This window comes from Anastrepha ludens, chromosome 5 (genome assembly GCF_028408465.1).
Source record: "Anastrepha ludens isolate Willacy chromosome 5, idAnaLude1.1, whole genome shotgun sequence".
Lineage (NCBI taxonomy): Eukaryota > Metazoa > Arthropoda > Insecta > Diptera > Tephritidae > Anastrepha > Anastrepha ludens.
The window spans coordinates 95,528,722-95,591,063 of NC_071501.1; the positions used below are offsets into that span (position 1 = coordinate 95,528,722).

Sequence of the window (62,342 nt, forward strand, 5' to 3'; positions counted from 1 at the left end):
AAATTTTCGATGACGCTGAGGCATAATTGAGGATCTATGCCGTTAATGTGCCGAATTATCTCATTCTTTAGCTCTTGAATTGTTGCTGGCTTATCGACGTACACCTTTTCTTTCAAATAATCCCAAAGAAAGAAGTCCAACGGTGTCGTTCACGTTTAGGTGTAGCTCACATTCAACATCGGCCTTTGAAACTTAACCACCCTTTATTAAAAAAGTAACAAATATTTGTAAAAAAAGTAATATCATAGTTTCACTTAAAATGTTATTTAAAAAAACATACTAACATACATTTCACTGAAACGTGGACGTTTAGATGTGGTTCACTTTCAACATCGGCCCTTGAAATTTACCCACCCTTTATATGATTTTCAAAAATAATGTTTGAGAAAAAATAATAAGAACTAAATTAAATACAAAATTGAAAAAATTTTGAAAAGATTTATTCAATGGAGAATTTGATATATGAATTTTTTAGGGCGAAATATCTTCGGTTTTTCCTTATTTTATAGATTTTTTTAAATTATAGCTTATAATATATTTAAAAATGTTTTCTTTTTTGTAAGCAAATAATTTTTGTGTTTAAAATTATAATAAAAGTTGTTTGTAAAATGTTTTTTTCTTCATTTTTGAATAACACCCCAAAAATTACCAACCACTTTTTTAATTTGAATTGAAGGGTATAAAGATTAATATGAAAAATTGGGAGAATTTCTTCATATCTCATAATTTTTTTTTTAATATTTAGCTTCAAATACATTTAAAAATTAATTTCTTTTGAGAACAAATATGTTTTTTTTTGCCCAAATTTTTATAAAAATTGTTTTTGAACAACTGTAGACTTTTCTTAAAACTTTTTTTAAACATTGTAGATTGTTTTTAAAGAACTTGATTTTGGAAAACACTCCATAAGCTTCCCAAAAAAATATTCCAAATTTTTTTAAATTTAAATTTATTGGAATAGAGATTAATATGCCATTAATTTAAAGAATTTGAAACATGAATTTTTTAAAACGAAATGTCTTCGGTTTTTTTCTTATTTGATAGACTTTTTGTTTAAATTTAAATTGTATAAAATAGCAAATTCAAAAAAAAAATTTTTTTTAACTAATTTTTTTTTTTCAAATTTTTTTTTAAATTTCTTTTAAAAAATATTTTTGTTTTTGTTTTTGTTTTTTTCATTTTTGAAAAGCACTTTCCAAATATTACAAACAAAAATTTTTCTCTATCAAAAAGTTCCCAAAAATCTTTTTTTATTCAAATTTAAAAAATCTTTTCGAAATTTTGTAGTATTTTTTTATCAATTTACTTCTTATTATACTCAAGCCCAATAAATATGTAAACTAATTTTTAGAAGAATTTAAGACAATTTTCCAAATACTTGGATCGCTCGACATGGAAGCGCTACATGGATTCATTAGTTCCTTACCCACATCACTCAACCTTTTAGTGAGTATCCTATTTAATATAATCCATGTTATGTAAGCAATATATGTACAAATTTACCTGACAGCAAAAGTATCAACTGGCATTTTCCTTTGTTGTAATTTTTCTTGTTATTTTTTTATATTTATTCGCCCTTTACCAGTTGCACACCGCTCTCCGGAACATTTCTCTTTATTTTATTGCATGTACTGCCCAGCTGAAGTCCTGATAATCGAACAATATTCATTTGTCATAAAAGCGCTCTTGAGTGTGCTTTGCAGATATAGGGCTATCATTTTAATTCAATTATTAACTGAATTATGGTCTTTTACAATAATTTTCGTTGCATAGCCTGGCTACGGCTACTTATTGTCCGTGGCAGAAAGCCAGTATCAGCTGGAAACCGAGCGATCGTTCTACTATAAGCAGCTGCAAGTCGACATTATTGGTTTATTAAAATGAAATTATTCACCCATTTAACTTGTCGTTTGTCTTGCGTTATTGGCTGTGATAATGGCAAAGGACGCCCTATGGTATTGGCATACAAGCCAAAGGTACATACTTCCGAAAGAGGCTGTCCACTTACGAGTATATAGGGTGCCGATTTTGAAATTTATTTGTTTGTATAGCGCTGATGTTTTGTTTTCGTAATAGACAGTATCGATATGTAGATTAATACGGAAAACAATAACCGATTCATTACCGCCTTTTGACGAAATCTTCAGTAACATTTTGGCGGAATATCGACAGAACTTCAACAATGGCGCGCTAAATGTTAAAGTGTTTCTGTTTAAAAATCGGTTATGCGGTATTCTTATATATACCTTGGTAAGCCTTGACCTTCAAAAAAGTATAAAGAAAAAATGACAGGATGACTGATGCACTGGGAAACCAAATAATTATAATGACTTTTGCTTTGTGAAAATAATAAATTAAATTTTTTCAATACTCGATTACCATTTAGTTAAAAAAATAATAAGTAGATTAATCGCCGCTTTCACATTCCGTAATCGAATATTTTCCGCCTACCACGAGTCTGTGCGCGCACTCTTGGCGACTTGCTTCCGGGCAGATAGATTATAATCAGAGGCTGGCAAACTCTTTTTTCCGAGCGTAGGATAGTAGCTCCCAGACTTTACCACCGAAATCACACAGCTCAAAAGCTCGAGAAATTTACACTGTGCAAGTAGAAAATTTCAACAAAGGTTTTGATAGTTGACAACACTTAATTGCTGCTTTCTGAATTCAATGGCGCACAACGTTTTGATAGATTGGCTACAGCTTTCGAATTAGCGGCATTAAACAATTTTCCTTATGAACGCTAAGAAATTCACATTTCAGCAATTAAGGAGCCCTCGTGCGTTTTTTTAGCTGATTGCGCAGAATCCTTATCGATAATTATAATTTGATAGCTGAGGATGGCAAACTGACAGCTTTGGCAAGTCATCATGAACCGTTTAACGCTGGAAAAACCTACAATAAGTAGGCAGATGAAGAGGTTGAAGTACCACTCTGGCACTCCTCAAGTAGCAGTAAAGCGCCGATTTGGCACCATTGTGACCAGCCAGAGCTGAGGATGTAAAGGATATGACTCATGGGATTTAGGTTGACGCACTGTTCCAGGCTGTCGTTAAAAGGAGTACCCAATGACCTTAATCGTTTGGCTGACAAGCCTGGACATTTACAGAGAAAATGCGCAACAGTTTCTTTCTCTGAAAAGTCCACACAGCTTCTGCAGTGGGGGTCCAATGACCGGTGAGCACAGCTACGAGTTTGAAAGTTGAATGCTGTGAAATCCCCAGGAGGACTCAGACTCCTTTATTGTACTGGGGTAAAAAGATTTTTGAAAAAGCTTATGAAGGAATGGAGCTCCATCTGATCTGTACTTCTTCAGATAAATAAATTAGGCAGCTCTTCTTTAACAGTAGCGTTCGATTGTTTTAACGTTGGTTCCTACCGACGACGGCCCGACACCACGGTGCTCAAAAGCACAACGGCTCAAATGAATGCGTTGATCAGCGCCCCAAAAATGCAAAAAGCACTTAAGGTACCCATTGGCAGTGTGGAATAGACACACTAACCACCTCTACCCACATTTGGGTGTTAAATCACAGCCACCACGATCCTCCCCGAAGGGCCTCCCTTTTAACAACAGTCAGAGGGATGCCAATGACCGGGTAGGAGGCCTCCGAGAACAATTCAGCCCTCTTCCTGGAAATTTATTTTCAATCGAATCGTAGCCGCGGCAAACATATACGGACATGATATTCAAAAAATAAATGCCGTGAAATTATCTACCAGATTACAATAAAAAAAATTTATTCCAAGAATATTTCTGTTTTGCATTATCGGTTTAAGTTTTCAAGCTCCTAAACAACATCCGATATATATTAATCTACTTCGATCGTGTTGCGTTTTAGATTAGGTTAGTTTGACCTGGCTGGCTGAAATCCATCAAATAGACCTATTGGCCCTTAATGTTATCACATGGAGCTAGACCTTTACGTTTCTTTTAGTAGACATCTTGTAAAACGTCTGCATCTTTTGCGAATCTAAATAAACTCTAAAGCTCTATCCCCGAAAGGCATTCTAACTTCTCATATTGTGCTCTTAAGCATTTCAATCTGGTTCTAGCTAAAGCAGAGCAAGAACAGAGAAGATGTTTTAGCGTTTCCCTCTCTTCCAGTTCATTGCAAAATCTGCAGCTATCATTGTTTGTAATTCCCATCTTGTATGCGTACGCCGCTAGCAAATTGTGGCCTGTCAGCATACCTACGATAGTTCTGTTTTCTTTTCTAGACAGAGCTAGCACGAATCTAGCGTATTTATCTGCATTCTGTGTACACATGATTTCCGCGGTATTGCTAGATTAGTGGCTAGATTATTCCACCTCCTGTCTATCCGTGTTTTCATGTCCGCAGCGATGTCATTGTATTCCGTATATAAGGGTTTTAGTATGTCGTTTTCTGGTTCGAATTTTAAGTAAACACCGCTTTTGGCAATCTCATCTACAATTTCGTTGCCTGCAGCACCCTTATGTCCGGGTAGCCAATAGATATGCAACCGTCTGTCTGTGGCTAGTCTCTCTATGGCTTCCCTGCTTTTTAGACCATTTTTAGATGAAATTTCATATGAGTTTATTGCTTTATCACCCCCGGGTTTTAAACGTATTTAATATGGCGTTGCTTGATGTCTTTGCGAATGCTATTTCCGCAGCCTTACGTACAGCAAAGACTTCTGTTTAAAAGATACTGCAGTGGTCAGGGAGCTTAAATGGTTATCTGATGCCTAGCTCTGTGCAATAGATCCCTGCCCCCTACTCCGCCTAACATTTTCGAGCCATCAGTAAATATATTAATAGTATTTGGGTTAGGTTTCATTCCTATTTTCCATCGCTCTTCTTCTATTGTGAATTTCTTCACCCAATTGCATTCCGGAGCCATATAGTCCTGGGGTCCAGACCTGTAACTCATGCCCATTGAGCTATGTGCGAATGTTTTACAGGTAAATTCGCCTGTCGTACTGAATCTTACGGCGGATTTAGCTGCTAGACATTCCGCCGCAATATCAATCGGTGACAAGTTGAGTATTTTTTCAAGCGCTGGCACTCCAACGGCACCTAATGCACCTGTGGTGCAGAGTACAACAAGACATTGAATACTTTCCATAGGTTTTTATATGTCGGCCTTCTTAGTAATGTTGGCTTTACTATAGCTGAGTAGCACCAATACATTATAGCAGGAGATAGACCCCATGTAACTCCCAGCATCTTTTTACATGCGTATGATCCATTACTGGTTTTTTTCTTTCTCTCTAATAAATTGTACTTCCATAATAGTTTACTATCCAAAATTACTCCAAGGCCCTTTGTATAGTTTTTAAAAGTTAATTCCACCTCGTTTAGCTTGGGGGATTGTCAATAGAGGATCTTGTACCTTCTAGTAGAACGTTGCTTTTTAATAAGAATTGAAATTTTAACAAGATCGGTTCATTAGTTTTCGAGAAATCAAGTCAACCGACTAGAAAATTACGCGAAATCACCACCGCCACAAATGAGCGAAACTTTCCAAGGCTCGATCGACTTAACCTCCGTTCTAATTCACTTAAACTTTCCAATAATCTTTAACACAGATATATTGAACTAATAAATAAGAAATTAAGAAAATGTGTTTTCCAAAATTTTCAAGCCTATGTTACAACCCAATAAAACTAAATAAAATTCAAACATATTCATATAAAAAAAAATTAGCAAAACCCATCAGCCACCCTGTATGTATGTAATATATTTACGCGCGCACTGGCATCGCATGTGTCGCACCTTCCCAATAACTGTGCATTTGACTACAAAAACAAAACAAAAACAAACAATCGATTCATTTTTCTTGTGTTTGTGTGGCTGTGTGTTGTGTGTTTGAAGTGCCCACCACAGCGCTTGTGTATGCGTGCATTTGGCGTGATACTGTGCGTTATATCCAGCAGCCATTATCCCAACAAGTATCAGAATCAGCAGGAATTTGTCACTTGTGGCGCATTAAACGATGCGTTATTGAATTACCAACACTTAAACCATAAAGCGTCAATTGGTTAGCCATTACGACAATGACAGCGCTGGGCACAAAAAAATCACCTCAGTTCGTTTAAGGCGATAAAATTACTTTTAATACAAAAATTGCAAACAAGTTTAGGGTGGACGTAAAAGCTTTGTACAATAGCAATCAAGGCTTAAAAAAGTGGCTATACATATAGTTTTTAACGTACACTTGTGATCACTTAATTAAGGGGTTACATGGGTTTCGTTGGTTCAAAAAATCGATTTATTTTTTTTTTTTGGCTTATTAATTTCTACAACATCTCAGGAATATTATCCTAAATTTTCAAGTTGATCCGGATAATAAATTCGGAGATACAGCCTTTGGAATTTATGCGCTTCAAGCCACTTTTATTGTTACTCAAACTTTAAACGCGTTTTTCTCGGAACTGTGTTTTCAAAGTCGGTTGTCAAATGTTCTCGAAAACTACTCAACCGGTCTTGATGAAATTTTACACAGGTGTTCGAAATAAAATTTACTCGTGCTTGAACGAAGGATTTTTTTTTTTCAATTACAACTATTTAAAAAAAAACAAAATGTCAAGCAAATTTTACCGAAATTTTCATTTTTTTGGAAAAATGTCTGCCAAAATTCCAATTGTTACTTTTTTTCTTTCCTTCGTTCAAGCACGAGTTTATGGTCTTAACTAAAACTCTTAATTTTGTTTTTTCATTTTTGATGAGCCTGTCAGGAGTTATGCTGACTATGCGGACGCACCTTTTTTTCGAGGGTCCCCGGAAATGACGTCACAATGGAGGAGTTTTAATTTTTTTTTTTTTTTGAAAATTTCAGAAATTATTCTTTAAATATGTATCTATAAGACAGATAAAAGTTTGAATTAAATAAATAATTTTTTACATCGAAAAAAAAATATTAAAAATAGGCCTTTTTTACCCGACGAAACCCATGTAAGCCTTAAGTCAATTTATCTCTTTAACTCGAGCTCTTATAATATTCGCAATATTTTTCAAGCTACATTTTTTCCAATAATTTTTATAAAAATGGAGTGCGTGGAACAATTTTTGTTTTTTGCGAACGATGTTGACTATTTTCCTCCATATCAAAGACTTCCGAAAATTATATATTATATATAATTTATACCGAAAAACTTCAGTTTTCCTTCTCAAGCAAACCACCTCTCAGGTATAATTGCATAAGAACTAAATTCTCATGACTCAAAGCCCTCCTTCGTTACAGAAACCCAACCCGCGCCCAAGGCCAAGGTACTTAGGTTAGTAACGACCAACTCAAAATGGTTGAAAGGATGTTGAACATCACTGCAACCTCTTCTACAGCACGTCGTCAATCTTTACTGAGTCCCGAGACATACATCAGAAGTTGCGCTGATAGAGGAACAGTCGAGCTCTTACAAGTTGTTCAGAAAACTAGAGCAGTTATTAACAACAGTTGGACTAATCTAAATTCGAACGAAATACAGCGTTCACTTTAGTCATCGTTCGATGAGCGAAGAATACTCGACTTGCTGATACTCCGGAAAGTAAATTTATGGGCTCGCTGGAGAAAAGTAGGAGAATACTGAGCTTGCAGAGACTCCCGTAAGTGAATTATGGCTAAAGAAAAGTAAGATACCTTGAACTATCAGCCAATTGGTTGGCTGATGATTCATAGTACCGCCTAATATTTTCATAGCTCATGAAAGTAGTGATGATTTCATTCTTATTTATTTATTTATTTAAGTTAATCGATCACGCTTGAACCTCACAGATTCAAATAAAAACTACTAAAGTTGAAAGCTGGTTATTGACTTAATATTAAGTCTTACCTAAAAATATTAGAACTTAATTCTTGAAATATTCACACCATTTTTTTTTTTTGTTTGTTTTAAGTATTCTCTGGTTGATTCAACATTTATTTGTGACAAAATTAATTAAACAGCAACGTATATTTATGAATCGATTCACACAAGCCATCAGTTGTTGTGTGACATTTAAAGTAAGAGATATACTAATCTCTTAGAGGTCTGATGGGACTGTTTCAAGACTAATGAGAAAACAGTCAGGTGAATCCACTTTTTGATTAACGAGATTACCAAAGATCAATTTTTCAAAATGGATACATGCCTGTGAAATAATGACCAAATCGAAGCGACTGTATATTTTCCTTGTCCGACACATTTCAAGCTTAATGTTTCTAAACTTGCTCAGCGTTGATTTTATGTGCGAACATATCTCACGAATTTTCAACTCTTTCTTCAGATCCGATGGGTGTACGTAATCAATCACCGATGTGATATACGAGGTGAATGCAAGCAAAGTGCGATGATCGCCAGCAATCAACCTGGAATCATCTAAAATATTTGCAGAATATTGGAGCTGCATGCCGCGCATGCAATCGGAGCTCGAAATCAAATATCATCCAAATCCCATTTTATATTCGATGTGGGACTTGTGGTGCTATTGCGATTTTTGTTGTCATAAGTAAAGCACCAATTTCCTTTTTGCCATTTTACAACTTTTGTGCTGCCGATACAATAATTTTTAAGTGTTGCTGTACTTGCACTCTCCATACGATCGGCAGTTCCACTTTTGAGCGGGTGGCGTCGTTCAAATATCATCGGTCTATCATCTCCGCAGGTGCAACATCCAAACAAGAAATTAGTACGAGGCTCCAGGTGATGAACGTGACCTTCATTACGCTATACAAAGCTCTGGATTCCCGTTTCTTTCTAAGTGAACGAAGCTGAAACTCTATAAAGCAATAATTAGGTCTTGCCTTACTTATGCTTCCGAAACCTCCGAGATGCGTTAGCGGATGATGAAAGTCAAATAACGCTCACGTTACAACGATGAATCCCTAGCTGAGCTAAACGACTTCCAAATCGCCGACTACATCAAGCTTCAGCGCCTTAAGTACGCTGGATATGTTCGGAGGATGAACCTCAGCGAAATCGCAAAACAGATCTACAGTGATCTACATACTATAGGTATGTGCCTTTTAAAGGGATAAAGGGGCCCAGATTGACACAGTTCGGGTCGAAGCCAAGACCTTTTTTTTTATGGCGGTTGAAACATCTCAACGGTACCGTTAACCCAATGGTATGTGGGGCACGCTCCCACTAATACTATAACAATCCTCCACCTCGGCTAGTTCTACCCTGGGACCACAAAAGTATAACTTCTGGGTAGAGCCGCGTTAATGTCCGAAGACACAATAGGTACCCGCGTCCAGGTTCCTCTACTGTAGGCGTATGAAGGCTATACACCGTCGATAGTCTCAATTACTCCCACTATGTTTATAGGTGGTCCACAGTAAAGGAGGCATCGGAAAGCTTGCAGTAGTGTTATCTTAATTCACTACCGTCTTGTCTTCTGTATGATACTGTATTGAGTGTTTCACTCAAACGTCTGTGCTTGTTGTCGGTTCGTCAGAGACTGTCCGCCTTCTCTGTTGCTGAAACGCTTTGCGTTCCCAATCAATATGGCGAAGTCGCGTCATAATCTTACCGGCAAACGTTTGCGTTGCCTCCCACTTACCGCTGGTTGCGCACATATCTCGTATGAGGGTATTGGAGGACGGTTGATGACCCAGGGGTTGCTCCAGTATAGCTCGTTCCTCTCTAAAGCGGTCGCAATAAAACATGACGTGTTCTGCGTTTTCGTCTGTATTCGGGCAGTTTGGACAGAAAGGACTGTCTGCCAGCTTAAAACGGTGCAGACAATCCTGAAAAAAGCCATGTCCGCTGAGCAACTGTAAAAGGTGATAGTCGGTGTCTCCATGTTTTCTCATTAACCACTCATCAACACGTGGTATGAGTTTTTAGGTCCAACGACCAAGACCTTTGAACTGAAAAACTGGAGGATGCTTGCAAAGGATCGAGATCTTGGTCGAAGCTATTGAGGGAGGCTAAGATTTAGCTCTGACCTTCACGCCAACACTGATAATTATAACGAATCAACTCTATTATCCATAACGTCCGTTTCAAAAGTAGTACTATGAATTTTTTTTTTCTGCTAGAATGGTTCAAAATTCAACATCAGAGGTTATGGGTTGGCGTGGAATCATGAGAAAGCATTCAGTGAAAAGTCAATTTAGGGATTTTTTTTTTTAATATCCTCTAATATGCGCTGAATGTATACATTTAATTTCCTTTAACTCCGCCTGGAGCGTAGAACCTCGAGGGTTGTCATCTTGTCATGATGAGTAGCTAAGTAAGTCCAATAATCTCTAGAGTGATGCTGATGGTAGCACAGCTATCTACAGAGCTACCTACAGAGAATTTACCAAGTTGGTAGATTTTATATTTTATAAGAGATTTTCACTTCAACCTCATGGCCTTTTTTGCTCACTCACAAGTCGGTAATGTCGAGGGTGACCACCTAGTTTCACAAAGCACAATTCTGTCGCAAGGCTGAATGAAGCACCCGACCACAGGCTAGTGAAGGATACAGCGAGCGCCTGTTCTATATCAAACGGTCCGCCGTATAAATGTGCATCAATGGCATGTCCATGGCACAAGTAGTAGATATCTATCAAAGGTGGAGAAACCTTACCATAGGACTAGAACAAATAAACTAATTACTGAAGCCAGGTAAACCCCGAAGCCCAAATAAAGCTCGCACACTCAAAAAGAGATCTTACCAGACATGAAGAGATACTTTTTAGTGCCAGCAGATCAATAAATTCTTGATAGTTTCATTTGACAAATCCGAGCTAAGAGTTGACAGACGGAAAGTACCTTTTTCCTATGATAATCAGAACTGCATAGGTTAAGCTCCTATATCTCCAGTATAGCCAACGAAATATTAATGGCCAATATTTGAAAAAGCACGTCACTAAAAACCATTTCGTATGCGACCTACACATTTTGTGGCATCAGAGAGCTCGGAAGATCCTTCCCAATTATGAAATGGTAGAAATTCTGAGCGATATTCAAACATAGTAGGAAGTTAATAACTCATATGTGGCTTAGATATAGGCACTCATATCATAACTGTCGCATTTTTTTTTCTTAAAAACGTTATTTTATATTAAATAAATTGGTTTTTCTCATCATTTCTAAACACAATTAGTGAAACCCAATTTTTCAATGCACATTTAATTTTGCAAACTGCGCCAGATGTTCATCTTAATATCCTGACGCTGGCTCAAACGGAAATATCGTGGGTTTTTTTCTTTATTTCTTTTCTGATAACTTGTTTCATTTTCCATCGCCATCATTTTTAAACCGTATTTTTCTAAATCAATTTGTACGAGGGTCAATCACTAGGTTTTCGTGCTTAAAGAGTGAATAAATACGTTTAAGGATACATTTTCAAAGGACATGTTTGCAATATATTTGATCTCGCAAAAAGGAAGCAATCATTCTTTAATATACAGTGAGCATAAATATTTAAAACTAATTTTTGAAAATTTTGTCATTTGAACTTCTTAGTTTTTAAAAAATTAAATTGATATTTTATGAATTTATTAGGTTAGGTTAGGTTAAATGGCGGCCCTAGTTTAGGACACACTTGGACAAATATTAAAAATCCGTCCGTTGTGATGCCATACAGGGGAGAGGAGAAAGGAGAAGGGAAGGAAGAAGGAGCCTTGGGATTGGAGACTATGATGACCATGCATTTTACGACGACGCCGACGGTGGCTAATTTGCGTTCGTAATTAGCCGCAACAAGCTATGCGTCTTAATGTTGTTCCACAAATGGAGGGACCTACAGTTTCGAGCCGACTCCGAACGGCAGATATTTTTTATGAGCTGCTTTTTTCATGGCAGAAATACATTCAGAGGTTTGCGATCGCCTGCCGAGGGGCGACCGCTATTAGGAAAAAACTTTTTCTTCATTTTGATGTTTCACCGAGGTTCGAACCTCTCTGAATTCCGAATGGTAGTCACGCACCAACCCACTCGGCTACGGCGGCTGCCATATTACCATACTACGATTATAAAAGGGAAAAGTGCGAAAATAATGGAAAAACAGGCCGGAAAATGAACAGTTTCATCCCAACTACAATTTTGTTACCAGAAGGATTCGAAAAGACGACACAGGTTTTTTCATAAAACAAAATTTATCATAATACTTTTTTATTTTAATTCAGTATAATTTTTAACCTATGACAATAATTTATGAAATAAATATCCGTCAAATGCTACCACGATTCCTCTCTTAACACCCTGAAACGCATAAATCCAAATTTTTCATGACTTTTTGTCTCAACTAATTTATAAAGTGAATGATTTCGTTCATCCATTTGTAAAACAAAATCAAGACGCACGCCACAAATAGGAGAGGGATCTCGGCCAAATACCCAAAAAGTGCAGAAGAACAACTAACAATCAAATAAAAAAACTGTCTTCAAAGAAAGGATAAATATTATTCCCAATGCGGTCCACTATACAGCGCATCAGCGTATCAGTGCATTCTGAACGATTATTTTTTACCAATAATGAGAGAACACAGTTCCTTCAGTGCACACATACGCGGTGTCAACAAGATGGCGCCACACCGCACACGGTCAGAGAGGCGGTACTGAGTGATTCAATCCTTAACACTGATAAGCATATCCTGGCCATCAAGGTCGCCCGATCTTACCCCTATGCAATTTTGTATGGGAATGCTTCAAAAGCAAAGACTGCGAAACAAATTCAGGGACCATCGGCATAAAAAGAAAATATCGTTCGCGAGGTTCATGGCAGCCCTACACCACTTCTTGAGCAAGTGCGGAACCCAGATTCTAAGAGGAAATCCTACGTTACGGTTGGCGTTCAGAGGAAATAATTAAAAAAAATAAAATCCGGGCTTAGCTTATTTGTACGAGGGGTGCCTTTTATTTGGCAGGATTTGGCAACCCTGGTGTTGCAATCTGGCAATTAACAGCCGTATCGCAAAGTTTGACATTTTTTGGCTTTTACGTACTCAGAACGTTTTGAAATACCAGCGCTATTTGTATTGTTTACAGTAACTTAAAAGATTCATCTCGGTCCAAAAATGGAATTAAATCGTGAACATTTTCGTGCGATTATTTTTTACAACTTTCGACGTGGATTAACTCAGCACCATTGCACGGATGAACTTAATTCATTTTTTGGCGATGAAGCTCCATCAAGGACCAGTGTTTATCGATGGTATGGTGAATTCAATCGTGGTCGTAGTTCACTCCAAGACGAATTTCGTGAAGGTCGTCCAAAATCAGATGTTGTTCCGAAAACCATTGATGCTGTGCGCGAACTGATATTGCAAGATCGTCATGTGACCTATCGTGAGATTGAGACAATCTTCGGCATTAGTGGGACCAACATACATTCAATATTGCATAAACGTTTGACTGTCAGAAAAATTTGTCCGCGTTGGATTCCACACAATTTGTCAATCGCTCAGAAAAAGGCTCGTGTCGATTGGTCGAAGGAAATGCTCAAACAAAAATACGATCGCGGGGCTTCGAAACACGTCTAAGACAACGTGACAGGTGATGAATCATGGATTTATGCGTATGAGCCCGAAAGTAAACAGCAGTCGACTGTATGGGTGTTTCAAGATGAGCCAAATCCAACAAAAGTTGTTCGCGCACGAAGCACTTCCAAGCAAATGGTCGGCTGTTTTTTCGGAAAAACTGGACATGTCGCAACCGTACCACTAGAACAACGTAGAACAGTAAATTCTAAGTGGTACACAACCATTTGTTTGCCAGTTGTCTTCCAAGAAATTAGGAAAACCAATCGCCAAAGACGGATCACTCTTCACCAGGACAATGCGAGCTCTCACACATCGGCTCAAACAACTACACTTTTGAGCACCCAAAACATCGAATTAATGGGTCATCCGCCGTATAGTCCTGACTTGGCACCGAATGACTTCTTTTCATTCCCGTACGTAAAAAACAAACTGAGAGGCCAACGTTTTTCGACACCTGAAAAAGCGGTTGCGGCATTCAGAATGCATGTTTTGGAAGTACCTCATTCAGAGTAGCAAAAGTGCTTCGACAATTGGTTCAAACGCATGCAAAAGTGTATAGATCTTCATGGAGAATATTTTGAAAAACAATAAAGTGATTTTCAATGATTAAAATTTGTTTTTGTTCTCTAATCCCGACATATAAAAGGCACCCCTCGTACTGCAGCTGTCTCGTTCACAAGCGTGAAATATGATGGGTAATGTCGTTGGCGTTGTGGTAGCTCGCTACCCTTAGGTGGCCTTCTGAAACCAAGCTAAGACGGTTTATTTCCATCACCTCTCGCCGCGGGACTACCGTCAAGTATTACATCACGGAAAAGGAAGATGATTAGTTGCCGCTGCTCTGTCTCTGTCTTTATAGGGGCCTCATATCTTTCACAGTCTTCCCGGCCATTATGTCGCATACTACATTCTACTTTTCCTTCGTACGCGACATATGTTGAACTAATGTTTTGCGGTTCTCCAAATACCCTAGCGGTTTTTCGAGTGCAGAATGGCAGCGCAAACATGTGAATAATGCGTGGTGAAGATCTACTATTGGGTTGTTCGCAAAGTAATTTTGTTTTTTCCAGACAGAGGATTTTCGCATTATCATTATATGTTAAGACAGCTGATATAGCAAGGCTTGTGTGTGAATAAGTTCAATTGATTTTAGGCAGTAGTTTTTGATTGAGTTTACGCAGTAGTTTTAACCGATGTGTATGGAGAAGATTTGTTGACAATACGCCAGTGTCAGAACTGGTTTGAAAAATTTCTCTCCGGCAATTTTGATGTCGAAGATGCCCCACCTTCCGAAGGCCGGTTGAAGCTGATAAAGACGCAATAAAGGAATTAGTTGATGCAAACCGGCGAATAACAACACGTGAGATGGGTGAGAGGTTAAATTTATGATCACTTGAAAGGCCTGGTTTTAACCTCAAAGCTCGATATATGGGTTTCCCATGTTCTCACGGAGAAAAGTTTGTGTCGTCGCGTTGACGTCTGTGCTTCATTCCTCAAACGTCACGAAAATAATACATTTTTGAAGCGCATCATTACTTGGGATGAAAAATAGGTTGTATATAACAATGTCAAACGCAAGAGATCATGGAGCAGAAAAGATGAACCTGCTCAAAGCGTTTCAAAAGCCGATATCCATCAAAAAAAGGTGATGCTGCCTGTTTGGTGGGATTTTATAGGAGTCACTTTTTTCGAGCTTTTACCGGGTAACACAATATTTGATTCGGAAGTCTACTGTCATCAGCTGGACAAACGGAATGATGCACTTCAACAGATAATGCGAACAACCAAATATAACGTTTTCGTTGCAGTAATCGCAGTAGGGATTGCCGTCGTGATTGAAGCTGTATGAGTAAGCGTTGAAGCAGTCACGAACCACTTAAGAACTGGGTCAGATAAAAGTCCACTTTTCCATGTGATATCGTTAGCCAAACCTTAAGGTTAGGAATGTCACTCCACGATGCAGTTTTCTCGTAACACCGCACGAGAAGACGAGCTCAAACATAATGAAACGAGCACAATCGTGATGGGTGCGTCATTTGCAAAAGTTATAAACCTTCCGATAGGATGATTAATTTTGCGCCCTCTTGTATAAAGTACATTAATACCAATTTTGATAATTAATAATTGATAATTTTGAGTCTATTCGGTCGAAGACCTGTAGCTCTTAGGGAACTTTTCATCTCGTTTTAACACTTTTGCAAGGTATGGTTGAATGTACTAAAACTAATAACTGTGCGCTTAGTTGTAAAGGTCTTTCTCCCCCAGAAACTATTTGAATTAATTTTAACCTTCGTTTTATTGTAATTAAAAAGCAAAAGTCACCGGAGCAACTCAGCGCTGTAATTTTTCAAAGGTCACGTAATAGGAAAATCATTTAAATTTTCCCTTCCATTTCTCTATTGCCTTTTCTATACATTTTGTTGTTGCTCAAACGTCTGATAGGTGCTTAGTTACTTGGGTATTTTATCACTAAGCATTTCTCGTACTGTAAGTAACTCTGCATTTGGTATTTATGCTACTCTTACCACTCTTGCCACATGACTACTTAGTAGGAATATTCATGACCATCCATATGTTCTCAAGCATTTCAGCTATGCGAGCTGTTGAGTGCTTTTGGACGCAGTCTTTATTTCCGGCCCATGAATGCCAAAGTTACAACTTGATTCAAACGATCAGTTAGTGAATAGAAGCGATTGGGGCAGGGCATTTGCAAAAAATATGAATATGCATAGATGTACGTACATTTGTATATGCCAGCTAACGGTCTAACAGCCTATCTGTCTGTGCGCCAACGATAGTCCCGCTTTGCCAACGATTATAGCTCTCAGTTAGGCGGCAAAAAGTGTTTACTGCGAGTGTCATTGTGTGGCATGTCGGCAATAAAGAAACTTGTGACAGTTGTGTAGATGCAACAAACCAAAAAGACAAAGCAAAAACAAAAAAAAAAGAACGAGAAAGAAAAATGGCGAAGCAACAATAAAGACAACAATTTCAAGTAACACTAGGTGGTCGCAACAACAGCAATATGTCAACGCACAAAGACCGCAAACGATGCTGATGGTCGGTTAAATACGCCACACGATTGCCACAAAGCACCCACACATACACGCACTTATACAAGAAAACACAAACGTACAATCATTACGTGTGATGGTGGCTAGTTGAAAGTGTTGCATGCAACTTGCAGGCCAACAGACAGATGTTTAGAGCCGCGGACAGACGAGATGACAAAGTTGCACTGTGCGGACATTAACGCAGGCAAACGCAATTTACATGCACGCTTGCATGTAACAGCAACAACAATTTTTGTACATACATACCCACATACATACATATGCACAGAATAGTTGCAGTTGCAAACAGCAACAACAAGCAAAAGTACTATGAAAACAAAATGACAGGCGAATGAAAACAACACCATGACAAAATGGTAGAAAAGAAGTACAAAGCGCAAAAGAGCAGTAAATGAGAATTTATCCACTCGGTCAACAAGCAGCGCAAAGCGCACACACATCTGCATATACTCGTATATATATATGTGTATATATCCACATACATTTTCACATGCGATTGCATACAAAGAATTGCATTTACACTCTGTCACATAAACGAAGCGATTCGTGCGGAAGCGGATGTCGTTGTCTAAGGCCGTTAGATGGCATCCCTGCCTAGTCTGTTTGGCTTAGTGCGCAATATCCTGTGGCTGGTGATAACATCGCAAAGCGCAGCAAACACCCACAGCCATTGCCATACGGCCGTACACATGAAATGTTTTTGTTTTTCCTTTTTTTTTCTTGTTGCAAAACAGTACGACGAACTGACCACTACATAAACAAAAACACACAAGAAAACAAACAATGAGGCTGTGAATTTCATTGGAAGGATAGTGAATTCAAAAAAGAAATATGCACACCTACTTCTTTAGCATTTGCAAGTACGAGGGTCCAACGAAATGTATTCGAAATGACGAGGCTAATTTTTAATTTTCAATACACTCTTCTTCAACACTCCTACATTTTTTTCTAGTTATTCTGGTTAATAAATAAATAACTGGCGCGTAAACTTCTGTTAGATGTTTGGCCGAGCTCCTCCTCCTATTTGTGGTGTGAGCCTTGCTGTTGTTCCACAAATGGAGGGATCTACACTTTTAAGCCGACTACGAATGGGAAATTGTTTTTATGACGAGCTTTTTCGGGGCAGAAATACACTCGGAGGTGTGCCGTTGTCTGCCGACTTAATACGACAACTTAAAATGAACTTCATAAATGTTGTGGGGTATATTGCTGAAGTTTTAGTTCTAGTCTGTGTGGTTTCATTAATGTAGTTATCAGTGGAAGCATCTCTATAGATATTCTAGCACAAGAGCGCAAACGGAGACGGACAGCGAGACTAATACCCGATCCAAAAAAGTGGATAGAAAGAAAGCATGGTGAGGCTAACTATTACCTCACATAGTTTTTGTGCGGACATGGGTCTTTCGCAAGTATTTGTGGCAAATGGGAAAAGTGAGCCTACCAAACTGCATATATGGAGATATTGACTATAATGATGCGGAGCACACCTTCTTTAAATGCGAGAGGTGAAACATAGGGAGAACAGGTCTGCAACGAGTTATTGGTGTACTTAACCTGAAGAAATAATCGAGAAAATGATGATAGATGAAGAAAAACGGAATTCCGTCGCAAATTTCGTGGAGGATATTATCCGAAAGAAGAAGCGTGAAATGGAAACTTAAGTTGAATAGCATTGAGCATAGGTTTCTCAAAACAGGCGACCCTGGATGCAGGGTGAGTAAGTAAGTGTCCTTCTTAGGACGCCATCTTGACCCTCTACCTCGAAGCAATCCGGAAGCAGTCCCGCGGTGGGGGGAAGAATCCAAGAGAAGAGGAGGGAGTGTGTGGAATCACCACACACGTAGTAGCGACAGTTACTATATGATGCGAAGGCATTTTTAACCCAACCTCACCGCCAAAAAAAAATGCACAAGGTGCCCGGCGATAGAATTAAGAATAAGGAAAGTATGTTAAGTAAACAAATTATGATTAATGTCGAAAAACGTTGACCTCTCAGTTTGTTTTTTACGTACGGGAATAAAAAGAAGTCATTCGGTGCCAAGTCAGGACTATACGGCGGATGACGCGTTAATTCGATGTTTTGGGTGCTCAAAAGTGTAGTTGTTTGAGCCGATGTGTGAGAGCTCGCATTGTCCTGGTGAAGAGTGATCCGTCTTTGGCGATTGGTTTTCCTAATTTCTTGGAAGACAACTGGCAAACAAATGGTTGTGTACCACTTAGAATTTACTGTTCTACGTTGTTCTAGTGGTACGGTTCCACATGTCCAGTTTTTCCGAAAAAACAGGCGACCATTTGCTTGGAAGTGCTTCGTGCGCGAACAACTTTTGTTGGATTTGGCTCATCTTGAAACACTCATACAGTCGACTGCTGTTTACTTTCGGGCTCATACGCGTAAATCCATGATTCATCACCTGTCACGATGTCATAGACGTCTTTCGAAGCCCCGTATTCGTATTTTTTGAGCATTTCCTTCGACCAATCGACACGAGCCTTTTTTGAGCGATTGACAAATTGTGTGGGATCCAACTCGAAAAAATTTTTTTGACAGTCAAATGTTTATGCAATATTGAATGTATGTTGCTCCCACTAATGCCTAAGATTGTCTCAATCTCACGATAGGTCACATGACGATCTTGCAATATCAGTTCGCGCACAGCATCAATGGTTTTCGGAACAACAACTGATTTTGGACGACCTTCACGAAATTCGTCTTGGAGTGAACCACGACCACGATTGAATTCACCATATCATCGATAAACACTGGTCCTTGATGGAGCTTCATCGCCAAAAAATGAATTAAGTTCATCCGTGCAATGTTGCTGAGTTAATCCACGTCGAAAGTTGTAAAAAATAATCGCACGAAAATGTTCACGATTTAATTCCATTTTTGGACCGAGATGAATCTTTTAAGTTACTGTAAACAATACAAATAGCGCTGGTATTTCAAAACGTTCTGAGTACGTAAAAGCCAAAAAATGTCAAACTTTGCGATACGGCTGTCAGTTGCCAGATTGCAACACCAGGGTTGCCAAATCCCGACATATAAAAGGCACCCCTCGTATACACACAGACAAGCAATGGAGCACGTAAAGTTCAAACTAAAGATTTCCATCACTCCAAATATTGTTTTTTTTTCTTTTATTTAGTATAAAACTGATTCAGAAACCAAATTGGGTGTTTAATTTTGTGCCACCTTTTAGTATTGCTTTTTTGAATTTCAAAGCTCTCTGTTTAACCCTTTCCGACCCTGGTGCATTAATTGTACAAGTTTGTTGAATTTTTGTACAGTCCGTTGCAAAACTATAAAAGCGCGACATACTTGGTTTTACAAGTTTTGGCTAATTATTTTTATTTCTCAATTTCAATTATTTCTTTATAAAAATATAGTTAATATATATTAGTTAATTCTATAACGAAACCAATATTCAACCAGATTTCCAAATTTGTTTAGGGTTTAAAAAATTTGGCAAATTTTTATGAACATTTTTAATTTTTTTTCATATTTTTTTATTTGGGTTCGCCGATTTATAGTTCATTTAATTTTAGTACAAAAAAGTGCAAGTTTAAAGTGGCCTAAAATTCTCTTTGATTTTTGACAATTTTTCTCCCGTTTTCTTGCTGCCGGTCTTGTGTATTTCCCCATATTTATATGCTGGCAATTGACGACTATCGACCATCATGGCGCATATTTGACCTAATTCAAAAAATCTTAACTAAATTCATTTGATAATCAAAAAAATTTAGAGAACTTGTTTACTTGACCTAAGAGCTTTTTATCAATAATAAAAGTCTTGCCACTAATCCGTTAAGCCATTTTCTACAAGGCATATTTAAGTTTATTTGAATGTTTAAGTACTTAAAAATATGCATCACAAAATTGTTGTCTGTCATATTTCTTTTGAAAGTTATAAAAGTTTAAGATCACAGTTGTCAGGTGCAAGTTGAGCCTGACAAATTTTAATGAAATGAAGCAAAGTTTCGTCTAATCAACTTTTTCTGCAAGTCACTTAGAAAAGGTCACTTGACGTAGAAAGAGAAGTAATAAATGGAGAGTTTCGATATGGTCATTGAGGAAAAGGAAATTTAAAGCTACTGGATCTTGTTATGTGTCGCTATAACACAATATAAGTAGATGACATAAGACGACAAGAATGGGTAAGATGATACCTTCAAATATTTCTCCCATTTTTGTCACAAGCTCAGTGCCGTACACAACTTTAAGCATTGAATATGCATGCCTGGTTTCACCAATTAATTTAGAAATTTATCCGTTTTAAAAATTTAAAGTTATAAAATTTCAAGAGAAAACTTTACCATTTTAAAATTTCACTGGCTGATAAATTTACATTAGTGAAAATATAAAAAAAAACCAGCTATTGCGAATTGCATTAAAAATGTCAACATAGACACAAGCAATGACGTATATATATTAACATAAATATTTTCCCGTAGTTTCTAAGTAGAACATAGGTTTCAGTAATCCATAAGTAGAGGCTGCCGGCTTTGTCACCAGGCGGACAAAGTGTAGGAATTTCTTCTTCTCTGAAAAGGTTTTAGCGAGGGGCAAAAGATGTAAGACGGATAGAAATATCCGGCGTCATAAGTCTCGCCGGCAGTTCTCGATGTCAGCTGAAGCCACAGCAATTTTTCAATGAATACCAAACTTCATCTAAAGCAAAACATTTGCCTTAGTTTTTTCCAAGTGGTTTTAAAAATTCCTGAATTTTTTTCTATTGAGGAAAAAGGTTTTAAATTCCATGACAAGTGATCCAAGTATTTTCGGCATTGTTCCCAATTTTTTGGAGGTTGAATTAGTTTTAAAGGTTTTTTTCGAAGATTTGGGGCTTTATTGTGAAAAAAAAATATTTTATTCGAAGTATTGGCCATCGCTAGCTACAACTTTCGCCCATCTTTCGGGCAATTTCCGGATGCCGTTTCTCCAAAATTCTGGCCGCTGCTTGGCTATCCATGACTCAACCCATATTTTGGTAGCCTCGTACGAGGAGAACCGCTGGTCCGCCAAATCGAGACTCATATGCCGGAACAAATGATAATCGGAGGGAGCTATGTCTGGACTATACGGCGGGTGGGGTAACACTTCCCAACCAAGCGTTCCAAGGTATTTTTTGACAGGTTGAGCAACATGCGGCCGAGCGTTGTCATGTTGCAAAATAACCTTGTCGTGCCTTTTTACCGTTTCCGGCCGTTTTTCTTTCAATGCCCGGCTTAAACGCATCAATTGCAGTCGGTAACGATCCCCCGTGATTGTTTCGCCCGGTTGGAGCAGCTCAAAATATACGACGCCGACCTGATCCCACCAAATGCAGAGCATGATTTTCTTGCCGTGAATATTCTGCTTGGCCGTCGACGTTGATGCGTGGCCGGGCAAACCCCATGATTTTTTGCGCTTTGGGTTATCGTAGTGGATCCATTTTTCGTCGCCAGTCACCACCCGATGCAAAAAACCCTTCCGATTTTGTCGCTCGATCAGCAATTCGCACGTAAAAAGTCGCCGTTCGACGTCGCGCAGCTTCAACACGTACGGGACCCAATGTCCTTGCTTTTGGATCATTCCCATCGCTTTTAGACGCTTGCAAACGGTTGATTTATCAACGCCCAATGATTCAGCAAGCTCTTCTTGGGTTTGGCACGAGTCCTCGTTTACCAATTCCCCCAATTCCGCGTCCTCGAACTTTTTGGGCTGGTCAAGACGCTCCTTGTCTTCGGTGTGAAAATCACCACTTTTGAATCGTCGAAACCAGTACTCACATGTTGAAATCGACGGAGTATGGTCTGGGTAGGCCTCCTGCAGCAATTCACGGGCTTGGGCTGTATTTTTTTTCAAATTGAAGCAGAAAAGCAAAGCTTCCCGCAAATTGCGTTTCGACGGCACGAAAGTTGACATACTCGGAGCACGAAAACACTGCGTTGTTTATACTTCAGCGAAATGACAGATACTGATAAACAAAGCCTAGGGATGAGGCTTTGTCATGAATATATATTCAGTATTGCCAACGCGATAAAGTGATAAATAGCGCCATCTGTGTGCCACCTTTAAAACTAATTCAACCTCCAATAAAAATTGATTTTCAAGCCTACAAGTATATAATAAGAAGCTGAGTGAAAAAATTTTGAAGGAAATTAGAGTACTTTAAAGTGAAATATCTTCGGTTATATACCATTTTTCTAAACTCTTTTATTTTAGGATAAAATACTCGTATACTTAAAAACATCTTCTGTGAGGAGACTTATATAATTTTTTTAAATTTTTTTATTTAAAAGTGTCTTCCAAAAATTACAAAAAAGTTAAAAAGTACATAATTTTTCCCCAAAAAATTTGTATTTTCAAAGCATATTATATTGTAAAAAAGGTAAACAAATTTTGTTAAAATGTTAAGAAAAACCGAAGATATTTGAATTGAAAAAACTCTACGAAAATTTTCAATAATTAATAGGACTATGAATAAGTTCGTGCGGTTTTTTTTCGAAATTTGAAACTTTATTGACGTAAAATGGTTACAAATTTAATATTCAAAATATTGTCCATCGCTTACTACTACTTTTTCCCATCTTTCTGGCAATTCACGGATTCCCTTTGTGAAAAATTCTGTCGGTTTTGCCGCAATCCACGAATCGATCCATTTTTTGACTTCATCGTAATTACGGAAGTGCTGGTCAGCCAGGCCATGTTGCATCGATCGGAAGAGATAGTAATCGGATGGCGCAAGGTCTGGACTATACGGCGGGAGGGGTAGGACATCCCATTTGAGCGTTTCTAAGTATGTTTTGACCACTTGTGCAACATGTGGCCGAGCATTGTCATGTTGCAAAATAACTTTGTCGTGTCTATCGGCGTATTGCGGCCGTTTTTCTCGCAGTGCTCGGCTCAAACGCATCAATTGTCGTCGGTAGACATCCCCCGTAATCGTTTCATTCGGTTTCAGTAGCTCATAATACACAACACCCAGCTGGTCCCACCAGATACACAGCATAACCTTCAGGCCATGAATATTCTGCGCCGACGTCGATGTTGAAGCATGGCCAGGGTATCCATACGTTGCCCGACGTTTTGGATTGTCGTAATGGACCCACTTTTCATCGCCAGTCACAATTCGATGCAAAAAACCCTTTCTTTTGTGCCGTTGAAGCAGTTGTTCGCATGCCATAAAACGGCGTTCAACGTCTCTTGGCTTCAATTCATACGGCACCCAATGGCCTACCTTTCGGATCATTCCCATGGCTTTTAAACGTTTGGAAATGGTTGATTGATCAACTCCCAAAGTTTTTGCAACCTCTTCTTGCGTTTGAGCCGGATCTTGATCGAGCAATTCCTCCAATTCGGTATCCATGAACTTTGGCGGCGCACCCTCGCGTTCTTCGTCTTCCAAGCCAAAATCACCACTTTTAAAGCGTGCAAACCACTTCTGGCACGTTCGCTCAGATAGAGCATGCTCACCATAAACTTCCACCAAGATACGATGACTTTCGGCTGCTTTTTTCTTCATATTAAAATAATGAAGAAGAATTCCCCGCAAAAACACATTATTTGGCACGAAATTCGACATTTTCAAGTGTGGTAAAAATATTGTTGTTTACGCTTCAAATAAAAAACTTATACTGACGTTTGTGCCTTACGACAGTAGCTCTCCAATGAATGTTTGGAAATGTGGATCGATGGAATAATAATCAAGTTACGCCATCTGTTGTAAAACCGCACGAACTTATAAATAGACCTATTAATATAATTTCTTTTTCCATTTTTCCAGTTTACATATTTCTTTCAAAATATTACTTTAAGGAATAATTTCGTAGCGTTTTACCGAAGACTTTTAAGTTCATCAATTACATATTCGCCGTTGCTGTTCACAACCTCTCGAACAATTTGTTAATGCCGTTCCACCAAAAATCGCCTGGTCTGGTGTCAAAGAAGTTTAAAGACCTCTTTCTCATCGTGGGTAACGCTCTTCATATAGTTTGTCAGCGAGCGGAAAAGATGGTAGTCGATTGTTGCAAGGTCCGAAGAATACGGCGGATGCCGAAGGACCTCCCATTCGAGCTCTTCGAATATAGATTTGACAACTGGTACAACATGGGGCCTGACGTTGCCGTGAAGGAGTATGGTTTGACCATGTCGATCAGGTATTTTCAGTCGAATAGCCTCTTTCGCCCGATGTAGCTGGGCTATATAGAGCTCCTTGTTGACCGTGGCATACTTTTCACGAACTTCCCAGTACACCATGCCCACCCAGCCCCACCAAACACATATCACGATCTTCCTTTGATAAAGATCCGCCTCGACTCTCGGCTTCGGCGTACATCCTAGAGCCAACTACTCCTTTCTTTGCTCCGTATTGATGTATAGGCACCATTTTTCATCTCCCGTGACGATTTGGTACAAAAAGCACTGTTTATGACCACGTATTGCTCGATGGCGGGCGAAATGCTGAGAAACAATTTGAAGGCGACCTTCTTTGTTTTTTTTTTTTTTTCGTTGAGCTCATGAGACACCCAGGCTCCCAACGGTGACTGAGAATCGTTTTATAATCTCTTTTTATTTTTTTCGCCTATTCACGACTGGTTTGGCTACCGTTCTCCTTCAAAACTGATTTAAGATGTTCTTCATCGATTTCAAAAGGCCTTCCGCGGCGGGAATCGATGTCAAAGTTGCTATTTTTGAACTTTGCAAACCATTTCCGTTCTGTAGACTCGCCTATGACACCTTCTCCAAACACGTCGCAAATGTCCCGGGCTGCTTCCATAGCTTTTTGACCTCGCTGAAAAGCAGCGAAGAGCTGGTGTCGAAAATGTTAATTTTTGCCTCCTGGGTATTCCATTTCTAAAGCTCAAAACTAACAAAAACTTAAATAACTCAAAAATACAATCAACATACAATAGCTATGTAGAGCAGAAAGAGTTTTATCGAATGAGTACTTACCCTTTGCCAAACAGCAAACGAAACGTTGTACGTTGAACTTATTCCCCAACCAAATACTTATAAAACTTGACATGGAAGCGCTCATAACATATGTATATGTATATATATGAGTTATGAGAAGAGCGGAGGCTGAGGTATGTACTCAACATTATTTATGTTTCAAAACTCTCTATGAAGGCAAACTTAGCTATGAAAGCTTACTAAAGTGGTGGCTCAACAGAATTTGGTATCGAGGAGGATAATGATGAGCGTCCAACTTTGGTGTTTATTATAGTTTTCATTTTATGAGTCAAATGACTACTTTTTTAGTGCAACTCTGGTAAAATACAAGCTTAGCTTAAGGCCACTCCAGCTTTATATTTAAATTAATGTATTTAATAGTTAACTTTAAAAGCAATTGACAATAAAGAAACGAAAAATTAATCCATTTAAGACCAAAAAAGTTAATCCCTTCACGACATATTTCAAAATGCCATAAATCTTGTTCGCCCTCTCAGGCAAATTTCCAATGAGCCACCTTTATTGTACCACGACTACCATGAAAAAAGCGCTCTTAATTATTCAAACAACAAATTCCTCCAGATCCCAATTGAATAATTGGAATAAGGGCATTGAAGTTGAGAGAGGTTATTGTGCAGAACAAACTAATTTAATTTAAAAATTATTATTAAATTATTTTGGCTTTGAGTACTTTTCAATCAAGCAAAATGCTTGAACGCGAGGACAGCTGAAACGCGGTAAAGAAATACATCGAGAACGTACTACGGAAAAAGAAGATTGACTTCGACACAGTGCAACAAAGCGAAGCCGCACAGATAGAGACACAAGAAGACGCACCTATAGCATGAAAGCTGGCTGCAAATATGTTGGACCCAGACGTGGGGGAATAGAATTGGTCCTTTATGGATGTAATATAGAAAGTAGTTCCGAGAAGGGTGTCTCCCCAGAAGGAGAGGAGGGATAGTTTTAGTGGCCACACCACACGACGCAGTAGACGACGGCCGCTGTAAGTGCGAAGGCATTTTATATCCTACCTCACACACCAAACAAAAAAAAAAAACCAGCTACATGACTGGTTGGGATTCCAAATGCCAACAGCTAAAGCAATTGAAGTTAGCAATTCTATTGGAACGACCTGAATTGCACATTTTAGATGTATTTACCATTTAATTTGGGCCTCAGGACCTAAGAAAAATATTTTATGCGGCCTTTGATTAACTCTTTTGGTGGAGTATATTTTAATCCTATAACTAAAGTACATTTCAACTAATTTTTACTTCAAACAAATGTAGAAGCTCATACCGATGGCATATTTAGTCTGTTCAGAAAATAGCAAAAATCACAGATTTAATTAATAAAATTCATTAAAATAAACTTGAAACAAAAAATTCTTTTCTTTCTCTTTCTTTCTTCCTGCTTTTTTAACTAATTTTTTGGACTACCCAACATTTTCCTCGCCTACTGCTTGCAAATCATGAAGTATCGATTACAAACTTTAAGTTTTATCAAAAAAATGGAAAAAAAATGTATTTTAGTTCACAACAATGCAGCTTCATGTACTCCAAGTACGCTTCTGAGTAAACGAATTTCATTGAATTAATTTAATGCTTAATTCTTATTCAAATTCTCCCCCTATTTAAGCGCAGGCTACGATACGACCGGCATAATTTTAATCAATAAGCACAAAAGTACTCATTGATATAAAGAGAAAAACTTTTATAGTATATTTTCAATAAACTACCCGCAAAAACGTAAATGAGCAAAACTTTTGTCATTCAACCGCATTGGCTACGAACGACAAGGCAGCAAACGCTGAGGCAGCAGATGAGAGTGGAGTAATAAATATGTATGTACGAGTATGCATGTGCGGGTACGTGTGACTAAAGTGAATTGTGGGAATTGCAGCAGCTTTTATGTCATTAGATGGTGTTGGTCATTAGTGGTCCATTTTCACATTCACACCCATGTGGCAAGAAAACTTATACGCATAAACATGTGCATGCATGCATACTCGTACAGCTTGACCGCTGTGCACTCGACGCTGGCATTCGCTTATGTGACAGTCACCGACAGAGACCGAAGCACATTTTATGGTCGGTTAAAAATTAATTACTAAGTTTGAGAATTTGGGAAGTGCGAAAATGTAAGCTACTGTCCTCGAGTGCTGCAGATTAGAAAATATATGCCTCCATAAAACTCCTCGCAATAATTTAGGTAGATCTTCCTAATGAAAAAGTGCAATAAGTGTAGAATTTGTGTCGTTAAATATGAATGTTCAAAATCTCTTTATTCATTATTTAACATAAGTCCTTCGCATATTGTTGGAAATGGATTTTTTATGAAGAAATACGAGACTGCAAGGGTGAGCGCAAACAATCTTGCTAAAAGCTAGGCTGTTTATCCTACTCATTATATAATATTTTTGGTTTTTTTGTACAACGTACATTTAGGGTTTATGAGAAGACTTTTTGTGGCAAATTTACGAACGATGATATCTATTGCCAGCTTTGATAAATATTATTAAAATAAAAAACGATTAGATGTGCAACTAAGTTTTCGCTGCTGAAAATACAAACTGTACTGCAAATACAGCTTTAGTCTGAAAAAATGGTTACAAGTGAATCATTGAAAGTATTACCCATGGCTGGCTACAACTTTTTCCCATCTTTCTGGTAGATCTCGTATACCGTCGCGGTAAAACTGCTCATCTTTTGAGGCTATCCACGGATCAAGTCATTTTTTGATATCTTCATACGAATAGAACTGTTGGTCAGCTAGGCCATGTGCCATCGATCGGAACAGGGGATAATCGGATGGCGCAATATCTGAAGAATATCGCGGGTGGGGTAGGATTTCCCATTTCAGTGCTTCCAGGTAGGTTTTAACGGGCTTGGCAACGTGAGGCCGAGCGTTGTCATAAATCACTTCCTTTTTTGCCGCTGGAGCAGTTGTTCACAGGCGAAAATACGACGTTCAACATCCCTTGATTTTAACTCATAAGGAACCCAAGTCCCCTGTTTCTGAATCATTCCCAAAGCACGTAATCGCTTGGAAATGCATTTGCGGGTAACTCCTAATACCGAAGCAAGCTCTTCTTGCGTTTGACACGGATCCCCATTCAGCACTGCCTCCAATTCTGCGTCTTCGGTCGTCAACATTAAAATCACCGTCTTTGAAGCAACGGAACCAATCGCGGCTCGTTGTTTTACTTAAAGCAGCATCTCCATAAACTTTATGTAGCTCTCGATGCGTTTCAGCCGCCGTTTTTTTCGAATGAAAGAGGAAAATCAACACTTCCCGCGAATGACGACTATTCGGCACAAAATCAGACATTTTCACAAAACCAAAAGTATATGATACCAAAACAAAATCACTAATGTGTCGAAGCAGTTTGTTTACCATATGTCTAAGCTTGGTTTATGACGTTTAGGTTAAGTTAGAATCGACTAGCTCACACTACTGGCGGGAACTTAGTTGCGCAGCTAATTTTTTTTTTATGTATTTACTGTGAAGTAAAATAATTTTGAAGTAATTGCACATTATTTATGTAATACAAATTTATTCAGCTGGAAGCTTTACTTTCCAAAGCCTTTCAGTTTCGAACAGTTGCTGATGGTCTCAGACGCTAGATAATGCAAGTCTCAAATGATATTCTCTGTAAGGAGTAATACCTACCTAGAGTTTTGGAAAAAAAATTGATTTGCTTGGTTTAAACAATAGTAAATAGAAATAATATTCAATACTGACTTAGTGCAATTCCCGACTTTTACACTGCATCTCGAAGCTGCTCGTAAAACATTAAAGGCCCATACTGGCCCATTGCAGATGTACTTTGTTTGTCTTCCTTGATTTACTTTACTTTGAAAACTTCTATGACCAAATCGCAGTTCTAAACAGTGTCAGAATAATAAGAGAAATCAAAAGAACGAGTGAAATTGAAATGTCAGAGGTGGAAAAAGCACTGTGAAATGGAGCTTTGAGCTATTAGAAACTTTAAATTGCTTCAACCGAGAGAAACAAAGCCTTCATTTGGCCAACTTTCTAAAAAAAAAAAAAATTTTTTTATTCTTTTTTCATAACTTTAGAAGCAAAGAAAGCGTGCATTATGCCAGCAACTTAACCCTTTCACTACCATGGGGATCATGCATAGCATGAGAAATTTAAAAAAAAAAACATCAAAACGTCAAAATCATATTTCAATATTTAGGTAGCTTTTAGTAAAGAATGATAAATAACCAAGTCTGCTATTTAGCTCTGATGGAAGAGAAATTTGTGAGAGGAACTTTGGCTGTCACGTCACTTGGGTACTCGGCAGCCGAATTCTGCTTCGAGTTCTCAATGCATTCCACATGCATTCACACACTCGTTCAATCAATCGTTGCTCAGACGGCAACGAAGTGTCATTGGTTGATTTTTTTCGTATATTACCAACACAATCTTATAGGCAGCCGAATTCTGCACGATCGTTTCACAAATATTCATACACTTGTCCAAACAGTCGTTGCTCAGGCGGCAACGAAGTGTCATTGGTTGATTTTTTCTTCGTATATCACCAACACAATCTCAGTTTTTTTGTAAACCCACCATCAGCTGATTCTGTCAAATTCGCTCAGAGCTGAATAACTGTCTGTTAAAAATCTCACCTCTCAAATATTTTCGGCAGGGATTTAAAATATTTCTGCTGATTTAAGAGAATTCAGTGAGTTTATTATTTCCCATTGCAATCAGTTGTCAAAATTTTGTGCGCCTACAAGTGTTCTCTGGTTTATCAGTGTATACAAGTGTTTCCTTTTCTTAAAGTTAGTTTGTGTAAAAATACAAATATTTTATATTACAACTTGCAACAAAACTCAACTTTTTTTTTGTTATCCCGAAAAGTGTTCCTATGCATGTTAAACTATAGATTTTAGTTAGCAATGCTGCCTGCTACGTGCGACAAAAATCGGGAACAATTTTATATGCACACGAAGTCATAGACAAGCTGGTACAAAGTGACGCAAAATTAATTATCTAATAACATTTTTACTATTACTATTATCCTCGTTTGTTTGTCATCAGCTGCTTAGTTCCTAAGTCTCAAATATAATTGACGAACGACTCCATTTGCAAAAGTTATAATTCTTTTGATAGGGTGATTAATTTTGTGCCACCCAGTAGTAGTGCTGCAAACCCAGTTTTTCATTTTCTCATCAATTTAATTTGTAAAATTCAGCTTAGTTCTCGCCTCGCCAAATATAATTTGTTTTATAATATCTATTGTCTATACTATAATTCATATCAAGAAATTTCAAAACATTTTTTTACGATTTTATAAATCATTTCGTTCATTCCATATTTCACACCTGCACACAGTGGGCATATTTTGACAATTTTTTTTTCAAAAATAGCCAGGATCCCATTGTTGACCAATTTTAATAATTTTCATATGAAAATGCTCGTGAATGATTTTAAAAAAGATTTTCCAAGCCCGAATTTCAATTTTTTTTTTCATCATGTCAAACATACCCTTGAATGGGGGTATATTTGTGAAAAATTCGTAAAAACTTTAAAAATAAAAAAATGCGTGTATTCAAATTCAGTTTGGCATCTTTTTATTGCAGTTATAATCAATGGTAATAATATACATATCGGCATTTGGTCGAAAATCTGGTTGGGAATATTTTTTTGGTTTTTTTCAGTGGCAACACTGGGTCATGAGGAAGTAGTTATCAGCATTATTTAACCTTAATTCCGACTCTCGCCTCTTCGTGGTCTACCCTGATAACCTGAGCAACCAAAACTAAAGATGAGATAGCCAATACGCATGGAAGGCATGATTAGGACTAACGGGAGGGAGAGCTTCCACATACACAATGTAAAGACCTCACGAAGTTTGCAGCGTCTGTCTCCAAGACAGCGACTGCAAAAGGTGTCTACTCTGCAGGTTAGAAGTAGCCCCATGTTATAGATTATCTAGTTATCTTACCAGTGGACCTCACCAGATCTTCTTTAGGTTTGCAACTTATGGTCGTACTCCGCGTTTTTCGAGCTACAGATATAAAAAACGTGAGTTTGAGCCCGCGAGGAATACAGTCTCAAAATGATGCCCACAGAAATGTAGGAAATCCACCTACTACGGATTTGAATACTCGTCGGATTTGGCGGTGCAGCATTTGTGTTTATATAAAAATAGTTCAACACCTGAAACCTTGTGGCGCTATGCTGCATTCGGGGCAAAGGATATTGAGCCGCTTATAAGATTAACAACAATCTGGCAAATGGTCTTTATTTAAGCAACGCATTGAAATCATTAAAATTCACTATAAAAATGGTGAAAATTTGGCAGAGACGGTTCGTAAAACTCGAACATTTTTGGGTCATCGTGAAGCAATACAGAAATTGGTGAAAAAATTCGAGCTCTTGGGACAGGTTAGTGATGTGAATAATAAAACCCGTGCACGTCGCTCAAGAATAGCCGAAAATATTGCTACTGTAGCCGAAAGTGTTGGAGAAACCCACAGGGTTGTCCATTCCTCGTCGTTTTTTGGAATTAGGCACAAACGTCATTATTCCATATTTTGCATAAAGATTTGGGTCTTAAGGCTTATAATGTCCAGCTAACTCAAGAATTCAAGCCGGCTGAACATCAAAAACGTCGTGTCTTTGCTGATTGGGTAGCTGAAATGCATGAAAATGATCCGGAATTCCATCGAAAAATCATCTTAAGTGATGAGGCCCATTTCAAACTTGTCGGATCTGGATCTGGATCTATCCTCAACGAGTGACGGTTTGGTGCGGTTTATGGTCCGGAGGAGTTATTGGACTTTACTTTTTCGAAAATGAAGCTGGAGCAATAGTTACGGTGAACGGATTGCGCTATCGAGAGATGATTAACGATTTTGTATGGCCGAAGTTGGACTGTATTGATCTGGACAACGTTTATTTTCACCAAGACGGCGCTACGTGCCACACAAGCAACGAAACCTCTTTTACCAAAATAACACCTCTTATTGGAAAACCCTTTATTTGCAGTATCTCATTAGAAAAAAATGTTTATCAATTTTCACTCGGGCAGGCATATTTAGGTAAATAGAAAACTTTTTAGCAATTTTCCTCGATCAACTGATTTTGATTTTTTGAGGTAAGACGTCTTGCCAGCAAAAGAGTGATATTATTTTCTGTAAATTCATTTTGAATGGATTGTAATTGATTGCAATTAAGTACTTTACAATTTCAAAAGCGATAAATTTGCATTTCCCCTACTTTCGGCCTGAACAACAGAGATTGTGGTTCTCGCTCTTAATCTTAAACTTAAGTTAATCAGAAAAGTTAAATTGTTAATTTGCTTCTCCATACAGTAGCATGGACGTAATCTTAAAGTTTGGCACAGCGGTTTACATTGTTTTTGTTTTGTTGTTGCTAAAAAGTTCCTACAAATGCATCTCATTTGCAACTTAATGAAACTTCAAACGAAATATCTTAATTCAAAATAAAACACATAAAATCAACTCAATTAAAGAGCTTTGAAAGGCACTTAATTTATTAGAACACATAGTACGAAGCTGCAATTGAACATCGATGAACAAATTTAGACCAATACGCCTTACATACATACTCCTCCTGCATACATTCAGGCGGCTGACTACATTTTATTGCCCAGATTAATGTTCAGAGTTCACGCTACGTAACTGCCACGGCGGTAGTGGTGACTGTATTTTCTTTCCAAGCAATTGCCAACGGAAGCCAAAGCACTCGAGGTCTGGCTCATGATGATATACTTCATGGCCAAAAAACAAACGACGACTGAACTACTCTCAAAAGTGGCAAGAGCATGGGTGTCCTTTACAACCACCCGGCCCTTCGCTTCTTTAGCAAACAAACGAAAAAAACTCGCACTAAACGGAAATGAAACACTTCCTTCCGCAGCCAGTTGTGGCTGTGGCATAGAGTATGCTGCAATTGCGACCGCTTTTGCCACAGCGGTTACTGCAAGTGCACTCTCAATTCCTGTCACATGCTTTCCCACCCTCCCCGCTCCAGCCCACGCTCTTAACACTATTCGCAGAGTGTCAGCTTAGCACAGCGGGCGGCAAATAGTTAGTTGCTTGCAACTTCACCTCCCGCTATGCAAGTAAGCATTTAGTGTCAAACTGCACTTGACCAGCCAACCAACTAGCCAGTGAACAAACCAACTAAAGTGACCCACCCAACCCGTGTGCTGCATCTTTTATATGGTATTCACTACTTGGTATAATTTGTTTTCTATCTTTTACAACTCACAGTCTGACACTCGCAGCTGGCGCTTCCGTTCTCGCTTGAGCATGCTGCCACTGCTAGCACTGATGTTTGCTCTACCACAATTTTACAACACTTCCGCTTTAGCCACACTTAATTTATGGCTTAGTGGAAAATACCGACAGATCCGCCATTTCCAGAAGCTGGGCAAAGTAGCAAGAAAAGCATTGTGACAATGGAACGCCAATGAATGTCCAAGCCAGCAGGGAGACGAGTCTGTAAAGAAGCTGTTGAAATGTTCTTAAAATATATGTAAAGCTACGCGGCTATATTGACAAATTGTTCGTGGAGACTAGTAATCAACTTACATAAATAGGTACATATGTAGATGAGGCAAGTACAGGGCATTTCAAGTTTCTGTTTCTTTTGTGGCATTACTTTGTATTTTCTGCTGCCGATGGCGTCTCTTCTGACAAATGGTACGGAAAACGGCGATCTTGCACCCTGGCATTAAAAACCAAACTTAAAATCTTCAACACCAGCGTTAAATCGGTCCCCCTATATGGCTCTGAGACCTGGCTTGTATCTGACCACATAAACTGACGTCTTCAATCGTTTGTCAACAATTGCCGCAGAATTATATGCCGTATCTTTTGGTCGAGAACAATCTCCAATATGGAACTTCTTCTGCTTATTAAAAACTGCCCAATTAATTCCGAAATAAAAAGGTGAAAATGGAATTGGATTGGACATACCCTCCGCAGCGAAGACGATAATGCTGCCAAAATGGATTTTCAATGGAGTTCGCAAGGAATTCGACGTAGAGGTCGTTCTCGTCAAACTTGGTTGCGCACAATCTTCCACGAGAGTCCTTCAATCACCACCTGGAACCAAATCCGACACATAGCGGCTGAAAGAAATCGTTGGAAAACTTTTGTTCTGCCCCCTATGTTCCGACTAGAAACGATATATGTAATATGCATTATGATGATATATGATTTTCTTATATAGTTTGTTTATTTTCAATTGAGAATGCCATTTAAATGTATGTATAATTTATTCCTTGATATCACTTACCTAGACTCAAGTTTTCTCTTTAACTTCCGATGTAGTGAAATTACTTTGCATCTCTGATAAAAAACTGTGGATGGTTGCAGATTTCAAGTCTACCAGACAAGCAAAAAAGTAAGAGTTTAGACAACGATGTCGCATTCTGGCAAGAGCGGGGCAGTGACAGAAGTAGTGTTCAACGCTCAACAACCCTTCTTCATTTCGGAGACACCCCCTCATAGGCTGTTTTGTTATCAGCTTTCTACTTTCAGTGAATTCTTCAACCACGGAGTAGCTTTTGATTCGGACTTTACTTTCGTGATTCAGATTTTACTTTCGTGATTCAAATTTTAGCTTTTCTGGGACGTCATTTTAAGGATTTCAAACTAAACTAGAAAAACGCTTAACAACTCTCTAGTTAAGTCAATATCTACGAATAGTTTATGTGTATATATATATATATATATGTTTTCCTTTAACTCCTCATGGAGCATAGGACTTCAACAATCCCAAATCGCTAGCGAGTACGGTTTTGCGCTATAACCCTCAGTTCGCTCCACGAAAAGCTAAGAGTTGCCATTTCGGATTCGGTTGATTATCGTCGGGTTGTACGAAGTCTTCCAACTGAATGTCCTGCTTGTTGGAACAGGCTCGACCTTAACGCTTGTTTAGTCACGTTGAACGTCTTCTTTTCGCAGTGCGTGACCAATCCATTGCCGTTTCCTTCTCTGCACTTCATAGGCAATCTCGAGCATCTCGAGAGCGATCTCCATTGCGGGCATTAAATATTAAAAAGTCTTCTTTAACAGCGTTCGCCTCTGGACAGTTGGTGGCAAACGTCCGATTGCGTTTATGCTATTATGTACAATATTTTTAACAAAAAGCTATGTGACGGTCAGAGGTGGAACAAAATTGTAGGTTCCTCCTTTAATAAAAGAAGATCTTGACCTAGAAACCATTCAAGAATGCAGCACCTTGATCAAAAAGGTTCAGTAACAATCACCAGTTGACGCCCTTGTGGACTATTAGTTGGACATTATGAGACGTTTACGTAGAGCAATTCGCTAAAAAAGAATAGGCTTGTGGGAAAACAACTTGTGGATTTTACACTACGTCGCACAGTGCTATCACTAACAGTGAAGTTTTGACCAAGAATGAAACGAATGCCATCCACAGTCACCTGATATGGCTCCCTGTAAGTTTTCTATTTAATCGAGTCAAAAACCCACTACGGGGAAACACTTCGGCGTTGCAACAGCCGAAATGAAGTAATGGAAAAATCCAAGATGGCTCTGATGGCTATAACGAAAATAGAGTTCCAGAAATGTTTCGAGAACTGCATTAAATGATGGCACGCACGCTGGCGTTGCAGTTGATGGGGATTACAGTGAAGGCGATAATATCATTTTTGAGGGATAAACTTGTATTTTGAAATTTCTGAATATATTCCAGGAACTTTTTGAGCTTTTGAGGTGAGGCATCTAAAATGTTGTAAGAAATTCCTTCTTGGCGTACATTTGAAATCTCCGGCTTCAAGTCTCCAGTTTGTAAGCGTTACGCTCTTGTTATTGTTGTTATTACTATATTGTATTTGACTTATATATTATTAACAATTATTACAATTCTGGCAACACTAGTACCAATCAATAATTCTAAATATATTGTCCAAGTTCAAATTTGATTTAGAGGAGCGTAATGAGAAAACATCTACAAAATTTTAACAAAAAACTAAATGCAATTTTTATGTGCAGCGCTAAAACTCATGAAATTTAGTTTTGATATATTGTAATTGAGTTGTATATTTTAGACGGAAAAATAAGTATTTAAATTTTTGCTACTAAATATTGAGATTGTTAAAATTTGAAAGCTGTAAAAGGTATACTTTGAATTATTTTGCAACCATATAAATTAGTTTACGCGTTCGCGTTTTCTATGCTCCACTGTGCTTTTACTGTATTTTTTGTACTTGCACACGATTTGCTTATCCTCGACATCACCTTCTTCAGCATTTTCGGTGAGTTCCTCCATATCAGGCTGAACCTATGACATACCAGAACCCAATAACTACTAAGATATGATGGCGTTGTTGATACTTACTTTCTCTTTATACGCCGATCCTAATAATTGTACCGATTTCATATCGACACCCTTCTTACCCTTACCATCTTTGGTTCGTCGCTTCTTCAAGAAACGGCGTACACAAAAGAAGAGTATACCAAAGACGACGAGGAATACCAATATGATGATGGCCACTACACCCCATGTGGGCAGGCTGGTCTTCTCGGCAATCACCTCAGTGAGCATTTCGTCAATTTTCTGGTTGGTGGAGATAGCTGTTGTGGTGAGCTCCTCTGCAAAGTGTTAATATTAATTAATTGTACCAGATTGTAGATATGTATGTATGTATGCTTGCAAGTGTAATTGTCTGTCTTACCCTCGGCTTCTGTTGTAGTTTTAGGTGTCCAAGTGGTTGCCTGTGTGAACATTTTTTGACTTTCCGCTTGCTGGTCTTTTAGTTTTTGCGCTAATTCACGGAATACCTCACGCTGCGTGGTTTCCTCTACTTTTTGATTGGCCGCTTCCAGACTGGGCGTCAACTCCTCCGGCAGCTGTTCTTCAGTGTTCGCATTCGCGTTTGGCGGCATTTTCTGTTGCTGAAAGTAGAAAAGATGGAAGAAAGATTTTATTAAATTAAGTGAGCAAGCCCAAGAATATGATGTAGGGTTTTCCCAACTGAGGTGTTATTTTGAGATTCACACATTATTTATTGTTATTATTATTTTTTTTTTTTTTTGTAATACGAGGCATTTCTGTGAAAGCTCCGCAAATAACACAAATATCAGGTCAGTCCATAAGTTCGGGCATATTTTACCCATAATTTCCATTTTCTACGTTTTTTGCATACAAAAAATTTTTCGCGGAATATAACGGAACTATTTATATTTTCTTTGATATATTGTGCATTCAACAAGTGATTTTAATCGCGGATAGAAGCACGTGTTGTTAAAAAATAAAGTGGAATCTTCGAACGTCCGTAAGAGCATGTGGGCAAAAAGAAAGCTGAATTTATTTGTCAAACTTCGCGGGATTAAAATTTCGCTGTAGTTATTTTTTTCATGAGTTGGCAGCACTGTTAATAACATCTGGGCCAACTTTCATGTGAATGTCATTATCAGTAATATATTTACGCTTGTGTTTACCAAACGACCAAGAGTGCATTTTCGATTTTTACAATGTCTGATTTGATTGAGTAGAGAAGTGCCATCAAATTTTGTTTGCGGAATGAAATTTCGGCTGCGGAAACGTTTAGCATGTTGCAGAAGGCATTTGGTGATTCGACCATGTCGCAGAAAAATGTTTATAAGTGGTACAAAGACTTCAAAAAGGGTCGAGAACGTGTTGATGACTTGGAGCGCTCCGGACGACCATCGACGTCAAACAGATGACCAACACGTCAATAAAGTGAAGGAGTTAGTGCTCAAAAATCGCCGGTTGACTGTAAAAGACCTTACTGATATGATCGGAATATCAGAAGGATCTGTGAAAACCATTTTGAAACACCATTTGGGCCTACGAAAAGTCAAATCTCGTTTGGTACCGAAAACTCTCAATTTCTTGGAAAAAGTCGTCGCGTTGATGAGTGTGAAACAATGCTTTCAGACTATCAAGACAAGCTTAAATGCATCATTACGGGAGATGAGACTTCGATTTATGCTTACGACCCTGAAACAACCGACCAATCAAGCGAATATCGTGGTAAAGGCGAGGCCAGACGGAAAAGAGCACGTCAAAGTCGTTCAAAAATAAAGGTCATGATGACATTTTTTTTCGATTTTCGTGGTGTGGTGCACTATGAATTCCTTCCACCTGGCCAAATTGTTAATAAGGAATATTATTTGAGCGTTATGCTTCGTTTACGTGAAGCAATTCATCTAAAAAGACCAGAATTATGGGCCAAAAACTCTTGGTTTTTGAATCACGATAATGCACCGTCTCACACTGCACTCGTTCTTCGTGACCATTTCGCCAAAAATTCCACGCATATCGTTCCGCAACCACCGTATTCGCCTGATTTGGCCCCATGTGACTTCTGGCTATTCCCAAAACTCAAGAGACCACTCCGCGAAACGCGTTTCGAGTCGATTGAGGAGATAAAAGCTGCATCGAAGAAGGTGCTGATGGCTATACCGGAAATGGACCATTTGGCATGTTTCGGGGATTGGAAAAATCGTTAGCATAAGGGTATTTCATCGAGAGGGGATTATTTTGAAGGGGATGCAATTTATTTACAAGAATAAATAAAGATTTTTCATTTTACAACCAAATTCACCTTACTTTTTGCCCACAGTATTTTGTATTTTTTTTTATAAAAGTGGTCGAATTGCAACCAGTACTGCTGCAGAAAAAAACACTATTCACGGAGAGCATATCGTGAGCGTAAGGACTGCGCAAAAGTAGTTTTCAAAATTCTGAAGTGGTAACTGCGATGTGGGGGATGCCCTGCGCGCTGATCGTCCTGAAGTCCTGAGCTCCGACGCCTTGCTCGAACTCATGGAAGCTGAGCCTAATTTGACAGACGATATGATAGCTTAGAGGTTAAATTCATCGCATGGAACAGTTCACAAGCACCTGGTTCAGTCGGGAAAGGTTTCAGAGCTGGGAAAATGGGTTCCGCATAGATTTTCCGTCGCCAACCTTCAGCAGAGAGTGAATGAGTATTCTCAACTGCTGCAACGGCTTGAAAATGAAAGTTTTTTTAGCCGTTTCGTTACTGGTGATGAAAAATGGGTCCTTTGCAATAATCCTGTTCGCAAACGCCAATAGTTAGATAAAGATGAAACACCAGAACCGACCCCTAGAGATGGCCTTCTCCCCAAGAAGATTCACCTGTCTATTTGGTGGGATATGGCCGGTATTGTTTATTATTAACTTCTGGAGCCAAACCAAACGATAACTGCTGATTATTATCCCTATCAGCTATCAAACCTGAATGAGGCACTTAACAAAAATCGACCGTCCTTAGTGAATAGACGCAAAGTTTTGTTTCACCACGACAACGCAAGTCCTCATACGGCAAGGCAAACATTAGGCAAGCTGAACGAGCTCGAATGGGAGCTAATGCCGCATCCACCATACTCTCCGGATATTGCACCTTGTGATTATCATCTTTTCCGTGGACCTCAATCCCATATGAGCAACAATAACTACTCCTCAAGAGGTACGCCTCAAAAGAAGCTATAGAAGCTGTTCCAAGGACAAACAAATTTTTTGAGCAGGGAATTAAAAATTTGCCTAAACGTTGGGAAGACATTGTAAATAATGAAAGAAAGCATATTATTGATTAATAAATACTTTGAACATATTTTTTATTAATTTTAAAACCAGCTTTAAAAAACGCACGAACTTATGGACTGACCTGATATTTTCTGCCCTCACGCTATTTGAGTTATGAATAATCTTACGCCTTCGCAGTTACTAAAATATAGGTAGTTCAATGCAATGCAAGTTGCTGAATTTTCGAAAATAAACATTGAATGTTTCGAACTTTCACAAAAGCAAGATAACGAATTATCTTATCTGGGCAAACTAAAATCTTCTGATAAGCGAAAGTGCGCTAGGTAAGGCATAGTATGCGCTGTATAATGCGCGAAACCTATTGCAGTAATATGTAGATAATTTATTTTTAGTAGTTTTAAACTAAATTGTCTCATGCGGGTCGCGTAGGCTACTTCAATGATTCACACAGCTCAACTGCAACGCAGAATGACTCTTAGTGCGATTCGAACAACGAAGCTGAATGGAGCTAAAAAGTAGATAATTAACTAAGACTACCCAAATACTTTCGAAAAATGGCGAAGTTTTATTAAGAAATTGTATTTTGTTTATAATCTTAATAATACTTATAGTTGATTAGTTCCCATCTAATGAAGTTAGCGATAAATCTTCGAAAAAATGCGATATTCTCAAGTTGAAGAAACTTTCCGTTTTTGGTTCACACTTTTCGCAGTTACGATATTTCTTCAACTGGCAAAGTGCGGGCCACCTAAAGTGTGTCCAATTTATTGTATTTGTTTTTTAAAGAATAACTTCAATCACGCAGACTGCAGGTAAGCAAATATTTTTAAATTTGTCTTTACTTGCTTTGTGAAAAGTGACTCACACTTTGTTTTAGTGAAAAAAAGAAAGCAAATATAACTATTTACATATATATGTACGTATGTATGTTTGTCTATTTGACTCATAATTTTGTGGAGTCAGTTCAATAATTTTGTTTGTTGTTCATTTGGTAATCATATTTGCATGCGTGTGTTAGTGCATGTTTGCCCCCATTGAACAACTTAGTTACACATATCCATTTGGTGTTGATATATTTTAGCCGAATTCAATGATAAACTAAATGCATACGACTACTGAAAACAAAAATACTATAAATGAAATTTACTTAAATCAATTCATATACCTAAGGAAATCGATTGCAAGTGAGCGTGAGTCATGGAGCCAGCAATGCCTTTAGAAAAGAAAGCCTCAGAGTCGTTCATGTGCTGAGCTTTTCAGTGAGAAAAAAACGAAGACACAGAAAGGAACTGCCTCCCTCATTTTAAAGATAACCAAGAGCAAGAAGGATAACTTAAACAGTGGCCAATAATGAAGAAGCCGCTGTCTGATGAAACAAGGAGCGGTGGCCACTTACATTTGAAGTAATGCGAAATATTACACTGAACATCAAAAATGCATTCATTCAACTGCATGCATTCAAAAGCGCTAACATTAATGGGGCGCTAACACTAACGCTGCGAAATATTGGCGGACTATAAGGCAGTAGGAGACGGCTTTCATCGACTGAGTAGCCCTTTCAGACTCAGTAGCCCTTTATGCTACCCCTCTATAAGCCGGAGCCGAAACGTCCAGCATACAATACGCAGCACAGGTACTTCGCCAAAGTGCAATATGGATGGCGTATGGATACAGAACGGTGTCAGAACGCAATAAGCGTTATCGCGGGCAAATTACTAGCTGACATTCAGGCCAAGGAATTGAGCCGTCTCTATAGCAGCCGTGTAACTAAGCTGTCATTAGAAGAAAAAACTGCAGAGTGACTGCATTCAATGGATTAATGGCGAAGCAGATGGGGTTCGTCAACTAATGGTCGCTGGACTCATAGGCTTACCTCAAATATTAGCCAACAAGTAAACAGAAAACGCGAATACATACTACCATCTTGATGGATTTGGAAGAGAAACGTTATAGAGTTAGTGAAAGCATGCCACATATATCACTGGCGCGACGGCTCCATTGATGATGTTTCTAACATTTTGATTTTAACCTCCTTAAAACAAAAAACAAAACTTTAGTATTTCGCAACTGCTTGTCATTGAAACTTCGACTACTGTTCTTAAATTGGATTGACTAATTTTGTATAGAGATGGCGCCGAAAAACGTATTTCAGCTAAAGATGGCTTATAGTACATAATACTCGAGAAACCAACAATTCTCGAATGTGATACTATAGCGCGAAAAGGATGAGATATATCGGCTAGATGTGGCCGGAAGAAATGCGCATCGGCTCAGCCCAACCTAGCTTTTCCAACCAGACTTTCTCTGCCTACGTCTGCTAATGGCATAGCCTGGGTCATAAGAAGTTCCGCTACGCTACTATACCCACTGATCCGTTCATTTTGGGCAGCATGCGTTAAAAGGGCTTATCAAAATAAAATCTTTCACTTGATATGCCTTTTCTATTTCCAAAAGTTAAATTATCACTCCGAGGCCCCCGCCTGCAACTGATCGGAGGCATAAAATATTAGGTTGGGAAATAATGGTAGCGTTTTTACCGAAGACTTATATTTAAATAAAATACAATAATTATGTCAATAAGTTAATCAATTATATACGAGTATTCGCCGTTGCTGTTTACAACCTCTTCCCACCTCTCCGCCAATTTGTTATTGCCGTTCCGCCAAAAATGGGCTGGTCTGGTGTCAAAGATGTTTTTGGGCCAGTTTTAAGGCGAACGAAAAAGGTCGGTCGGTGCAAGGTCCGCAGAATACGGCGGATGCCGAAGGACCTCTCATTCGAGCTCTTGGAGTGCGGCTTTGACGATTTCTGCAACATGGGGCGTTGCGTTGTCGTGAAGAAGTATGAATTTACCATGTTGATTAGGTTTTTTCAGCGGAATGGCCTTACTCACGTGTTGTAGCTGGGCAATATAGAGCTCCTTGTTGACCGTGGCATACTTTTTGACAACTTCCCAGTAAACCCCAATACAATCACTAAAAAGTTTAGCTATTGGCATAGATACAAAAGTTAAATGCAGTTAAAAAAAAAATGGGTGCAAACCCCTCGGGATCCAAACTATTATAATATTATTTTTCAGATTAGCGATTGCGAGCGCGGCATCATCACGGTTAAATGCCTAATGACAACGGGTCAGTTGAATGGTTATTATTTTTCATCATTAAAAGCTTTTTTCTCTTCAAATATTCTCAGCAGCATTCATTTATTGCGCTACATTTTTTCTTTCCACTTACCAGTTGTTTTTTTTTTATAGATATTTTCAAAGTGATTATTACCGTAATTAATACTTTTTCATTAAAATTAAATTATCACTAACACAGCATTACATTTTTTCTGTTTTTCAGCGGAAGTCGTTTAATAAATCCAAATTCTGCTGTACCCTACGAAGTTCAATCTCTGGATTTGAGCTACAATGACATTACTGAACTGGACAATAATTGCTTTCAAGTAAACTACCAAGAAATCACTTTCATATTATATAACCCTTTAACTTAAACATTTATTTTTCAGGGCTATAACCACCTCATCAATATGACCATCGCGCACAATGCCCTACACACCGTCTTCCTAGATGCCTTTGTGCCATTGAAGCGCATTCGCGCTATTGATCTCTCCTACAATCGTCTCGAATTCATCGATCCGCGCATTTTCGAATCGAATCGTAAATTGCACACTCTCAACTTGGAAGGTAATAAGTTCATGACCCTGGCCAATGCGCCGCTCGTACACAGCAAATCACTACGCACACTCAATTTGGCGAATGCACAGATTAATGTACTCCTACCGGAGCACTACAGCAGACTGCCGCAATTACAAGAGCTCGATTTGGCGCGCAATCTCATAATTACGATTGACAAATTTGCTAAGCAGCCGCCGAACCAGCTGCTGAAGCTAAACTTGGAAGAAAATAATTTAAACTGTGATCAAACACTGCAGACAGCCCTTAAGCAGCTGAAGGCGAGAAATGTTCAGATTATTTACAGCAACTGCCCCCTGGCGGACCCAGCAATGAAAAGTGCAATGGCTGTTGAGAAAAAATTGGAACGCATGGAATTAGTAGATGAAACAAGGGCAGGCATGGAAGATGAAGGCGATGTTGGTGATTCACCAGAGAACTTTGACGATGCCATTCGAGGTGGTGATCTCTCTGGCTGGCATTTCCCACTCTCCTCCGATGAAGATGAAGACTACTACACAGACTTCGATGTGGATCAGAACGAGGAAGGTGATGAGTCCTTAATAGCCCACAACTCATCATCAGAACTTATGAACAAAACATGTCGCCTTTGGTGCTATAAGAATGGCTGGAGTAAACCATTTTCGAAAAATGATTTCAACGATGCAATCGATTTCAGCGTGAAACAGTATTCGAACTTCGATTTATTATTCGCTTTAATTTGTGGCATTGCCATTGGCATAGCACTCACTATATTTATTGGTAGCTGTATAATTTGTATTTGGCGTTGTGCTTCTTTAAAAGCAAAACGCGTACAAGTGGAAGATCCCTACAACAACCACTATGCTGCAGTGCGCCAAGCAGCAGCACCATTACCACCACCACGTGCTTCGCGTTCAACAGTAGACGCCATTCGAAGGCCTTCAACGCGAGATCCAGAACCTGAGCCAGAATCAGGGCCCACATCTACCCATGAGCGCTATCCAGTTGTTTTGCCACAACCGCCGCGTCGACGTCAGCGACAGCGCCAGTGCCGTCATTCATCAGTGCAACACGCTGTGGTACGTCATGATCAGTTGGCTGATCCAGGTGGCAATAATTTCATATCACGTCTCTTCGGTAGACCTGCACGTCATCAGTATTATCGCACTATCAATGAGAATACGGCGACTTTGATACGGCGCCTGAGCCGCAGCAATCTTTTCAATAACAGGCTGAGCCAACACTTTGGTGATCGTGATCGTGATCGCAATACAACAAACTCATCGCCGAATGCACCTGATAGTCCAGACGGTGTTAGTGACCTCAACCTGGACGGTGAATTGGGAGGGTTAAGTAGTGCAACAAGAACGCCTCATCGTCGTAGACCAGAGACTCCACCACCATTATATAGTGAAATTGTGTTGAAACAGACTGACTGACAGAAGAACTGACTACTAATAGCTGATATATGTAATGTAAAAAAATATTCCTCATCTTCATCAATATATTATTTGCATAAGGAAGCATGTTTGCCGCTGAAAAGCATGTTTGCCGTAGTTATTGTTGATAAATATGTTGTGGGACTCTCTTCTTTCGAATATCTGCTTCTACAAAGGCGATTTGAGTACTGACGGTGGTGTCTTTCCAAAACAGTTACTTTTTTTTCGCAATTTTCACAAGCCTGACGTCAGATCCCTTACCAATACAAAAAAAACGAACAAAAGAAGCAAAAGGAGGAGAAATTACATGTTTGTGAAAATTCAGTGAGTGGCTGGTAATATTGTGAGTGTGAGATTTAAACCAAGCCAACTAATGAAAACATAGTGCCGCCTTTTAAATTGTTAAAGCACAGATGAATATAAAGCTTACAAATGCAGTTTTTTGCGTTTTTATGCGGAAGATGCCGTGGCTTGAAAGTATGTATTTGTGCGTATTATTTCTTGTGTTTTACTCTTCTTCTTCACTAGCAAGTTATACCTCTTCCTTTTGTATCCTTATTGATGGGCTCCTACGAACGCGGCGAATTCGGTAGGCGCAATCTCTTTCTCTATCATTCTTGATACGCCTTCATTTTATCTACATTACCCGATCGGTTTATGTTGTTGGACTCTCGTCTTTCGTAATATATCATCTTCTACGTCTTGTAACCATCGTCTCTTTCTTGCTTCTTCTGATGTCATTTCAAAAACTTTCTTTGTCGTGCTTTCGTTATCCATACCAACTTTTCAAAAACGCATCAGTAACTTCCCGTCATTAGCTTTAGGGATACATGTTTCCCAACCGTAGGTTAGAACCCGTCTAATGATAGTTTTGTACATTCGCAATTTTTGGTCCATTGATATCGATGAAGATTTCATAAGTTTGATATGCAAAAAATATGTTCTGTTAGCTGTCTGAATGCGATCTTGTATTGATAAGGACGGATCTTTATTTAAGCTAAATACTACGAAGAAGGCGAAAGCGAAGAAGATTGTTAGACCGACTGGAACTAGTGGCAACAATGAATAAAGCTCCAGACTTGTCAAACCACTGCAATTCGGACAGCGAGGGGCTGCCTCCTGATGTCCCCTCCTCAACACTTTCACCACGAGGTAGAGATGCTACCAGTAAAGGAGCACAGCACACTGCTCAACAAACAGTTTCTGATTGGGTGCAACCGCAGGTTTCACACATGTAGACACCATCTTGAGCCAGAGCCACCTCCCAGGCATGTCCGGAGGCACCTCCTCAATTACGCCGACGAGATCCAGGACAAAACGAACAGCCAACTACTGGACCATACAGAGTGTGTTGACAGATAATAAACGACATCCATCGGGAGACACTTGCCACCTTCTTGAGCTCTCGGCCACCGAGTGTCGTAATCGGAGTCCTACCACCACCTACAGCAGATGAAGAGCTCCAGCTTCGCCGTGAGACCCGCGTAACCTTAACACAATTAAGTTCTGGATATTGTAGCAGGTTAAACTCCTACTTACGGGATACTGGTGGTCTACAGATCAAAAATTTATGGTATTTTAAGGAATTTTTCTTACAATAAAAACAATTTAAGATTTCGAGCTTTCTGTTAAGTTGAGTTGTGCCCCTTTTGTATTTAGGGTGTGATATGTCTTGCATTCGAAGGCACCCCGCACGACACTAACCAGCTTTTCACATACCCCACCAAACCCACTCATCTAACACCCCTCTCCCGCTGGACCCAACCTGTCGAAACAGCAAGTTTCCTGGGCCTACTTTTAGATGAGTTAGACGAAGACGATTTACAACACACTGACAGGATTTAGTATTGCTGCTACAATAACAACGAAGATGGTTAGATGATATTGAGGACGATCTAAGAAGCATAGGAGCGATCAACTACCGTAGTATGGCATGGAGCGAAATGGATGGAGAAAAATTGCGGAGGAAGCTAAGGCTCACACCGAGCTGTAGTGCTACGCTTGATGATGATGATTAAGCCCTGATATTATATTTAAATTCATGTATGAGCTCAAATTTTTTTTTTTTTTTTTTTTTTTTAACCTTTATTTTGTATTCTGTCTATACTAACAATTCTTAGAAGGCATTTTACAAATATTTGGTTACATTTAAGAGTGGCTTTGATTTTAGTATTAAAGGAATATTTCCAGTGAAATATCCTTACTAATAAATAAATTCAATATTTTATAGATGGCTCTTGGACGAGTTTGGTGTTGGTGTTTTTCTTTTCAACCTTAAATGGACACATGATGGTGACATGAGGGTAGAGGCCAGTTCATTTGGGTGCGATTGAAGTCGATTTCGGTATTTACTGGTTACATTTTGTATTTCCTCTAAGTCCCGATGAATTTGGGCATTTGTCACGTACCACGGAGCGTTGACTAGGGTGCGTAGAGTCTTGGACTGGAAACGTTGCAGGATTTCCAAGATTGAATTTGACGCAGTACCCCATAGTTGGATTCCGTAAGTCCAGACTGGTTTTATCACAGATTTGTAGAGGATAAGTTTGTTGTCCATTGAGAGGGTGGATTTGCGGTTTAGCAGCCAGTACATATTACGAAATATTAAATCTAGAGAGAACACACTCGAGCTTGACTTGTTTACAGTAGCACAGAAAACAAACTATGTGACATATCACGCTGAAATTTGCCATGTAAGCTTATAACAGTCCTACCAAAAAACAAAAAAATTATTTTTGCCATACGTCATCCGCGGACCGTTTTATTGATACCGTCTCGTTCATATTTGAGCAGAAGGTACATCCCAAAAATGGCACTGCTTAGAGGAACTTGCATGCCTGAAAGATTTTGGATCCATGGGTTGGAAATCAAAATTAGCGCTATGTGAACTTTTACAAAATATTCCCACTGCCGCTGGCAATATTTGAGAAAGAAAAAGTATTCTTTAAAACCAATAAAGGTTAAGATACCAATCAACATTGCAAAATGTTTTTATTTTTTCCGAATATAAAAATTTTAGCAGCAATGTAGAAAAACTTCAACTCATAAGCATAAGCACCTTAAGCAAATAAATAAATAAGTAAGAAGGCAAAAGAAAGATCTGCTTGCACAGTTATCGCATCTTAATGTTGCGCTTACGCATTGAAACTTTTCTTTCAACTCGCATTTATCTCATTTCGCCGCAGGTTGAGATTATACAAAAAGTTTTTTTTCCATTAATTTTCGGTGTGTTTTCTCGTCGGCGTTACAACTACAATTGCGTGCATACTTGTACATAAGTACGTATATGCCTTATATATACATATACATACATATGTATGTATACATTTGCCTTCCTACTCTCTATTTGTACAGCAAATCCGTAAGAACCGTCACACAGCAATTGCAATGCAAGCAGAAGTAAGAAGATGAAGAAGCTGCTGCTTACTGTAATGCGACAAGTTGGTGATGATTTTTTTCACATTTTTTTTTATGTAAAAAGTATGCGACTCCGTAGTCCAACTATGATTGCGGTCGCCAAAATGCAACACTTCCCCTGACTTGACGCTTCCATTAGGAATTGAAATCTTCCAATGTTTTGCTGCATTTTGCGCTGCAGCGATTTCTTTTCCATCGGGTGGTAATTTGAAGTTTCTTTGGAGCATGTAAACTTTACTTTCTGAATTTCGTATATTCGTAGATTTGGGCATTTGTACACTCGCTGCCAGATTTTTTCTGCTTCCTATTGCACCTCTACAATGAGCTTACTTCTGTTTTGCGATCTAGCAACTCAGTATTCTTTCTCGTTTTCCACGCTATTCTGCTCTACATTTTTTTTTTATTTCTTCACAAATTTCTTGTTACTTGAAAAGTGTAAAAAAGTTTGATAGTTTGTACAAGTTTTTATTGCACATCGATGGCGAAGTCAAAATCTCCTCTTTTCACTTCAGTTAAATGATATGTGTATGTATGTATGTATGTGTGTGTGTGTGTGCTTAGAAGTTGCTGCTGTTTCAGCTTTGCTCCAAGCAAGTCGAATGCACTTCCGCGTGAAACTTTATTGATATTTCGTTTGTTTTTACAGAAATCTTTAGCATGAAAAAAAAACAAAAAAAAAAATTACTCAAGCGTTTTTCTCTTTTTCTGAATTATTTTCGTGAAAGTAATAAAAATTTGTTTTTATATGCACATTTTAATTGATCCGCCAAGCAGTGCTGTTTTCTTGTGCGCTACTGAGGCTACATTATTGGGTATTCACTGTAGACCAAATAGCGGAAGAGGACATATAGAAGAGCAAAGGAAAAAAAGATTTAAAAGCATGCCGCAAAAAGTTAAAGCTAGCAAAATGCAACAAGGGATTGAGTACTTTTTGTACTCTATTTTTTATTTATTTTATTTTTCAAGTTATACGACGATCGGCTCATCTATTTTTTTATGCAACGCTCGAAGTAGCTGAGGTAGGTAGGTGAAATGGTTGATGTGCCACTCTGGTGGCACAAAGTACCATTAAAGCGCCATTTTGATACTATTATAAGACCTCCAACAGGCAGATATCTACAGCCAGCCAGAGCTGTTGATATAAAAGAGAAGATTGATGGCATTTAGGTTGGCGCACTGCCCCAGGCTGTCGAAGAAAGGAGCACCCAGTAACCTTAATCGTCTAACTATCAAACCCGGACATTTACAGAGAAAGTGCTCAACATTCTCCTTCTCTGACAGGTCCCCACAGCGTCTGCAATGGTGGTTAAATGGTAACCTTAGCTTTTCCGCGTGTGTGCCGATCGTTCAGTGACCGGTAAACACAGCTATGAGTTAGGAAATTGAAAGGCGAGGAGTCCAAAAGGCTTTTTGAGCCCTCCGTATATTGTACTTGGGCCAAATGGTTTTCGAAATAGCACATGAAGAAATGGAGCTCCATCTTTTCTGCGCTTTTCTGAGAAATAATTTGTGCGGTTCCTCTTTAACAACTGTCAGGGGGATTCCGATGACCGGGTAGGAGGTCTCTGAGGCCAATTCAGTCCCCTTCCTGGCAAGCTCATCAGCAATTTCACTTCCCTCTATGTTCCTATGTCTTGGAACCCAGATTAGAGAAATGTTAACTGCACACCCAAGAGATTTCATCTCCTCCTTACAGGAGTTTACTAATTTCGTTCTGCCCTATGGCCTTGAACGCGGCTTGACTATCGCGTTCCCGAAGCATTTTGCATGCCTGCAGGATCGCAAAGTCTTCCTCTTGAAAAACACTGGCAGTATTCGACTCCCGATTCCTTCTTGGAACCATCAGTGAAGACAAAGGTGCAAGCTTCGGTACAGATTTTCCCTTCGATCCAATCCTGCCTATTTGGAAAGATTGTCCTAGCACGACCCTCAAACTCTAATTTGCGCATAGAGAGATATGTTCGAAGTTCGGAGAAATACGGTGTTAACTGCCCGAGAGATTGGCTCCAGAACCCAACCTCTTTTAGCCTGATTGCACTTTGAGCTACTATGGAAATAGCGTAAAAGTCGATAGGAAGTAAGTGCAAAAGAGCATTCAGGGCAGCACTAGGGCAAGTTTTACATGCTCCGGCGATGACAATGCATACAGTCCTTTGAACCCTCCCCAGTTTAGTGATATTATAGCCCTTCCGATTAGCTTCCCAACAAACCAGGCATCCATACGTTAAAATTGGCAAAACCACTGCTTTGTACATCCACAGCACGACCTGTGGCTAGAGTCCCCAATTTTTACCGAACACAGATTTGCAGGAGTAGAAGGCTATACTGGCCTTCTTAACCCGATTTTCAACGTGTAGCTTCCAATGGAGTTTTGAGTCAAGTATCCCTCCAAGATATCTAGCTTCCGATGAGAGCGGGAGAACGTGGTTGTTTGATTTAGGAAGTCGAAAGAGTGGTGGTTTATATTTTCTGGTAAATAGCAACAGCTCCGTTTAGTCATAGTTGACTCGGAGGCCGCAAGTGGCAGCCCAGCGACTGAGTACAGCCAGTGACCTTTCCAAAATCTCAGCCATGACAGAGGAAAACGGTCCTGACACCATCAGGACCAAGTCATCAGCGTATGATACTACCTTAACCCCACCCTGCGGCAGAAATTAGTCACAGAATTCTTATGACGAACTGCTGCTATTTCGCTTTGTGCAATCACCTCAACTATTTTTCTCACCCTGATCACTCAGAAATGTAGATAAACAGAAGCTACTGAACTTTGAGAGGAAGGTTCTGTGTCGACGGACCCATGTGTTTTTTTTTTTAAATCAAAGAAAACACAATTTTTTTGATGTTGACGATAATAATCATTTTATTTGGTTCAAGTAGATTTGTTGACATTACTTTTTGAATATGATATCTCTCAAATGGCCGCCTTGCGCCTGTACGGCGTATTGTGCCCATTTCGCAGCATTTTCCATAGTTTTAGCTAACATTTCGGCTGGAATAGTGGCTATTTTCTCACGGATGTTCTTTTTGAGCTCTTCTATGGTCTTTGGCTTATTAATATAAACCTTTGATTTTAAATATCCCCACAAGAAGAAGTCAGGTGGCGGTAAATCGTGCGAACGCGGTGGCCAGTCAAAATCGCCATTTTTCGACATCAAACGACGAGGAAACAATTTCCTCAAAAAATCGTTTGTGGTGCGAGCTGTGAATGGTGGAGCGCCGTCTTGTTGAAACCAGAGCTGCCTCATACGCTTTCGACGAATAATTGGCATCACAAAAGTGGTTATCATATCGCGATAACGCTCCTGATTGCCGGTAACAGCTTGACCATCTTCATTTTCAACGGCCCAATAATCGTTTTCGCACTAACGCCGCACCAAACAGTGACTTTTTCGTCGTAAAGAGGTACCTCTTGAAGTTCGTGAAGATTTTCAGCGGCGTAAAAACGGCAATTTTGCTTGTTTACCGTCCCATTCAATAAGAAATCAACCTCATCGGACATAATGATTTTGTTCCAAAATTGCTCGTCATCTTCAGCCATTTCGATGACTCTTTGGGAATCTTATACGGGAATAAATGCAAACCAAGGCGGATAATTCATTGTAAAGTGGTCCGAGCAATGCCCAACTGCTGAGAACGGCGGTTTTGGGATGTCCTTGGCGATGTCTCAACACTGGCCCGTACAAGAGCAATATTCTCATCCGATCGCCTTGGTTTTGATTTGGCTCTTTGGATTAGAAAGAGCATCACCAGTCGAAAATCTTTCGTACAAACGTTTAATGGTGTTCTTAGAAGGCGCACTTTTCACATTATTTAATTTTTTATAGGCACGTTGAGTTTTCACAATTGACTTCTTTTGTTGAATGTAAATTTCAACAATTTGGGAGCGCTTGCGGGGCGTGTACTTTTCCATGGTAAAAATCTGCTTGAACTGACGCTTCCAACGCGGTATGTCATTAATAAATAATAAATAAAAAATAGGTGTCCAAAAAGCTGCTTTAGAACAAAAACAACAAAATTTTGTGTAGTCATCCCCACTTACAAGGTGGCACTAAATGAATCACCCTATTATACGAGGAGTGCCTTTTATATTTCGGGATTTGGCAACCCTGGTGTTGCAATCTGGCAACTGACAGATGTATCGGACAGTTTGACATTTTTTGGCTTTTACGTACTCAGAACGTTTTGAAATACCAGCGCTATTTGTGTTGTTTACGACGTGGATTAACTCAGCAACATTGCATGGATGAACTTAATTCATTTTTTGGCGATGAAGCTCCATCAAGGACCAGTGTTTATTGATGGTATGGTGAGTTCAATCGTGGTCGTAGTTCACTCCAAGATGAATTTCGTGAAGGTCGTCCAAAATCAGTTGTTGTTCCGAAAACCATTGATGCTGTGCGCGAACTGATATTGCAAGATCGTCATGTGACCTATCGTGAGATTGAGACAATCTTAGGCATTAGTGGGACCAGCATACATTCAATATTGCATAAACATTTGACTGACGCGTTGGATCCCACACAATTTGTCAATCGCTCAAAAAAAGGCTAGTGTCGATTGGTCGAAGGAAATGCTCAAAAAATACGATCGCGGGGCTTCGAAATACGTCTATGACATTGTGACAGGTGATGAATCATGGATTTACGGATATGAGCCCGAAAGTAAACAGCAGTCGACTGTATGGGTGTTTCAAGATGAGCCAAATCCAGCAAAAGTTGTTCGCGCACGAAGCACTTCCAAGCAAATGGTCGCCTGTTTTTTCGGAAAAACTGGACATGTCGCAACCGTACCACTAGAACAACGCAGAACAGTAAATTCTGAGTGGTACACAACCATTTGTTTGCCAGTTGTCTTCCAAAAAATTAGGAAAACCAATCGCCAAAGACGGATCACTCTTCACCAGGACAATGCGAGCTCTCACACATCGGCTCAAACAACTGCATTTTTGAGCACCCAAAACATCGAATTAATGGGTCATCCGCCGTATAGTCCTGACTTGGCACCGATTGACTTTTTTTATTCCCGTACGTAAAAAACAAACTGAGAGGTCAACGTTTTTCGACACCTGAAGAAGCGGTTGCGGCATTCAGAATGCATGTTTTGGAGGTACCTCATTCAGAGTGGCAAAAGTGCTTCGACAATTGGTTCAAACGCATGCAAAAGTGTATAGATCTTCATGGAGAATATTTTGAAAAACAATAAAGTGATTTTCGATGATTAAAGTTTGTTTTTGTTCTCTAATCCCGACATATAAAAGGCACCCCTCGTAAAATTGATAATTTTTGCAAATGTGGTCGTCGGTCAATCATATTTCGCAAATGTAAAGTAGACAACTGCAGCATACAAACTGACAAGCAGTGGGGCGTGAAAAGATCAAAATAAAGATTTCCACCGAACAAAAAAATTTGTTTAGTTGAAAAAGTAATTCAACAATAAATACTGCTTTAAATGAAACTGCTTCGGTCAAGAATATCGACTGCGATTTTACAGCCAACGCAGATTTCCCTAGTCTTTGTATCGAAAATCTAGTGCGTTCTCATACCTGGAATTTTCTCCAGTGTACTAATTTCACATTTAATTTTTCGCAGCTGTAGCTGTCGATGCTGCTCCTATCGATGTTAAAATGTGAAGATATGTCCATCCTATCCATCACAAAAAGTTTTAAAAATTGTACAGGAAAGTAACTTTTTACAGACTAATCGTAAACTAAGAAATATTTTTCACAGCATTAATAACATTTTCCAGTTTCAAGAAGATTAGCTTTATAAATACCCAAAGGGACTAGTATTCATGTATGTGTGAGCACAGTAACATAACAATATTTCACTCTTACCAGTAAGTCAACAGAAAGTAGAAATTAAAAGCAGCTACAGTAATTGCTTTAGCAACAGTTTTGCAACAGAAAAAACCCAAAACAAAACCAAAAATTAAATGAATTGAGAAAACTTTGCTAAACGAAGGATTCAAACGTAATATCTCGTAATCTTGCGCCAGCACACAGAGCTCTCTGCAAACGTAAATACATATATACACATATACACATGCACCTATACACACATACACACTAACACCTACTTCAATGCATCCCAACTAAATGAATATGTCAATTATTTAGACGTCGAACACCTAGAAGCGCATAGCAAAAGCAAAAGCTACAACACCACGAAGCGTTGGCAAATTAAAAAGTGATGAACTCACCAAGAATGTGCAAGAAGACAGTGAGCATCGGAAAATTCTCATTTAACTTCATCCATTTAGCCAGTCATCGCATGTCGAATTGCCAACTTTCAGGTGAGCAGCAGCCATGACAGCAACAGGCAGAGTGAGTGCTTCATGTGGGACAGCAAATGTTTCCTAATCAAATCAAGTCGTTGCGAAATGATTTTTTAAAACAATTTCAACTACTCAATTACAACATCTTAACAGTATTTTCAACTAACTGTCAGTACAGTGTGTGTGCGTGTGTATGTATACAAGTATACATATATACACTCATCTAACGAAAATATGATAGTAGCAGTCACTTTGATTGCCACCTACAAAGGTTAAGCCCCAAGTCGTAAGACAGAGCCAAAGCGGTAGCCGTGGCAAGCAAATTTGTATGGGAGCGTGTTGCACATTTCCACCTGACGCTACTCGGAGGCGGTAACTTGCACTGTACTGGTATGTGCATTCACCTACATGCATACTTGCACACGTACAATTTATCTATGTGTATGTACAGTCATAGATGTGGCCCGGCGTTGCTTCGACATTTTGCTTAGCTGAGTATGCAATTATCCAATGCTGACAGTTTTAATTGAATTTTAATTTGGAACAAATTGTTACTTTCTGTTAGTTGTTGTGCAGCTGGATATTGCTACATTTTGGCTGCTGGACCAAATGCCTCGAGCCGTTAACCGCTGAAGCGAGAGCAGAACATCTCTAGGCATGAATACCATAACCAGGCACGTACTCACTTCGGAAGCACGCAGCGCTAGCAAACCAGCAGCAAAGCATCTGTTGATTTTTGTCAAATCATATTTTCGAATAGACGAGTAAGCCTGAAAATAGGAAAATGCACGACTGTATATTTGCTTGATAATAAAAAAGTTATAAAGGATGGTTAAGTTTCAAGGGCCGGTGTTGATTTTGAATAAAATACAATTTTTTTAGTAAACTATTGTCATTTTTCTTTATTATGATAATACTGATATGGCTTAATTACGTATGAAACAGAGTATCGGCCAAATAGCCGCCGCGGCCTCGGCCGCACACCTCTATCCTATGGTCCAAATTTTCGATGACGCTGAAGCATAATTGAGGTTCTATGCCGTTAATGTGCCGAATTATCTCATCCTTTAGCTCTTGAATTATTGCTGGCTTATCGACGTATACCTTTTCTTTCAAATAACCCCAAAGAAAGAAGTCCAACGGTGTCGTTGACGTTTAGGTGTGGTTCACATTCAACATCGGCCCTTGAAATGTAACCACCCTTTATACTTGCACCAAGCGGCTGCCAAAAAAATTAGAGGAATGCAGTATAGCAATTCGAAAAGAGGAAAAGCTGTAGGAGCTCTTAGTTTATCACTAAACTTTGCTGATTTGCTCTCAGGCTGATTCTAATAAGATCTCCAATTTTTACTTCCTAGACTTCTCAGTTTGCCAAAAAGTACTACTTTAGACTAAGTAGGCAATTGAGTAGTAAAGTCCACTTGTGAAAAACAAAACTAACTAATGAGAGCCTAGTAGACTCTCATCATACCTGTCCCAAGTCTGGACGATGACAACATCCAGTAAGGCGTCCCTTAGGGTGTTTGAGAGAAAGATTCTTCAGAAGATTTTTGGACCTTTGCACATTAGCGACGGCGAGTATCGTAGTCAATGGCACAATGAGCTGTTTGAGCTTTACGATGACATAGACATATATGTATATATATATAATTGACGCGTACACCCTTTTTGGGTGTTTGGCCGAGCTCCTCCTCCTATTTGTGGTGTACGTCTTGATGTTGTTCCACAAATGGAGGGACCTACAGTTTCAAGCCCACTCCGAAAGGCAAATATTTTTATGAGGATCTTTTTCATGACAGAAATACACTCGGAGGTTTGCCATTGCCTGCCGAGGGGCGACCGCTATTAGAAAAATGTTTTTTTCTTAATTTTGGTGTTTCACCGAGATTCGAACCTAAGTTCTCTCTATGAATTCGGAATGGTAGTCACGCACCAACCCATTCGGCTACGGCGGCCGCCGATGACACAGACTTAGCGCAGCGCATAAAGATCCTGCGGCTTCATTGGCTGGGTCATCATGGCGACCGAAGGCATACAAATGCCGCGGCTCTGAAAGTATACCGACTGGCGCCGCTTAGCACGAGAAAGAAACGACTGGTGTGCTTTTTAAACTCGGCCAAAATCGTGTTAGCGGTTATCGCGCCGAGACGAAGAAGAAGAAACTTTTATTTATAAAATTTTTGTTTACAATAAATTGTATTTTTATGAAAAACTTACGAAGAAATGGCTTAAGTGGTTACATACGTCCAGCAGCGCCAAAAATGCACTAAAAGAAATACGGTTTTTAGAAGGGATAACAATAGAATTAAATATAACAAAATTTGAATTTCGAAAAATGTAGCAATTTACGGCATTTTAAAAAAAGTATGCGTTTTACGTCATAAATATCACACTTTAATTATATTTATAAATTTTTTTAATAAAAATATCAAGTATCAAATCTATAGAGAAAGAACTTTCGAATACTTACAAGAAAACTGCATCAAAAATATCAAAAACTGTATGAGTTATCATGTAGATCATGCCGGAAAAAGTAGTTTCAAGAAAAACGAATTTAAATTTTGAGATACAGGAGCGCGCGGACCGCTCTCTACCTAGTTAATATTGGGAATTTCCGCATGAATTTCCTTCACCTTTTCCGCTTGACAGCTTCTGCAGATGGGGTTGAAAGGAAGTTCGAGAGCATCCTAATAGGTAATTCGTCGTTTGAATTTTTCCCATCTCTCAGGCAATTTCTGGATGCCGCGCCAAAAAAATTGGCCGTCTTTGGCCGCAAACCAATCATCGAGCCATTTTTTGGCTTCTTCGTGAGAAATGAAGAGCTGCTCGGAAAGATGCAAACAAATGATAATCGGAAGGCGCCAAGTCTGGTGAGTAAGCCGCATGCACCAGCGATTCCCAATCGTACGCCTCCACCAATTCCCGTGTCACTCTTGTTCGATGTAGCGGTGCATAGTCGTCAAAAAAATTACTTTGTGACGCCGATCGGCATATTCTGGGCGTTTTCGGTGTATAGCGCTGTTCAAGTCGGCCAATTGTCGTTGGTAGCGTGCACCGTCAACTGTTTCATCTGGTTTTAATAGCTCGTACCAAATCATACCACGCTGATTCCAGAAAACACACAGCATTGCCTTGCGGACAAAGCGATTCGGTTTGGCCGTTGTTTTTGGCTTGTGGCCGGGCGAACCATACGATCGTTTACGCTTGGGGTTGGAGAAATACACCCATTTTTCATCACCCCTAACGATTCGATGCAAAAAAGGCTTCGTTTTGAACCGGGAGAGCAGCATTTCAACAAGTGGTTTTTCGATGTCCGCAAATTATAGTTTGAAGGCACGAAATTCGACATTTTTAAGAGCGACAAAAATGCATTGTTGTATGAAACGTAACAAACAATGAACTGAATATAGATGGCAAACGAAAAAACAAGACATTTGGGAAGGTTTAAAAATACTCCTGGTAAGGGTTGCAGTGATGGGTGAAATGTTTGGTCAAGAACGTCCTAACAGGTGATTCGTCCTTTGGATTTTGTATGACGGTCATGTGCTTTTTGTTGTAATACATGTAGTTAATTGTTCCCACATTCTTTCGGCTAAAGCATTATAGTGTGAAGCAATGGATGCTTTTATTGTGTTGAGTGGGGTGGAGACTACCACCGCCTCTGCTATGTCTAGTGTCTTTTTGCTCTAGCTTCTAGCTCATCCGCTATCTCATTACCCCGTATGTTCCTATGACCGGGAACCCATATCAGAGTAATTTCAAGCCAAGGACTAAGCAGTTCTAGTTTCTCTCTACCCTGTTCTAATTCCTCTAAGACTAGTTTAGATGAAATGGTCATGTCTAAGGCCATGATACCTGCTTGGCTGTCTGAAAAGATAGCTACTCTTGCACCAACTTCGTTGTAGAGTTTTAGTGATTTACATGCTTCTGTGATCGCTAGTAGTTCTGCCTAGAACAAGCTGGCATAGTCAGAAAATCGAATTGACTGAGGTAGGTTGAGCAGCTCCATTGGAAGCCACCTACTACACCACAGATCATCTTAGAACCGTCAGTGTAGATTTCAATACCGTATCCTCCACTCGCCTTCCGTTTGCCCCATTCGGCTCTCGGTGGAAAAAGTACCGTAAAGTCTTTCTTGAAGTTAAAGTCGAGGACTCTCTAGTCTGATTTATTTTTGAGCAGCAAGGCCCCCCTAAGGAGGATCTTGCTGTTACCGTACGATTTTGTTGTCCAACTTCCTATGTCTCTGAGTCTCCCAGCGATTATTTTCATTTGCACCTTGTACTCGTACGAGTAAATAAGAAATTTATATTTCCGTATTGGTGACATGACTTAAATTTCTTTAAGCACAATCAGCAAGCCATTATAGCTATGGCCATATTTGAAGAATTAGCTAATTTCGCCAAAAGATAAAGCGAAATATCTTTTCTAATTAAAATTTCAATCGATTTTGTAGGTGTTGAAAATTAACAAATAGCTTCGATTGAAATTCCAATCAAAGTACGAGGGTCACTTGAAAAGCTCGTGCTAAGCCAGAGAGATAACACTTCTGGCGCGTATCGAGAATATTTTTAGTTAGCAGCATCTCTGAATTTCAGTCAGATCGATATATATCATTGTGCTATATATAAGTCCTCAACTGTTGTAGTCGCAAAACTAATGGAAATAAGAACCGAACTCGTTTCATATCCCCCGTGTCATATGGACCGCAAATTACGGTCTCTGGATAAATCCTCTGAAGACGGAGCTCTTCTTATTTACGAGGAAATATAAAATACCTAGGGTCTTTCTCCCCTCAATAGCGGGCGCTCCGTTGATGGTCTCTCACAAAGTGAAGTACCTGGCACTTACGATTGCCAGAAGACTAAAGTGTAAGCCCAACATTACAGAGAGAATTAGGAAAGCAACAGTCGCCTTGTATGGTTGTAGGGGCGCTATTGGAAAAAGATGGGGCTTATCGCCTAAATTACGTTTCGGCTTTATAACACAAATAAAAAGCCAATTTTGTTGTACGGAATCTTTGCCTGGTGGAACTCGCTGGAAAGGATGACATCAGTTAAGAAGCTAGAGCGGGTCCAATGGTCTGCACTTATTGGAATCAGTGGGCTGCTTCGGACCACTCCTACTCTAGTAGGAAAAACTATCGCCGCACGCACCGCAATCAGATTGAAGTATTCGGGCCATAAGCTAAACTTTAGCTACGGACACTCTACTTTTCTTAAAATTTCGAGTTCATCCCTATGGTTCTGGATCACTGTACACATTCGTTAGCTCTGAGCGGAACTTTTCCATTCATATTCTTTCAAGGGAGGAATGGCCGGTGTGCAACATTTGTAGGCAGGGTATGGTAAATATTTTTACGCATGGCTTGAAGTTCAACGGAAGAGTTGGTGAGGGAGTAATCTGCGAGGAGCTCCCTATCAAGCTCAAATGCAGACTTCGAGACCACTGCAGTGTTGTGCAAGCGGAGGTAGCCGCAGTTAAAGAAGCAGTGGATTAGTTAATTACTTCTGTAATTACAGTAAAGGATGTAACTATATACTCCGACACCCAGGCGGCAATTTGGGCCTTGGGCTTGTTGTTTGTGCGTTCGAAATTTGTCGGGCAATGCCTGGTTTCTCTCTCGATTGCATCTCAATACTTCGAAATTAGGCTCATTTGGGTTTCCGCTCGAAGTGGCGTAAAGAGATGCTGCTGAGCTCATGAGCTGGCTAGACAGGGGACCCTGGGAACGTTTTGATCACAAAATAAGACGATTGAGGGTCCCTTGGGAACCTGCAGTCTGCTCCTAGAAAGATGGGCGTCGTGTCAACTCAGGGAGTGCGCAAATGTATGAAGTTGCATGGTCCTTTTGTCCACGGGTAAATCGGTAGCGCTTGAGGGATCTTATAAAGCTAAGAGAATCGCAGCTCTCGTATTTGGTGGGTATCCTTACTGGGCCTTGCCTGTTAGGTGTCCATGCGGCGGGACTTCAGATTGATTCAAGTGCTTACTGCAGAAGCAGTCTGGAGAACGAATTCAATCATCTCAGCACCTTCTACTCAGCTGCTCTGCTCTCGTCGAACAAAGTTTTAGACATCGCGGTTCTCATGTTTTGGCTACACCTGCAGACATTACGAATATCAAAAGTCTGGTGAAATGCATAAGTAGCTTGAAGTGGATGTTACGAACGTAAATAGCATCTGTTGGTCGTCATCCGCTAATCCAAAGCCCTTTCTTCTTTTCCTTCTACCTAGCTGGTTCCTGTGCTTTTCCCTTCCCCCCACTCCCCTCCCACTCTATGGTATCACAACGGACTAATTTTGCATATTTATCCAAGCGGGCCTCTCGCAAGGACAGTCATTCATCCTAACCTAACCTAACCAATTTTTGCACGGACTTTTCAAACAACCCTCGTGTTGTTATTTAAAAATACCATATCGTGCGAGGTATTTACACTTCATTTAGTATGTAAAAATATTAATATGCACCTTTTATATAAAATATTACCATTACAGTTTGCTTCCTCAAATCACTATGTTTACACACATTTACATACGAATGCCAATCTGCAAAATTTACATCAGTAAACAATTATGATTACGCCCCATTTGTGGTTATACAAACACAATCAAACAAAACATTCGCACACATACCACTAAGCAACAACAGAAAATACCACTGATTCAATAAAAGCGTAAGCATATTGCAAAAACAACACCGCACGCATTTTAGTGTACGTATACTAGTATTTTCGTGTAAGTATGTGTGCATGTGTGCGAGTATGTATAAATCAACATCTCATCACAATTGGAAACGTTTTTCAAACGCTATATCAGCTGCATAATCCAGCGTACAAAACAGAACTTTGAGCCTTCATCAGCAGCATTCATGCAACTAATATAACAACCAGTTCACCTATGATTCACCCTTCATCCTTCACCTTTGTCCAACACCCACCCATATCCGCTCATGCACCTTTGTGCCCTAGGAGTCGCATCGATGAGCCTGACACGCTTGACTAGCAGCGCATCATTACTTGCATTTTTCCACCATTGTTACGCCTAAATGTATGCAAAACTTTTATTCTACATCTCGTTGTGTGCGCAGTCGAATAGAACGGAAAATTGCTAATGCAGGCGCAACTTCAGCAGTAAAAGCAAGTAGTGCTAGTATTACATAGATATTTGTATGTTATGTATGTGGTAGTATTTTAGAAGCACAAAGGCATACTTGTAGTCACTTAGGTATATGTAGTGCTAGTGGTAGTGCTGCTACTGCTGCTAGTTTGCTGGTAAATTGTAAAAGAATTTACACGCGTTAGTAGAGTAGAAAAATATGCGTGAATTTCATTTATGAATACGAAATTACTCGTATAGAGGCAGCAAGTGGAAAGTGAGCTGGCGAAAAAAAATGTCAAGCACGTAAAGTTGTGAAAGCGGCAACAGCCAAGTAGTTGAACAAGTGGTTTTCGATGTGCTGAGTGCCTTTGGTTTCTTTCTGTAGTTTTCACTTACTTCGGTTGGTTGGAGCAGTGAAGTCTCGTTTATGCAAAAAAATGCTAAATTATTACTTGAACAATTTTATT

General features: G+C 39.2%; 2 protein-coding genes across 2 annotated transcripts; one reads left to right on the top strand and one right to left on the bottom strand.

Moving 5' to 3' along the window:
• Positions 1 to 36,495: 36,495 nt before the first annotated feature.
• Positions 36,496 to 40,151, bottom strand: LOC128864397 (synaptotagmin 1-like). The gene is made up of 4 exons (XM_054104032.1): positions 40,130 to 40,151; positions 37,128 to 37,347; positions 36,791 to 37,044; positions 36,496 to 36,733 (listed from the first exon to the last, which is right to left on the bottom strand). Exons 2-4 carry the CDS (start codon positions 37,336 to 37,338, stop codon positions 36,602 to 36,604), a joined length of 597 nt encoding a protein of 198 aa, XP_053960007.1. The 5' UTR covers positions 37,339 to 37,347; positions 40,130 to 40,151; the 3' UTR covers positions 36,496 to 36,601.
• A 334-nt stretch (positions 40,152 to 40,485) lies between these two features.
• LOC128863033 (uncharacterized) lies at positions 40,486 to 45,493 on the top strand. The gene is made up of 3 exons (XM_054101928.1): positions 40,486 to 40,800; positions 43,333 to 43,435; positions 43,499 to 45,493. The coding sequence occupies exons 1-3, from the start codon at positions 40,646 to 40,648 to the stop codon at positions 45,083 to 45,085; spliced, it is 1,845 nt and encodes a 614-aa protein (XP_053957903.1). The 5' UTR covers positions 40,486 to 40,645; the 3' UTR covers positions 45,086 to 45,493.
• The last annotated feature ends 16,849 nt before the right edge of the window (positions 45,494 to 62,342 follow it).

Coding starts and splice junctions, on each gene's coding strand:
- LOC128864397 (XM_054104032.1), bottom strand. CDS start 37,338: ATGCCGCCAAACGCGAATGCGAACACTGAAGAACAGCTGCCGGAGGAG. Junction 37,045..37,127: donor AACTACAACAGAAGCCGAGG/GTAAGACAGACA, acceptor AACACTTTGCAG/AGGAGCTCACCACAACAGCT. Junction 36,734..36,790: donor GATCGGCGTATAAAGAGAAA/GTAAGTATCAAC, acceptor GGTATGTCATAG/GTTCAGCCTGATATGGAGGA.
- LOC128863033 (XM_054101928.1), top strand. CDS start 40,646: ATGCGATATTCTCAAGTTGAAGAAACTTTCCGTTTTTGGTTCACACTT. Junction 40,801..43,332: donor TTCAATCACGCAGACTGCAG/GTAAGCAAATAT, acceptor TCTGTTTTTCAG/CGGAAGTCGTTTAATAAATC. Junction 43,436..43,498: donor TGGACAATAATTGCTTTCAA/GTAAACTACCAA, acceptor TTTATTTTTCAG/GGCTATAACCACCTCATCAA.